This window comes from Pongo abelii, chromosome 13 (assembly GCF_028885655.2).
Source record: "Pongo abelii isolate AG06213 chromosome 13, NHGRI_mPonAbe1-v2.0_pri, whole genome shotgun sequence".
Classification (NCBI taxonomy): Eukaryota; Metazoa; Chordata; class Mammalia; order Primates; family Hominidae; genus Pongo; species Pongo abelii.
The window spans coordinates 82,747,479-82,819,567 of record NC_071998.2 but is presented as its reverse complement, the minus strand read 5'-3'; the positions used below and the strand labels follow the sequence as shown (position 1 = coordinate 82,819,567).

At 42.4% G+C, this 72,089-nt stretch overlaps 1 non-coding gene across 1 annotated transcript; it reads left to right on the top strand.

The window, feature by feature from the left end:
* The first annotated feature begins 54,694 nt into the window (after window positions 1-54,694).
* LOC112135049 (U6atac minor spliceosomal RNA) lies at window positions 54,695-54,820 on the top strand. Its single transcript, XR_002916363.1, has one exon. It is a non-coding gene; the product is annotated as a U6atac minor spliceosomal RNA (small nuclear RNA).
* The last annotated feature ends 17,269 nt before the right edge of the window (window positions 54,821-72,089 follow it).

Genomic DNA, 72,089 nt, shown 5'->3' with positions numbered 1-72,089 from the left:
AGGATGCAGACAGGGAGCCTTGAGGAGCCTGAGTGCTGTCTCTGCACAGCTCTGCACTGCTCTCAGAAAGTGCAGAAGAGACCCCAGTGGTTCCTGTCACCTCACATGAAGGGACACAGAAGTCAGCAGAGCACTGTAGGCCAAGGGACTGCCCAGTGGCCAGAGCAAGTCACAGCCCAACCAACGTGGAATAGGACTGAAGAGAGATGTGAGTGTCCCCGAAGGGGCCTGGTCCTCAGTGACTGCGGGTCAGGATGGCATGGATGGTTTGTATTATGCAAGGGCTCCATGCAGATCCTAGATCCTAGTAACAGACACAAATGTACCAGCTTGAATCGTAGATCTTCTTTTTCTTTTGCATATCATGAAGTCCATGGGTAGGTTGCTCAGGGTAAGAATGTGGCTCCAGGATGTTGGCAGACAGCCATAAGATGGCTGAACCTTCTCCATGGCCCATGCCCCCTCAAAGAAGGAGGAAACGGCAAAGGGCAAAGGCCAGTGCCAGCAGAAGACTCCTTTTTAGTAACAAGAGGGAAAATAGTCATAGAGTCCTCATACGTATTATTGGTCACATATAGTCACATGGCTGCTCCTATCTGCAAAGAAGGCTAGAATATATTATTTCAAGTTCATACACTGCCAACTCCTACAGGACTAAAGTTCTGTAATTAAGGAAGAAGGAGAACAAGACATACGCAGAACTGCAACTAGGTCTTTGCCAGTGGGGAGAAATGCTGCTGGGTGGTGCTCAGAGAAACAGGATGCTGACGGCAAGGAGAACATCCCTCCCCATCCACCAGCCCTGCAGGTAGACTGAGGTTGCAGGACCGAGGACAGAGGGATCCACAGTGGAACCTAGGTATGGTAATTGATCTCTATTTCAGATGGAATAAGAGAGGAAATGGTGGCCATCTTGGAACGTGGGATGACATCCCCTCCTCTGCTATGGTGCTGGGAATGACTTGTGGGGTGCAGCTGCCAACTGAATGGTGAACAGAGAGCTTCTACCAGTGGCTAACCCCGTCAATTTCCAGAGCACCAGGGAGCAAATGGCCTCACAAAGCCCCTGGAAACTCGTGCCTGGAAATACAGAAAGTGGTAGTTTTTATGCCAACATCAAATCAAGCAAATCGAGAGTTATGATTAGATAAGAGAAATGGTGGGGTCTAATTCACACACTATCACATGCCGCCACATCTTGCATGTGGATACAGCAAATGGGCTTTGCAGACTGAGCCCGGCTGGTGGTAGCACCCAATGTTTATGCTCTGAGTACTGCATATAGTGTTGTGCAATCATTTCTGCTAACGTTCCGAACAAAACTTTGTAATAAGACAGCTTCTGCATATGTTATACACTGCAGAAACGCTGGAAAGGTGGAGGTGAGGGGATATGAGGAACTTGGACATATTTCATTTAAATAATTACCTGGGAGAATAAAAATCTGTAAAAATTGTGATGTTGTATGATTAATCAGTCAACTCCCCACCCCCCACATCTGAATGGTTTTGCCTCTGGGATTCTGTTAGCACCAGGAGGCCCAAGGCGTCCTCTCCATCTAAAGTGAGCTAAAAACCTAATAGAGATGTGCTGCCCACTAGAAAAAGACTATGAAACAAACATCCTAGAAACTCAAAGTAAATGATACTAAAAGTGCAACTCGTGGTATGTTTTTTCTATTCATCCCCAGATCTTTCTTAAGAAATGAAAGAAAAAAAACACACCGACAATTGAGATCAAGTACAACCCTATGGTTTGGAAGTAACACAAAGGGGTCATTGCTGAACAGCTCTGAATGCTCTGAACAGGCACCCAGACTGGGTGAGCACAGTGTGAAGCAGCCCATCAGGCTCAACCTGCCCCAAAGGGTGGGGTTCCAAGGGCCCCGTGGCTATGTTGCTCGGGGACTGACCACTGTCCCTGATGCTGGTGAGTCTCAGGAGGTGAGGACAGACACTGAAGGTGGGAGTGGGCAGAGGGGAAATGGGTAGTCCTAGGAAAGCAAGCCGTATGATCGCCCCAGATGTTTCTGAATCCTGGTTTTCAGTTCCATCTCAGTAACTCAGCACGTCCACGACATCCACAGAACCTTCTGTTTTGTCAGAGGGCTGCCTGTCTCTGCTCTTGTGTCTTCACTGACATGGCAAAGCTGCCTTCCAGGACCAACTGAGCAGGTTCTTAGGGGGTCTCCCGTCTTACCATGGGTGATGCTTCCTTCCGTTTAAATTAATTTGCATATCTGAACTACATTTAAAATCATCGGGACCTAAACCCACTTGTGCATGTGGGCATGTGTGTTTTCTCTCCCCCTTTCTCTTTTTACCCCTTGGTCTGACCTCCCTCTAGTGGGGTCAAACATGTCTTTGGGAAGTCCAGTGAAGCCCTGCCCTGACTTGCTCCCTTTCATATCCGAGTGACATCAGCTAATGACATTTCAGATAAATGGATGGCTTCTCAGCAGAAGGGCGGCATTCTGTGTGAGCTTGAGCTGAAATGTGAGGATGAAATACTTTGTGAAGGACGGCATACTTGGCTAGTTTCTAGTTTTCTCCTCCAAACTGACAGGCTTGGCTAAGCTCCTGTGAGAGCCTGTCTTAAAGGCAAAGGAAAAAGGGTGGTGTACGGAAAGCATGGCTGCAGAGTGGCCCCCTCACACGTGACAGGTCAGCAATGGACATGGGGAAACGTGCCTACACTTAATAGCAACTTGTTTTCAAAATCGAAAAGGAGTTTATATGTAATTGGTCAATATGGAAACTTCAGGACTTGCTGCAGTCTTCCTAACCACCGTTTAAAATTCTGTATTTTTAACTCAGGCTGATAGTAATCAAGCATCTCTCTCTGTGTGCCGTTTGCATACACACTCCAGCCCTGTGCTGCAGCAGCAGCAGTCAGCCCCCTCTTCCAGGCTTTTTCTTTCTTTTATCTAAAGAGAAAGCTGTGGCTGTCAGTGAATGGGAAGGTGGCTCCCTACTCTGAGAGCCAGGTAGGAAGTGGAGCTCACCTTCCTGATAGCATGCTGGGGAAGGGCTAGGAAACATTTCCTACATTTTGTTGAATATTGTTTATATTTGTTGCCCCCATTTTTTTTTCTCTATATTTTACACCAACTCCATCTTGGCTTTGTCTGCATTTCGTCACCAGACTCTTCTTGTCAAGGTTATCCGAGATCTCCACTTCGCTGAATCCAGTGTCCAAGTCCTGGCTGCTGTGAGCTCGGCCTGTCACATCCTATGATGGAGCTGACTGCTCTGTGCTTGAGGCACCCCTCCCTTTTTCCTGTGCACAGCTCTCCTCTCTCAGGGGCCGCTCTCAAATGGTCCAGAGCTTGCCCTCAGAGGGTTATTTTTCTCCTCTATTCACCCTCACTCCCTAGGTCCTCACTTCTGGTCTCACAGCTTTTTACACCAACTATATGCTGATGATGTCCAAATCTTTATTTACAGCCCAACCTCTCCCCTAAACTTCCTCCTTGATGGCTCTGCCAGGAAGTCTGCAGGGGCCTCAAGCTTAGTCCATCCAGACTGGCCTCATTTATTCATCTGATTATCCTGCAGTGCCATCGTCTTAGGAAATTGCTACTCCCTCCTTCCAGTAACCAAGGCAAATACACAGCAAGGCTTGTCTTTCTCTCGTATCCCTCCGCCAAAGCATTAGCAAAGTCTTTGAGTCTACCTTGAAAATGTACACAGAATCTGACCACTTGTCACCACCTGCACGTCAATAGCCATGTCCAAGGCGCCACCACCTCTTGCTGGGATTATTTCTACAGCTCCTAATTGGCATCCCAATTCCTGCCATGGCCCTTCCATAGACCATTCTCAATACAGCCTCCAAAGACAATCTTTGAAAGCCTAAGTCAGACCACATAACCTCCTCCCTGAGGCTTTCCCATGATGCTCCATTTCACTCTGAGTAAAAGCCAAAACCTACAAAGTGGCCTCCAGGACAACCCGTGCTTGTCCCTGTTACTGCTTCCAACTCATGTCCAGCTACTTGCACCCTCACCAAATTCTCCCTGCCCATTGGCCCCTCTCTGTTCCTTGGGCACATGCAATCCAAGCCCACTTCCAGAACTTCATCCTTGCTGACCCGTGTCCCTGGAAGATACTTCCACCAGTTGATCTTAAGTCCTCCAATCTCTCCTTAAATGGCACTGCATCAGCAGAACCTTCCCTGGTGCTTTCTAATGGAAAGCACCCCACCACCTCCCATAAACACACACACTCAGCAGTCTTGTCCCCTTCATCCCATTTAGTTTTTCCATTTGCATATCACCACTTGTCATCTGCATGTGAACTTGCTCAGTTTTTTTAAACGGTCATTTTCTTTCCTGATTTCCACAAAGACAAGGACTTTCATTTGTTCGCCCATCTGTCTCTAGTACCCAGAACAAAGCTTGACGAAGATCAGACTCAGAAATATTTTTTGAATGAATTAGCTAATTCAAACCTTGATTAATTTTCTTTTGGGGCCAGGCATGGTGGCTCATGCCTGTAATCCCAGCACTCTGGGAGGCCGAGGTGAGTGGATCACTTGAGGTCGGGAGTTCAAGACCAGCCTGGCCAATATGGCAAAACCCCATTTCTACTAAAAATATAAAAAATTAGCTGGGCAAGGTGGCACGTGCCTGTAATCCCAGATACTTGGGAGGCTGAGGCAGGAGAATGGCTAGAACCCAGGAGGCGGAGGTTGCAGTGAGCTGAGATTGTGTGCCACTGCACTCCAGCCTGGGCAACAGAGTGAGACTCTGTCTCAAAAAAAAAATTCTTTTGGTAGCATGCATATTTTTGTGTGACCAATTTTGTTACTACAAACTTTAAAAAGAGCTAGAGAACAGCCTTCAAGAGGGGACTGCTGTCCATATACTGCCAGGTCCTATGCTTGGCATGGACACTGTGGATGGGAAGAGGTAGATCTTCCGAGTGTCTCCCGACAATGATACCCTGTACAGCACCCACATCAGGGCTGGTCCTTTGCTCTATTTGGGCCTGAAATGACCTGGAGGCCACACTGGGCAGGCTACTTATGGGTGGACAGCTGGTCTACCAGAGGAATCTGGTAGCCTCCTTAATGATCAGGTTTAGATCTCCATTCTTCCAAATCCTATATTAATGAGAAGTAACTTTTGGCAATTGAGATCCTGAAAGTGTAAGTTAGAAAAACCAATAGTTTATTGGCCCCAGTTCCCACTTCAACCTTTCCTGTTTACAAAAAGAAGGCTAGAGAATTGATCATCCATGATGTGAGTACTTTTCACTTTTTAGAGAACAAGAACAAAACTGCTGAGGGGGTTTTCGGAGCTTTTTAATGATGGAGTTGTGTTTAAAAGATACAGGATTAAAGTTGTGGAGGTCTCTACTGGTCTCATCTTGGGCAATTTGGGCATCAAGATAAATTATCATAGCAGTAGACTATAGCCCATTGAAGGAAATAGGCCCCCGCGAGTCCACCCTGATATAAATGAATGAGTAAATGGAAAAAAGAGAAGCCTTAAAGTAGAATGCTGACTAATGCATGCAAAAGCAATGATGGAATTACAAAATTATCACTTGGAAATCACCAAAAGGGTGGTGATTCAGGGAGGAGTCATTACTAGGTGTTGTGGCTAGTAAGTGGGAGTTGATGAGAAAAGGGTGGAGTTGTAGTCTCAATACATCATCCACAACATAATCGTCAATTGCAAAGGAGAAATGCTGACTTTGCTGAGGAGAGGACTGGCAGGCTCTGAGGTGATGAAGGCGACCCTCTGCAGGAGTGGGAAGGGCCCACATCATGTGCACTGAGCACTGCATGGTTTCCATCATGGAGACCTGGCCTGAGTCTGTTGTGAGGACATACCATGCCTCAGTTTCTCGAAAACTACCAAGGACATGAGAGACAGAGAAGGGGCAAGGAACTGCTCCAGACTGAAGGAGACTGAAAAGACAGGACAACTGCATATGGCATGCAAGCCTGGATTGAATTGTAGGCCAGAAAGGAAGTAGAGATGGTGCTGGGAAAGCTAGCACAATGGGGATAGTGTCTGTGGGTTGGATGCGAACGTATTGGTGTGGGTTTCTCAATTAGAGGAGTTGTGCAGTGTTTATGTAGGAAAGTGTCTTTGGGGAAAACACACTGCAGTATCTAGGGGTGTCTGCAGCATGCTCACAAATGGTTCCAAAAGAGATGAGTGATTTATGATTATAGATGGATACGAGAAAGTGTGATGGTGAAAATGATGGTAAAATTTAAGCCATCATAGGAGAAATGGGATTTTTAAAAAATATTATTCTGTTAACTTTTTTGTGAGTTTGATCTATTCCAAAATAGGTCATTAAAAGTACAGAAATGCTGGGATAAATAGTATCCTGATAGAATGAGATAATGAGCTTTCTATCATTATCAGGCAAAAATTTAATTAGCCACTAGCAGAATCTACTCTCTCAGGTTAATTTAGTGGAAATATCCCATAAATGGAAATGAGAGTTACTCAGTTTTCAATCAGGGTCACAGAGACACAAAACTCTGCGACCCAAAGCAGTGTTCATTCACCAGGAATTTCCCAGAGAGACCTGAACATCTCTTTATTTCAGTTTAAATTTTAAAATAAATGTCTTTTCACCTTGAAAGTCCTTAAAGAAAACTTAAAAAATACCGAAAAGTAGGGAAAAAGCACAGAGAAAACCTAAATACAGCTCTTGTTAATATTTTGGTCCATTTTCTTCCAATTTTTTGAAGCGGAATTTTGCTTTTCTCTCTTTAAGGACAGGTCTAATTGTATTTATGTGCATTTTTATCCTCTGTGTCTTTCCCTTAGCATCTCAAGCATTTTCCCATGTTGTTATGTAGTCTTTTTCCACAACTTTATTGGCCAATAATACTCCATCATGTACAGGTGCCTGCTGGGAGTCTCTTAGCCCTGCCCTGTGGATGGCAGAGGAGGAAGTGGTCAGGCCTTTGTCAAGCTTTTGAGTCAGCCCACCTGGGCCTTCTGGGTCCAAGACAATCCGTTTTGCAACTAAGTCAACTTTTCTAGAATTTCCCTGTTACTTACAACCCAAAGCATTCTATCTGCTTCAGTGGGCTCCTGAATTTTTGAATTTTGTGTGGAGTGATAAAAGAGCTCACAGTTCAGAAGCTGTAAGTAATTTGTCAGTGACAGAAGAACTCATGGCTTGGAGAAGACAGGAAAGCATTACCCTGCCAGGAAACGTTCTTATTCATACCACAGTGTGAGGCAATGGAAGCAAACATTCTCATTTGACTTGGGAAAGCTTTCAACTTTCATCCACCCACACCCAGGACCTTTCACTTATGAATAACAAGTGCCTTTGGGGTTGGTTTTGGTGTGTGGATTTTGAGGATGCTCTGTGCTCCTTTAGGCAGCAGGGAGTTTTTCCAGATGAGGAAGCCTGCAGACTTTCCCTCCTGAATGTTCTCCCTTCAAGATGCAGACAACTAATGACGCCTTCCTCATGCCTGTTGCTCATATGGCTTCCACAGTGCCTTGACTTATCTTATCTCATGGGGTTCTGGCAACCACTCTTGGAAGTAGATAACTCTCATTATTAACTTCACTTTGCAGATTTAGAAATTAGGGCCTAAAAAGGTTAAATGACCTGCCTGATGTTACACATGCAGAAAGCGTGGGGTTATTTGTACATCTGATTTTCTAAGAATGAAAACATTCATGTTTGATGATCAGTAGTGGTTAAGAATACAACACTGGGCTTTGTTGTCAATAGACAACAGAGTCAAGTAAAATAAAAAAACAAAGTAAGCTAAAGTACCGTCAGTAATTTACTTTAAAAATTCTTAAGTTTTTAGAATGGTGTGTGTGTGTGTGTGTGTGTGTGATGTGTGTGTGTGTGATGTGTGTGTGTATGTGATGTGTGTGTGATGTGTGTGTGTGATGTGTGTGTGTGTGTTTATGTGAACACTGATCTAAACTCCCAAGGCTTTTAGTTACCATGTGGAGGACACTAATGAGGAATCCTAACTACCTTAATTTAGACCTTAATTTTGAATCAGTTTTCCAGAAATAACTAAGGCAAGCCTTTAAATATTACCTTCAGAATCAGCAGCAAGAGGTCCATTGATCAGTGTAAGGACTGTTGGATAATTTATTTTGATGAAATAAGTGGCATAATTATATGTGATTGGTTGGAAGACTGGCAAATGTGCCTCCACCCGTGTATGAATGGAGTAAAAGCATCCAGCAAACCCAGTAGTCTCCCCACTTTGGAGTGGTGCTCAGGATGTGGAAATCTGTTTCATCCTTCACTTGACTGGACTGACAGACCAGCTGTTCCCGCCTTCCTATAATGGTTGCAATTGCCAGGGGTGAATTCTTCTATACTCAATGTGCTTCCCAGGAGGCCTAAAAGGATGCAGTAGCATAGAAGCTTAAGAGATCACGTTGTATGAAGGCTTCTGCATCAGCTGGTTCATACATAGAGCTAATAAATGTCTGCATGAGTTCAGTCTGAGACCTGCTTTCCACACAACCCCTGGTAAGGAGGATTGGGAGAAGAGACATGGTTTCTGACCGCCTCTAATGTTCAGAGGCTGTCAGTATGTCAGTATTTCCCCCAAATTATTTGGTATTTGGGAACAACCAAATGGTCTTAGGTTGGAACACAACAATCAGGGTTCTCAGATTTCTCTTGGATTTTTGTAGTTAAGGCCCTAATATCAGCCCTAAACCCTGTCTTCTCATATTTAAACTACATGCGCATCTCCGTCACACAGTCTCTGGCTCCAGCATGGCCTCAGGCAGGGAATGGTCTAATCATGCCCAGTATGTCTGGGTCTCCATAACCAGGAATCATTGTGGGATTCCAAGGAGCTCCCCATGTGTTGAGGAATAGAGAAGGGATTGGGATCTAAAGACATTGAATTATGTAGGGGCATTCCAATATATAGATCCAAATCACAGGCCCACAGGGAGCATGCAAAGTGTTCATGCTGGATAGAGGATGAATGATTTAATCAGTGCAATCAGCCCACAGCAGTTCCTCCAAACTCAATCGGAGGTCCATTATGGTTTACTTTTTAATGGATCTAGACTTCCTTTAGCATGGGAAATGTCCCTAAAAAATAAAAAGAAAATTAATCAGACTTCTGGGTTCAGCTTTGACATGTGAAGAGATCAGAAGTCATCAATAAGAAAAAGCTTCCCAACACTTTGGGAGGCAGAGACAGGCAGATCATCTGAGGTCAAGAGTTTGAGACCAGCCTGGCCAACATGGTGAAACCCCGTCTCTATTAAAAATACAAAAGAATTAGCTGGGTGTGGTGGTGCACGCCTGTAATTCCAGCTACTCGGGGGACTGAGGCAGGAGAATCACTTGAACCTGGTAGACGGAGGTTGTAGTGAGCCGAGATTGTGCCATTGCATGCCAGCCAGGGCGACAAGAGCGAAACTCCATCTCAAAAAAAAAAAAAAAAAAAAAAAGGAAAAAGAAAAAGCTGAAAAAAACTGAAAATCAATGACTTTTTCTAGACCCAGCGGAGAACTGAGATTACAAGCCACACCCTGAAGTCTGTTGAGACAGGTGAATCCAGAGACACAGCCAAGATCTACTGGCCTGGGGAAGAAGCTGCTGGAGCCATAACTGGCAGGAAGACTTCAACGTGAATTTTGATGACTTGCTGGAGGCTGAGTATAGACTAGTGTGAAAGTGGGTATCTCCTATGGGCTGCAGTCCTAGAGGGATCCACTGTTACGGTTTTTACCTTCAGAAATCCCAACAGCTTCTCACAATGAAGAGAAAAGCAAGATCTCCTCCTGTTTCTGGTGAGGGGTGGGGAAGAATAATTCTCATGAAACTCCTCTCGAGCCTTCTCTGTAACAGAGACCTGCTCGTCAGGGAAAAACACTTCATTACAGTCTTCCCCCAGCTGGAGAAAAGGCATTGCTCCCACTCCACCTCACTCTAGACTTCCTGTCTCACCAAAAAGGGAGGAAGCTATATGACTAGAGAAACACTTGTGAGGGTCACAGCCTTGAGACAGAGGCCCATGAAAAAAACTACAATTTAATCATAAGATTATAGAATAATGCCCGCCCCCGCCACCCCCAACACTAAACACACTCCTCTTAGCACCACACCAACAGAGCTGTGGTAGAATAAGAGTGAATTACAGCTGGAAGAGCTGCAAGTCACAGACCCTCTCTGAGGAAGAGTACTTAGGGAAGTCCAAAGTTAAAAATAGAGCAAAAGCCAGGAGAAATTTGGGGCCTGTGGCATATACGGCTACAGCAAATACTAATCAAAGTTCAACTCCTAGCCAAATTAATGTAAAATTTCAAACTAAAGACTAATTTGCCTTAGACCCTATATTCAATAAAACATGTCCACCTTTCTTTCTTTCTTTTTTTTTTTTTTTTTCTGAGATAGGGTCTTGCTATGTTGCTGAGGCTGGTCTCAAACACCTGGCCTCAAGCGATCCTCCTGCCTTGGCCTCCCAAAGTTCTGAGATTACAGTCATGAGCCACTATGTCCAGACAACATATTAACCTTTCAACAAGGCAATGCTAAAAGACAAACAAGCAAACCAACCAACCCCCCCCCACCAAAAACCCCACCAAACTTGAAACCCAAAGTCTGAAAACACAGAGCAAGCATTAGAAGCAGACTCTCCTATGATACACATGTTGGAATTATCACACAGGGAATTTAAAATAGCTATTATTAATATGTTGAGAGCTCTAATGCAAAAAGTAGATAACCTGCTACTTTTTGCATTAGATATGGATAATAAAAGCAGAGTGATGGAAACTCTAAAAAAGAATCAACAGAAAAAGCTAGAAAGTCAAAAGCACTGTGACAGAAATAAAGAATGCTTTTTATGGGCTCATGAGTAGACTGAATATGGTCATGGCCAAGAAAAGGATAGTGAGCATTTTTTATTTTTTATTTTTTATTTTTGGAAACAAAGGTTGGAGTGCAGTGCTATGATCATGGCTCATTGCAGCCTTGACCTCCTAGGCTCCAGTGATCCTCCCATCTTAGCCTTCCAAGTAGCTGGTACTACAGGTGTGCACTAACTAGCATGCCTAGCTAATTTTGTTTACTCTTTGTAGAGATGAGGTCTCACTGTGTGGCCCAGGCTGTCAGTGAGCTTTAAGGTAGGTCAATAGACACTTGCAATACACAAACACACACACATGCACACACACACAATTCAAGAAAGTACTGTGGGGCAATTACAAGAGATATAACTAAGTGCAGTTGCAATAACAGGAGAAGAGGGAATGAAGCAAAATAAATATTTGAAGTAATAATGAGCAAAAACTTTCCCAAATTGATAGAATACAAATCACAGATCCATGAAGTTGAAAGAACATAAAAAATCTAGGCTTGTAGGAAAAACATTTATATCATATCATGTTCAAACCGCAGAAAACTAAAGACAAAAATCAAATTTTGAAAGTTGCCAGAGAGGAAGAAAAAACTTTACTTATTAAAAAAATAAGGATAAGGACTACAGCAGAGTTCTCATAAGAAACCACGTCAGCAAGAAAAGAATGGAGTGAAATATTTAAAGTGTGAAAGAAAAAACCCCCACCAAACTAGAATTCTATATTTAGCCAAATTTGTTATTCAAAAGGGAGGAAAAACAAAGATTTTTAACAAAAACTGCACATCATCCTCAGCACATCTTCCCTGTAAGAAAAGTTAAAGAAGCTTTTCAGGGGGAAGAAATGTTACATAGGTCAAAAACCCAGATCCATGTAAAGAAAGGAAGAGCACCAGAGAAGAAAGAAGTGAAGGTAAAATAAAATATTGCATTTTCCTTAATCATATTTGTATTCATCTGTTCTCACACTGCTAATAAAGACATACCCAAGACTGGGTAATTTATAAAGAGAAGAGGTTTAATGGACTCACAGTTCCACATGGCTGGGGAGGCCTCACAATCATGGCAGAAGGCAAATGAGGAGCAAAGTCACATCTTACATGGTGGCAGGCAAGAGCACATGTGTAGAGGAACTCCTCTTTATAAAACCATCAGATCTTGTGAGACTTATTCACTATCAGGAGAACAGCACAAGAAAAACCCACCCCCATGATTCAGTTACCTCCAACCGGTTTCTGCCACAACACTTGGGAATTATGGGAGCTATAATTCAAGATGAGATTTAGGTGGGGACACTGCCAAACCATATCAGTATTAATGTAAAGTGTAACAATTTTCTGTTCATTTCTTGTTTTTAGTTCTTTTTTTGTTTCTGTGGTAAAAAAGAAACAATTGAATTTTTTTAGGTTTTCATTTTGTGTTTCTGAGAATATCTTGTGTTTTTTGAGTATATCATGTTGTGTTATTGTCTTGGTGGCTGGTCTAAATATTAAAATATACATGTGACATCATAGTCTACTGATGTCAGCATTTCATCACTTTCAGCAAAGTGTGGAAGCCTTAATTTTATTTAGGTCCTTTTATCTCCTTATTTTTAAATATTGTCTTGTGTATCAGATGGTGTGATGATATTTTTCAGCCATCATATATGATTTAGAGAGTTCATGACAAGAAGGATAACCTATTGCATTTACTCACCTTATTCCCTTTATACTGGTCTTTCTTCCTTCTTGATGGTCCAAGATTCCTTCCTTTACTTTGTCTTTGTGTTTAAAGAGTTACTTTTAATGACTCTTTAAGGGTAGGCCTGCTAACAACACGATATTTTGGTTTTCCTTCTTCTGGGAGTGTCTTTATTTCTCTCATCATTTCTGGGGAATATTATTTTCATACAGAATTCATGATTGACAGTTCTTTTTCTTTTCAGTGCTTGAAAAATGCAGTGCCGTTTCCTTCCGGCCTCTGTGGTTTCAGATGAAGAATCCTGTGTCCTTTGAATTGGTGTTCGTTCCTTTATATATGATGCGCCATTTCTCTCTGGCTGTTTTCTGTTATTATCTATTTCTAATTGGTAAAAACTAATTGTGTGTTTTTGTGAGGTTCAATGTGATGTTTTGATTTATGTATACATTATAGAAAGATTCAATCAAGCTAATTAACATCCATCTCCTCACCAACTTAGTATTTTTTATGGTGAGAATATTAAAAATGTATTATTTTAGCAATTTTGAAACAGTGATTTTTTTTGTCTTCTGTTTTCAGAAGTTTAATGAATGATATATTTTGGTATGAGTTTCTTTGGGTTTTTGCTATCTGTGGGTTGCCCAGCTTCTTAAGCCTGTATTTCACCAAGTTTGGATATTTACAGCCACTATTGCTTCAGCTACTCTTTTATGTCCACTCTCCTTTTCATCTCCTTCTGGGATTCCAATGATACAAATGTTGTCTCATTTGTTACAGTCACACAGGTTGCAAAGTCTCTGTTCATTTTTTAGGTCCATATTCTCTCTGTTAAGATTGGGTAAATTCTGTCGATCTGTCGTCAAGTTCACCAATTCTGTCCTTTGTCATCTCCACTCTACTGTTGAGCCTACTCAGAGTGTTTAATTTCTGCTATTGTATTTTTCAGTTCTACAGTTTCCATTTGTTTTTTGATTCATATTTTTTATGAGATTTTCTATCTTTTAAGTTTTTCAAGAGAATTTGTAATTGCTTGTAAAGTCACTATTAAGATCGTTGCTTTAAACTTTTAGTCTGATAATTCTAACACCTGATTTGTCTCAGTGCTGGCATCAGTGGATTATCTTTTCTCATTAAAGTTTGTTGTGTTCTTGGTTCTTGGTATGATGGATGACTTTTTAATTGTAAGCTGGACATTTTACCTATTATTTAGGAGACTATGGATTCTGTTAAATTATTTTATTTTATTTATCACTAAAGTATATATATATATTTGAGACAGAGTTTCACTCTTGTTGCCCAGGCTGGAGTGCAATGGCACAATCTCGGCTTATTACAACCTCCACCTCCCAGGTTCAAGCGATTCTCATGCCTCAGCTTCCCAAGTAGCTGGGACTACAGGTTTGTGCCACCACATCCGACTAATTTTTGTATTTTTAGTAGAGATGAGGTTTCATCATGTTGGCCAGGCTGGTCTCAAACTCCTGACCTCAGGTGATCCACCGCCTTGGCCTCCCAAAGTGCTGGGATTACAGGTGTGAGCCACCATGCCCAGTCACTGAAGTCAACATTTTAAGTATTTTATTTATTTTCACTTTTAACTTGTTAAGGCGTAGCACACAGGTCCTGGCCTACTTTTGTGGCACTCTAATTTGCAGAGCCCTAGTGGTGCTAATGTGAACTGGGGGGTATATCTCATGCTGCTGGGCTCCCATCAGGCACCTCAGGTGTTGTCTGAGAAGGCAGATGAAGCTTCCCCTGGCTGGGTCTCTATGGAAGAGGGGCATCGGCAGCCTGTGGGGACAATGGGGCCTCCCATTCAAGGCCCTTGCTGTGGCAGGATGGCTCCTGCTTGTGGGGGCCAGGCACATGTAGGGGCAGGATCCCCATTAGTGGTGCCCCAAGGTGGGTGGTGAGAAGGGGGGTCTCTGCCCCTGTATTAAAGGAAAAGAGCACCTCCCCTGGTGGCCTGTTGTCAGCAGGGCTCCAACTACACTTGGATGGTTGCTTGGCCTGCCTGGTGTTGATGCAGGACTCTGTTTGATTAGAGGGACAAATGAGCCTACCTGGGTTACCTTCTATAGCTAGGTTGGGTATTGGAAACACTGGGTCTGGTGGCCTGCTTCCGTCGAGTGAGGGCTGTAAAACACTCTGCCACTGCGTTGTCCAGTCCCAGGCTCACAAACCAGTTCACCTTTCTCTTTTCATCTTTTGTTGTTTCTTATGTTATTTACAGGGTTTATGGTTGTGCTTTCCAGTGGGGAGGTGAGACAAGTCCAGACTAGATATTTGCTGGCTTTATTTTAAATAGCAAATTCTGTAAACTTTTCTTTTCTTTTTTTGGAGACAGTCTTTCTCTGTTGCCCAGGCTGGAGTGTGGTGACACAATCAGCTCACTGCAGCCTCCGCCTCCCAGGTTCAAGCGATTCCTCTGCCTCAGCCTCCTGAGTAGCTGGGATTACAGGTGTATGCCACCATGCCCCGCTAATTTTTTGTATTTTTAGTAGAGACAGGGTTTCACCATGTTGCCCAGGTTGTTCTCGAACTCCTGAGCTCAGGCAATCTACCCGCCTCAGCCTCTCAATGTAATAATTCTTTTCATTGTAAAATTATTCAAATAAATGTCCTTTTAGCACTTTGTGCTGTGAATAAACAGCTTCATTTGCCAACTTTGTAAAGTTTCTTCTCAAACGTTTAACAGTCCCAGAAATTTAAGAGAATTCCACCAGCCATGGTTTAAATTTGTAACCTTCAAAGTAACAAAAAAGTAAACTAAGATCTGTTTGCCATCTGTGGTTTGTTTCCATCTGATGAAGTAAAATTAGGTGAGAAGACATTCTCTTCCAAAATAGATAATATTCAGCAATGCTGGAATCTTTTAATGAATATTTCTGAAGTTTCCAAGGCAAAAAAATCATTGGCAGCCTCAAAAGACTTAGTTTGAGACTAAAAACGAGGGGCGCTCTTCTTGAATTTCCAAAAGGTCCACAACTACCCTGGCATTCCAACACCTCCTTACTTGCATTCCATTCTTCCCTTGATTCCTTCTAAGATCATGTGGCTCTGGGCGATGAGAGGACCTGGCTTCTTCTCCCTTCCATATAGCTCTGCATCCAGGGTGACTTGAGCATCCCCAGCTTCCAGACAGGAGCTCCCCCAGCCTCAGAAACAGTGCATTAATTCAAAGTGCTAACAGCACCAGTCTCTTAGCCCTTTTTATACTGGTTTGTGGGAACATAATGCTGCAAGTGACAGGGCAAAACAGAATCCAAATCAGGTCCCGTGCCTGTCGGGAGTGCTATTCAATGTGCATGGCACCTCCTGCCTCTCACACCCATCATAGCTCTCAATATCCTCGCAACTGGCTACTTCAACAGGAGCAGCGGCCAGCCCAGGGATTTGTCTGTCAGAGGGACAAAACGTTCAGACAGAACATACCATTGTCTCATAAAGACTGCTTTTAGTAAAAACGTGAAAAAGGAACTTACATAGACAAATAGGCATAAATATAGACTCCTTGTAAAGTTGAAATTTTATAAATCAAGGAGTGAGTAAGGGATAAGTGTGCATGGGTCAGAGGAAAAGACAGAGAAATGAGTGGCGGGAGCCTTAAGGAAGGCAACTGAATGAGTCAGGGGCTCTGAGGGGCAGGGGAGCACTCCATACACTAACTGCTTTCTGAGTGGAAAGATAAGAGCAGCAGGAATTTTGTCACCTGATAAAGCTCTTGAATCCTTGAGATGGGGGAGGCCAGAGGAAATTAGACCAAGATTAAATAGTAACATAAAAAAGGGCAAGATAAACTTCCACCAAGGCTAGTGTTTAACCAAATTATGTTGCTTCCCCGAGTTATATGTAGTTATTAAAAGTCATTTTTGAAGAATATTTAATGATAAGAGGAAATAGCATATATCAATAATAATTATAATCTTCTTTCAAAAAAGTATATGAACTTCAGTTTGGACAATAAGGTAAACTAAATAACTTAAAAACTATTACCTAGAAATATAAAATAACAGATATTGTTTTCAATGCATAAGTGAGCAGAAAAAATGGCACAAAGTGAGAGTTCAGAAAGAGGGCTAGTACGTTTGGAAATATGTGACCCATGTGAGGTTCTTGTGCTAGGAAATACAGATTATTAATTAAACGGACTGGTCCCTTTGCTATTCATGGGCTGAAAATATAAAACCCAATCCCAGATCTCCACATAGAGAAATTTGATGATGTAAAGACCTACAAGAAAACAAGGAAGATCTTATGCCCTCAGGGTGGAAAAGCATTTCTAAGACAAGTGACAAAAGCATAAACCAAGAAAGGAAAAAAAAAAAACAAAAACCATACCTTCTTTTAAGTGAAAGCTTCTGAATGACAAAGCATATTTTAAGAGTTCCAAGAAATAGCCCTCAGTTTAGGAAGAATGTTGGCAATGCTATAACTGAAGTTGGATTAGTGAAAAAATATGAGTGTTTCCTACATATCAGTGAGAAGGAGATAAAGAAACCATATTGGAACAAAGAGCACCTGTGCATATCCAACTCTTCCTCTATTCAAAGCCTCCCTTCCTAGACTGGCCATGTGCCAAAATTTGGCCAATGACATTTGAACAAAGAGCTGTCCTTCATTTATAGGTCTGGTCTCTAAGATGTCCCTCCCATGTAATCTTCCATGGGCTCTGTCTTCCCCATCTTCATGGCTGGAAGTCAAGGCTTCAGAGAGTCCCCCAGTGGAATATTCCTGGGTCCCTGGGTCCCCTTGGAGAGGAGCCATGGTCTGGGCTAGATCCACATCAGGCTAGCATGTGAAGAGGAGATAAATATTTACTGTGTTACATCACCAAGATGAGTTGTTTGTTGGAGCAGCCAGTCTTAATTACCTTTATCTATTCAAAAACTAGTGCCAGGGGTGGAGTGCTTACACATAAAAAACCTGAGCTATATGGCATTTTCTTAGTTTTGGTGGTAGGCGGCAAAGAAACAAAAACCTAAGCCTGGAAACACGGAAATCCATGTTATGAACTGATACATATTTGGTAAAACATATTAGGAGGCATGTCATATGCCTAATTAAGCTGGCAGCTTGAGGAGAAGTGAATCAGAAAGATTCAAGGTGTGTCATCTGGGCTCCTTTTGGAAATGTGTTCCAACATTGAGGTGAGCCCAAGAAAAAACTGGGCTGTTTATAGGGAGAAATATAATGGGACTGGGAAAGTCCAAACATTCTAGTCACTGCAGGGTTGGAAGAGCCAACTGCTCTCAGATCACAAACAATATGATGAGACTTGAAAAGAATTTGTTCAACAACAGCTATAAGTCTTCTTCAGTGATTAAAGAGAAAGATCATAGTGAAGGTATGCCATTCCCACACAAGCCTGAGGGCCTCCAGAAAGTTGAGAAGAAGAGGAATAAGGGGGAGTAAACATTATAATACAGAAAGGTTTGAGTCTATATTCAGGAAAACACACACACACACACACACATGCTATGGGCATAGTGACTGAGGTTTGAACCTGAATGGAAGCTAATGGACCAGAAATCAATTAGGTTTTTGGGGAAATCATGTTCCAGAGACACCATTAACAGGAGCAACAGCAACAAAAATGTTGACTATTTGAGATCCAAAGACTTCTGTGGAAGATTACATTTTCCAAAATGATCACACTACTACCTCTCACGCCATCTGCTTTTTTGAGAAGTGACCAATACACTTCTCATTGAGGCGTGAGGTGGAGTTTGTCTATGTTCTCTCCCCTTAACTATGGGTATGCTTGTGACTGTGGTGGAACTGGCACTATGTGATTTCCATGGTAACTCACAAAGGACGATGAATCGTCTATCTGGTTCTCATGGGACGTGTGCTCTTAGGACCCAGTCACCATGCTGTGTGGAAGCCCAACAGCCCTGGGGGGAGCCCCACATGGAAAGAACCAAGTCTTCTGGTCCTTAGCTCCAAATGAATTCCCAGTCATGGCCAGCACCAACTTGTCTGCCTTGTGAGTGAGCTGTTTTGGAAGCGGATTCTCCAGCTCCCATTGACACCACTGAGCCCTGCCCTATTGCAGATTTGTGAACTAAATAATTTTTGCTTTTTAAGCCACTAACTTTTGGAAGTGTTTATTACACAAAAATAGATGACCAGAACAGCCTCAAGAGGAAGACTCAGGCTTCAAAGCCTGTACATTCTCAAGGAGGAATGTGCATGTTCCTGCCCTACCCATGTTTCCCATATGACCAATAAAATATACAGGGAAAGGCACCTAGATATTGAATCCATGGGTCCTGAAAACCAGTGGAGCCCACTGTATGCAGTGGAAACCCATTAAAACTTTGAACTAATCATTGCAATGTGTCTTCTGTTCTTCCCTTTCTTGAACAAGGATTTTACTGCAGGCATACAGCCCTGCTCTGCTGTTGTCTGTAGGATCTATGGGAAAGAGAGGTGGATGGCTTTCTTTTTAGCCCACAGAGAGATTTTCCATCTGGTCCTGGTGGAGAGAAACATGCATCACCTGGACCTTCCAGACTTTGAGCTGAGCTGAGTGCAGACACTCAAGGGCATTTTGTAAGGTTTCCTTGGGAGAACATGAGTATGCTGTTTGGATGGGCAGAGGGGAGTAACCTGATATTTCTTGAGCAGCAGGGCAGAATTCACAGAGGTCATTAGTGCTCACCTGGTTCCATATGCACCTTTACCTTCCCAGACTCCTGCAGTTAGGGTGATCAAGCGACTGACTTCTGGCCAATGAAATGTAGGCAGCCCTTTCCCCATCCAGGCTTGGCTCCTAAAATGTCCCACATCATCTTCCATGTTTTTTCTCACTCCTCTATCTTCACGACTAAAGGCAAAACTCCTAAGATGGTTGAGTCACTTGATCCCAGTCTAATCCCAGATTAGAGAGAGAGAGTTCCAAAAAGAACTGATTCACATCACACATGTGTTGAGCAAAATTAACCTTTTTTGATGTTAAGCTGCTAGGATTTGTGGTTACGCATTACACTATGTAGGGTTAATTAGCCTGTTGATTAAAACAAGCAAAGAATATGAATAGATATATAAAAGAGGAAATGAAAAGGCGCTTAGCATGATGCAAATCAAAACAGCATTTAAATAGCATTTCCCCACCATCAGATTGGCAAAAACCAGTCTGCTAATACCAAGGAAAATAGAAAGTCTTCAATACTGCTGGTGGGAGTGTGTGGAGGTTGGAGTTCAGGGTTGGAAACAGAAATCAATCTATTTTAAGCAGGAAGAGATTTCCTGCAGATAGTGGTGTGCTGGCTGGATCAGGGGAGGGGTGTGTTTCCAGGAATGTCCCAAGAATATGCAGAACTCCACTTGGGCAGCTGCCAACCCGGCCATATGTGGGCGGTGGGAAGTTGGGAGGCTCTGTTAAAATCATTAGGTTTGAGAGCAAACTCCTTTACCTGTGTGTCAGAGATAAGTGAGCTGGAATGGAGTGGCCATGGCTGCCACATGGTGGGGTAGGCAGCTGAAGGCAGCAAGTGACATCTTCCTCTGGTTCTACAATCACTTATACAAGCACTCTGCCAGTATGATCACAGGTGAAATGACACACAGCTTACGACTAGAAATCCTACTTCCTGGTGAGCACAGGATGATGTGGGTAAGAGGATTTCTCAGTATTGTTTGTAACAGTGAAAATGTTGGAAACAACAAACTATCTCTCAGCATAGGAATGGATAAATCAATGGTTTCTTGACTGGATGGAATATTACAGAGCAGTTAAAATAAATGAACTATATCTACATACATCAACAAAGGTCAATAGCAAAAACACGGTAATTCAAGGAAAAGACACGACAAAAAGATGCATGAATATGTCAGTGAGGCATATTCTAAAAAGCATCAAAGCAACTGCCTATCTTATTTTTAAGTACACACGTTGTAGTGATTGTTCATGACATATATAAACCTAATTCAACTGAGGGGTCACCTCTACAGAAAGAGGGATCGCTGGCAGATGATGAAGGGATTTTAACTGAAATATTTTATCTTAAATAGTTATTTTATTTATAAGAATTTATTAAATTCTTACTTATTTATCTCAAATATTTTATTTATTTATTTATTTTTTGGGGGGCCTGGAGCAATGATGACACAACACGCACAGGTATCAATTCTTGGTGGTAGATGTGCAAGTAGCCAGTATATAATTCTGTGGATTGGTTGGCTTTGAACTATTTCTTAATGAAAAAGAAAATTAGAAAGTGTATTCAGTAGAATTATATAAATATAAAGAAAACTGAAAGTAACTGAGATTGCTCATACCTGGGAAAATGATAAACTATGATTATAATCTTAATTTCATACAATTTTGTATTTTTCATATATGCATATATAACATTTATAACCCATGTTGGTATCTATCAGCTAAGGACCAGTAAGGACACATCTGTGGCTGACAAAGTTAGATTTCTTAATTGCTATAACAAGAGGGCTCACACACCATGGGGAACCACGTGTGACCTGGGGTGAAGAGTGGACCTTATTAGTGGTTTAGTGAGTATGAGGGCTGGAGTCAGCTGCAGGATGGTCTTGCAGGCATTGGTCAGACTCTGTAAATGAGGAGACGCTGGAAGAGTCAGTGGCCTTATTTTTGGAGTATTTGTTTCCAAATAAAGTTTTATCTTGGAACACAGTCAGAGAACATTTAAGAGAAAGGCCACTGGTTACCAATCAGTTAATGACAATGAATTCAGCTCCAGTTTCTCGAGGAAGACCTTTGAGAACATGAACACCTTAAATTTCTCTGGCTTTCCTAGTGTAAAATATGGAGTCATACTGGAAGTTCTTTATAAAACAGAACCATATTTAACATTTCTCCTTATACCTTGATGACTGTACTTCTTTACAACTTGACTACTTGGGTATTTTTAAAACAGTGATTAGATGTACTAGCCTTTGCTTCGAGTTCTATTTCTGGTTTTTCTTTTTAAAGAAAAGAATAGTAGAGTGCGAAAGGATGACTGCTTTCATCTCACTTCATTTTGCTTTGGAAAGACATGGCTGACCGTGTGGTGGTCACTTGTCTTCATGATAAAGAATGTATTCAGGACAAAATAAATAGCTTTGACATATCTGGCCTGAAAAACTTATAAAGTGATAGCAGTGGACACAAGCAAAGGTCTCATGTAGTACAGGAGCCAGATAATTTCTAGAGCCAACCAGCGGCCCCCAAAAATGTGTAATTATGGCCACAAACTTATGGCCCTTTCTCCTTTCAGCTTTTGGCTTTGTCACTCTCAAAAATTATCCACTGGGAATACCAACCTCTGAATTTGTTTTTTAAAAATATTATTTATTTCATTTTTTTTTTTTTTTACTTTTTGATTTTTTGTAGAGATGGGGTCTCACAATGCTGCCCAGGCTGATCTGGGACTCCTGGCCTCAAGTGGTCCTCCTGCCTCAGCCTCCCAAAGTGTTGGGATTACCCATGGGAGCTGCCATGCCTGGCCTTATTTCCTTATTTTATGCTGATAATATAGCCTTGAAAAACTTGCCTCTCATCAGATCTTTGGAGAGATCTTTTCCAGCAAGTTCACCTCTTCCCCTTGTTGTCTGTCTTACAGAATAACCATCCCAACACACTGCAAGGATTTGTATGCTCAGAGATGCACTGTCTTCAACAAGGGACATGGAAAAGTTTCAGTTTATGTTTGAAGGGAACATGGATTCATTTGAAGAGGGATCTTGGAGGAGGAGGGGGCTGATGCGGGGAAACACCGCTTCTGTGGTCCGCGTTCCAGAGGTTATAGGGCCATCTGCTCAGCCTCCACCCAGTGCCGCTGGGTTCTCCTGGATGGGGGCCTTCAGTGTCACAGATCTTTGGGGATTACCTCCTGACTCAGTGACGAGTAAGGCAAGATTAGAGCATCCCAAGTTTGAGAGTAAGAAGCACTACGGTGGTGGGTTCCTGCTTTCTCCCTGTCAGTGCCTCCTCTTTCCTGGACATGCAGTTTGGGAGCAGTTGGCTCCACCTCCCAAACCAATTTCTAAAAGCCTGTTGGGATCGCCTTAAACCAATGAAGACATGAACCCCACCATGATTGGTTCAGTCCAATCAGGTTCAGTAGCACTCAAGTGCAAGACATTTGGGTCCCAGAGAAGCAAAACACTTCCCTCCTGATTGGAAGCTGGCAGCGAGAGAGGAAGCTGCTGAGCACCATTTTGAGATGGTGGAGGAAAAGCCAGTGCTGAAGAAACACTTTTGAAAAACTGAGGGAAGAAATCAGTGCACAACATTTGAACACCTGGGTCAGCTGTTGCCTGAAGCCAGGCTTGCCTTTAGACCTTTGCGCCCAATAAGCCAACACATGTTCTTTCTTTTTTTAAATGCCACTTTAAGTTATGTTCTCCATTACAATCAAAGCTCTAGGATAGGAGTGTGGCTATCCTGGGGCCTGCTCTTTGGACAGAGTCCTTATGGCCATGACAGAATCACCATGAAAGGAGTTCTTGACTTGGTATTGGGACATCCAAGCTCTGACCTCATTTAGACTGAACTGGTTGGCTTTCTCTGAGACTCTGGTCCTCATGTGTGATAGAGATGATCCTTCCCAGCCTGTTTAACACAGAGCTGATGTGAAGTTCCCTGAGACAGAGGAGAGCACACTGAAGAGTCTGAAGCTAGTGAGGCCGCTGTGCTCCTGGGAGCAGGCCGGACACTCCCTGGGGAGGCATGGTCGAGGCCAGCCTTCTGGAACCAGGCAGGCATGAGGCCAGGAGGCGCTGTGCCCATGAAGGGAGAGGCAGGCTGGAAGGAGGGCATGCACGAGGGAATGTCCAGCCTGTGCCAACACCTGTGGGTAGGTGAAGGTCCTGTCCTCATTACACGTCCACCTTCAGTGTCTATATTTCTGCTTACCATGACACAGGAGAATGGGAGAGTTTGGGGCAGAAAGTCCTTTGACCTTGCTGCTGTGAGTCCATGCAGAAGGTAGCCACCTGGCAGGTCTTTAAAAAATATTCAGGGATGTGATTCTGTAGAACAGCTATGCATGCCCAGGAGATTCCTTTCTCCCCACTTTTGAGAAATTCTTTGAGAGCAAAATTAATTCATGTAGTATCTGTAGGAAGCAAATTATTTTCTTGACTTGGAAAGAATTTAAAAGACATGAGAGGGCAAGCAGTTGGTGGCAAGCACATGGCCAGTGAGAGACACAGATGCTCCTCCTGCTGTAGACCAGCGTGGTGTTGCCTCGTGCTAAGCTAGCTGCCTTGCTAGAGGCCCAGGTTGCCTCTGGACTGCCCACGGGCAAACCATCCTTGCAAAACTCCCTGAGGTCAGCTCCTCCCAGCCTTGGGGGTCTGTACTGTGGGAGAAGCCCCTTGTGGTTCATCCCTCAGCCATGCTTGTGGCACCACAGCCACCCTCTATAGCTGCTCCGATGAACACAGCTCCACAAGGCAGCTTTTCTCACCTCTCCAGCCCAGGGTGGTTTGTGTTAACAATGTCTTCTATTTTCTATATTTCCTAATGCTTTTGTAACCATGAGACCAGCTTAAACCCACTAACAATTGCTTAAGCTGTTATACATGGCACAGAGCCAAAATTGCAAGACATGTATCCTGGGCAAGACATGTATCCTTCAGCCTCCTAATTGGTAACAGCACCAGCCTGGCAGTCTAGCTTCACTGGCATCATCTGGGACTAGTTAGAAATGCCATAAAACTTGACCCACTCCCAGATAGGCCTAGATGGCTTGAGGTAGAGAATGCTACAATTTTAAAACGTCATTTTGTGTCAGAGCATGGGAGACAGATTGGAGAATTGTCACCTATCTCTTTGCCAGTAGACTCACAATGGCATTGGCTTTTGCCTTTCTCAAAAGCCGGTGCCATAATATTGGCTCCTGGGTTCACTGGATTACGAGATCATTGCTCAGTGACACTTTGACAACTAGGGCCTTGCTGGCCCTGTACGGACTGCCCCTCCCAGGGTTCATCAGTTTGTAAAAGTAGTAAACAACTCATACAAGAGATGCTTCTCAAATACAAACCAACCAATCCGGCGCCCACACCCCACCACCTTCCCTACTGGATTCTCACACTCTGGGCCACTATGCCCCAGGGGGCACCCCTTATGCCCCAGAGCCTGTTGAAGTTAGGATTGTTACAAGCCAATCCTAAGCTTGCTTATCCTACATCACTTATTCCTTCCCACAGAAACTGCAATAAAGGCTCTTGGCCATGTTTTCCTCCAGTTCCCTCTGCTCCTTGACCAGCCCTAGTGCTTCCCCACACACCCCGGCATGAGGCAGGGTGTCCCCTCCTCTTGGAGTCTGAGTAACTGAATTATCTTTTCAATGGCACCCCTCTCCTCCCCCCTCTCCTGCTCTGTTGGGCTTACTATACCTCCAGTTTTCTATCAATCCACTATATTTTGAAATCTGGGCCCAGTGACAACGGTCCTCACTCAGAAGGTTCCAGTCATATTTTCTAGGAGAAGCTCAAAGTTACACACCTTGCATTTCACAAGTGCCAGTTCATTGTTTTAAGCCTCAAATTTCTCAACAGAGCAGGAAGCCATTGTTGTTGTTGTTCTTTCCGTGCCTCCACAACCCGAGATAAACATCAGCCTAGAGTTTGGACAGGGAGTTGTTTATTATTCTTGGAAAAATACGGAGAAAGGAGGCAAGTCTTGCATCAGTGTGCTCGCCCCTAGAGAGCTGTTATCATGACACAAACCCCAGGAGGAGGCCATCTTGTGAACAGTGATAGCATCTAGCTCCTTCCACTGTGCACTGGATGGGTCTCTTCAGACATGGAAGTGAGACAGGCAGCTGTGCCCAGACTGCGGGGCTCGTCAGCTTGGAAGCTTCTGCCCTTAGGAACATAAACCTCCGGCCCTAAGTAGTTCAGAACTTACTGCCACTCAATCTCCCTGGCATGGGGCTTTTAATTTATTTGCAACAGTTTGGAAAAACATGATTTAAATGGATAAAGTTCAAATATGAGCCATCCAGTCTTGTCATCTTCATCACTGTACATTATTTACGTCAACAACAATCATGAACTTGTATGAACTGTCAGGAACAGAACCCAAATGAAGTTTCCCCTCATCTATCATGTTTATTTTTCTTTGTTAGCACAGCCAGCACATTTTGCATTTTTATTATCCAGTCTGCAACAATGCCAACATTCAGCACGGCAGACTTCCACAATACGTTAGGGGAGCTGATGACTTAGGAACAACATCAAAAGGCAATGAAGCAAATGAAGATGAATTGGTGCTCATTTGTTTGCTTGCTGCTGTGCTATGAAGTAGGAGAGGAAGGGCAGGTTTTATGTATGTTGAAAAATAATTTTGTGTCATTTCAATTAACTAGAGCACGCTGCTGAAATAATAAGCTTGAAATGGGAATTTTTCCACTCCTGGCTTCTCTGGAAGCTCTGCAAGGACAGACATGGGCCAGTTCTGTGGGGATGATAGTAAGCCCCTACAACCCCTCTACTCAACCCCTCGGTAAAAATTCAGAGTGCTAATGATGATGTCCTACAAAACTACAAATGAAAACCATATAACATCCCATGGTCCACCGTTTTTATGATCTATGAAAGGGAATCTCATGGCAAGAGGCATCTTTCCGTGTTTGTGGGTAATGTGTCCACATGGAGACAGGCTGTGGATACCTCCCCAGTGTGGGTCTCCCAACAAAGACAAGGAGAAGACAGTTTGCTCTTAAACGTCTCCCCACACTCCTTTTATGGATTCACTCCCCTTAGCCTCTCCCATATGCTTCCTGACTGCCTCATGTCGAGAAACGGCTGGTTGTCTACCCAGCTCCCATTATGCCTTTATTCTTTAACAGGAGTCTGATTTTATTCTTGGAGTTAGCATTCCCAGGTATGAAATGAAACTTTCCATCCTCCATTACAGCCAGGGGTGGGCAGCAGACCCAGTTCTAGCCCATAAGCCCAGTTGGAAGAGCTTCCAGGAATGATGTATAAAGAGAGCAGATGCCTGTTTCACCCCTTCCCCTTCCTCCTTGTGTTTTTCTTTCTTAACCTGACCTCCACTATCCTTAGACATGGCCTCCACCCTCAGGCTTTCTCTCCTTAGACATGGCCTCCACCCTCAGGCTTTCTCTCCTTAGACATGGCCTCCGCCCTCAGGCTTTCTCTCCTTAGACGTGGCCTCCGCCCTCAGGCTTTCTCTCCTTAGACGTGGCCTCCGCCCTCAGGCTTTCTCTCCTTAGACGTGGCCTCCGCCCTCAGGCTTTCTCTCCTTAGACGTGGCCTCCGCCCTCAGGCTTTCTCTCCTTAGACGTGGCCTCCGCCCTCAGGCTTTCTCTCCTTAGACGTGGCCTCCGCCCTCAGGCTTTCTCTCCTTAGACGTGGCCTCCGCCCTCAGGCTTTCTCTCCTTAGACGTGGCCTCCGCCCTCAGGCTTTCTCTCCTTAGACGTGGCCTCCGCCCTCAGGCTTTCTCTCCTTAGACATGGCCTCTGCCCTCAGGCTCCCTTCCTCCTTAGAAGTTCCTTCCACCCTCAGGCTCCATCCTCCTTATACGTGGCCTTTGCCCTCAGGCTTTCTCTCCTTAGATGTTGCCTCTGCCCTCAAGCTCCTTCCTCCTTAAATGTGGCTTCTGCCCTCAGGCTCCCTCCTCCTTAGATGTTGCCTCTACTTGGAAAGTTTAGGGACAGTGTTCATCCTTCCAGCCCCTGCCCAGTTCCTGGGTCTCTAACATGCTTGTTAAATGAAAAAATCAGTGGTTGTGGAATGCCCTTCAAATTTAGCTGGATGGATCTGTTGCAATGTTGTATGGTATTTGTTTAGATACCCTAAGAATGCCTGAATCTTGCTCTGGCCCAGTGACTCCTTGTTTCTCTGAGGAGATGGTAGAACATGGAATCAACATTTCCGGCTGAATGGTGAGGTCAGCTGAAAAACTGCCCCGTCAACCCATAGAACCAGGAGAAACAACAGCATTGCTGTGTACGGCCACTAAATTTTGGACTGGTTTGTTATGCAGACACAGACAACTGATACATGATCCTTTCTCCTTAATTCCTTATTCCCCCACTAATAAGGCAACTTGAGCATGTTTCTTACACCCTAATAGAGTGGATAAGAGATCAAAGACTTGAACAAGATCTATGCATTGTCTTGAAACAATATCTGCAGTAATGATTTCAGAGCAAAGATGCAGCCTTTGCGCCCCCCTGCAATGGATACAGTGACAGCGGCCTCAGGCCAAGAGCGAAGACGCTGGTGCTGCTTCCAGCCTGGCTCTCCTGGGCCAGTCTGCTTTGCCACACAAGCAGACTAAGTTGGCATGGTGTTTTCTTTCTTTCTTTCTTTCTTTCTTTCTTTCTTTCTTTCTTTCTTTCTTTCTTTCTTTCTTTCTTTCTTTCTTCTTTCTTTCTCTCTCTCTTTCTCTCTTTCTCTCTTTCTTTCTCTATTTTGAGATGGAGTTTCACTCTTGTTGCCCAGGCTGGAGTACAATGGCTCTATCTCAGATCACCACAACCTCCGCCCCCGCCTCCCCCCACCCCGGGTTCAAGTGATTCTTCTGCCTCAGTCTCCCAAGTAGCTGGGATTACAGGCATGTGCTACCACGCCTGGCTAATTTTGTAGTTTTAGTAGAGATGAGGTTTCTCCATGTAGGTCAGGCGGATCTTGAACTCCCGACCTCAGGTGATCCATCTGCCTTGGCCTCCCAAAGTGCTGGGATTACAGGCATGAGCCACTGCGCCCGGTGGCAGCACAGTGTTTTCAAAATATGCTCTGAGAAACAGTAGGGTTTCCACTAAGGTGCCATGGGGCAAGGCCAAGGGCATCCCCAGAACCTGGACTGTGGGACCTTCCCCTTTTGAGGGACAGGGATTTCTTGCTCTTGCCTGGGTTTTATATGTTGGGCTTCTATATACAATTTTATTTAAAGAAGGTATTTTGGTGTTTTTAACATGTGAACATCACTGCAAAAGATTATTTCTAGGGGCCTTTGGGGATCTAACACTGAGTAAGCCTGAAAAGTCTGTGGATCTGTGATTGGCACTCACAGCATCTGAAGAGCCACAGGGACTTGCAACGCCAGCATCATAAACCATGATCCTGGGAATTCAATATGGAAAACACACCCTTTTTCATAGAAAATTACTCCAAGACAATTGCCCATCCAAATGAAGCAGAGGCTGTTCTGAATGGAGGAATGAAGACAGATAATGAAAAACAGGTAAGGACAGTCCACCCTGAATCCTGCTCAGTGCGGGGCCCCAACCAGGTGCTGGCCTGTTCCCTCTCTGTTTCCTATTTTGAGTGTTTTTTTTTTTTCTCTTTCTGTTTCTGGTTTCCATTGTTGAGTTTTCTAAATTTGCATTGCTCATGGAAGTATCTCCAACTCCTCCTCTTTGTCTTTGGCGTATCATCAAACTGTTGCTAATAAGAAATAAAATCCGCATACCTGCACTTTAGCTGGTTTAGACTTGCGTGGCACAATCAGAAAATATTCTCTTTGTCTCTCGAAGAAAGTCTTCAGTGGAGGGAATCTTTCTCTTGCCCAGGGACAGCAATGCAGCAGGCCTTATACTTCTCTTACTGCTTTTAAAAAAAACTCCTGATTGAAGTATTCTGTCTACTCAAGCCATCAAAACACAGTCTTAGAATATAGTCTCAGTTTGGTCATTTGTGTTGAATCCTGTGTTGACCTGAATTGGGCGTCCCCTGCAGGCCCATGTGGGTGGGCCGGCCAGTTCAGGGCCAGTGAGTCTGTCTGAGCCTGGTCTCTCCTGCTGTCCAAGGCCTCTCCACTCATGGCTGAGGGCTCACTGCTCCACATGAAGGTTTGGAGGAGGGACCACAGGAAGAGGAGAGCCCTGAGGACCTGCCTTCTGGGCCCAGGAAGGGCCTCCTGCTGACCCTCTCACTGTGCATTCTGGCTTCCCAAGCTCCCCTCTCACTGGGTGGGCGGGGAGGGTCTGTCACCGTAGCCCCTTCACCTGCAGTCAGGTTCACTTCTGCGGATCGCTTACTCAGGGAGCCGGAGGTGGAGGGAGCTGAGCTGGCCTTTGATGCTGCTGCCTCCCGCACCAGGCCTGCATCCCATCAGGCCTCCTGCACCCTGAGCTGCAGCCGGCTCTGACAGGGCATCACTCCCAGCACAGTGGGTCTCCCATTCCCCATGATCCTCACAGCCACAAGAAGCAGTCCTCACACGGAAGCGGGCAGGATGAGCTCTTGACTTGAACCAAAAGGGAAAACACCTTCCACCCCTACAGAGGGCTGCGATACATCCTCCAAATATCCTCTTCACAGAGTCTCCCAGCCTCCCCCACATGAGGCCTAGATGTTCCAACAGGTCCTCAGAGAGCAAAACAAATTTTTAATGAATTCCGTTGTAAATGTTGCATAAGCTCTGGCACCTCATTTGAAATGCAGCCAGTCCTGTGCCCTGTTTTCCAAGCAGCGCCTTCATGTTAACATCTTTTCATCTCTGGGAAGAAACTGCTTTCCATCAAAAGATTTAGAAAGCATAGGATTTATAATTCTCTTTAATAAGCAAAACATGCGTGCAGAAACTCTAAGAAATGAGCGTGTGGGGTTTCCCCACTCAGACCCAGGTCAAGGTCAGAGCCTCCAGGGTCCCTATGTGCCTTAGTCATTTATGTAAACAGTCCTCTACTTTAGGGCACTTTCTGGTGATCTATTGGCCATATACTTTTTTTTTTTTGAGCTGGAGTTTCACTCTTGTTGCCCAGGATGGAGTGCAATGGCATGATCTTGGCTCAGTGCAAACTCCAACTCCTGGGTTCAGGCAATTCTCTTGCCTCAGCTTCCCGAGTAGCTAGGATTACAGGTGCCCACCACAACACCTGGCTAATTTTTGTAATTTTAGTAGAGACAGGGTTTCACCATGTTGGTCAGGCTGGTCTCCAATTCCTGACCTCAGGTGATCCACCCGCCTTGGTCTTTCAAAGTGCTGGGATTACAGGCATGAGCCAGCGCGGCTGGCCATACACTTTTAAAGGAGGGGTCTGCTTTAAGATTTGGATGAAAAATACAGAAAATTAACTGCATGAAAAAGGAATTTGCAAATGGGTGGTCCAAGCCCCTCTTAAAGTTTGATACATCTTTCAAGCTGAGAGGAAGTCTAGGTACCTCCACCATCTCCAGAGTTTGTTCCCTGCAAAAGTGATTTTAATCTAGAGCAATGAATTCTGCAAACTCACATCTCAGGCATGTTCCTAATAATAGACTGCCTCCCTGCCCCCATGCTAGCAGCCGAATGTTGCCAGTCCCAAGGAATGCTCCATCATGATGCCATTTGCCTGTCAGGACTCTATCCCAGCAGCAGCTGCAGCTGATTATGGCTCGGCTGTGGGCTGTGTTTTATTTATGATCCACCTCCTCCCTTTCAAAATCAATCAGGGCACACTCATGGAAGTAAAATTAGAGGCCCTGGCCAGGGCTTCAGCTTGAGAAATGCACTTTCCCTTCCTTTTCAGGGCAGTGGTGTCCAAGGAGGCCAACAGAGGGGTGGACACCCCGCAAAAAGCCCTGCGACAGCCTCCACCCCACGTGTCTCCATCTATAGGCAGATGCTAAGAGACTTAAAATGCTTTTATTCCTGAAGTTTCTTCTTCTTCCCCCTCCTAACCACCCTGGCGTGGCCCTCAACTCTCAGTAGATATTTCATGTTCTGCGCTCACCTTCCAACCATGTTCATTTCTGCTTTGGGATGCTTGTTGGAAGTAGCATGCCATTCAAAGTCACAGACTGTCACCTTGTCCTTAGTCACTGCCTGCATTTCAGTCCTTTTTTCTACCTATTGAGACTCATTGGCAACCACCATGTGGCCCCTCCCCAATTATCCCACTGCTCTCTGGGGGCGTCATCTGAGCTCGGTTGTCCCTCAGCAGCCTGGGCCAGAGCTGTCCTCTTTGGTTGATTCTTGAACAATTCGTCACCTTCACATCCCAACATGACATTTCCATAAGATCAAACTGCATTCTTTATTCATCCCTGAAGATACATTTTCATTTTCAAAAGCTTTGGCTCTCAATTAAAACAGAGAGAGTAATTTGGTCGAGGGCTCTATGGAAAAGACATTATTAGCTGGAGTATTCTTCTCTTCCCTGTGGTGAATGAGAGAGCATTTTCCAATTAAGGCTCTCATTCACTTTCAAGAGGCATGTGCAGGGTGCTCAGATGCGGTATAAAGGAGAGCCAGGCAGATCAGTAGCAAATGAGAGGAAGAACTGGTGGAAAATTAAGAAGAAATGAGAGTATTCAGATGCCAGAAGAGAAAATGAAAGACTCACACAGTGATGTACTCCTGCCCCAGAAGCGGAGTATCTGCTCAAAAGCGTGAATTTGCGCAAAAGGGCGTGCACCAAAGCAGAAGGGATTCTGTTTGCTCAAATGCATGTTTCTATGGATGTGCACGAGATCCGCTGTTCTAACAAGAATTTGCTGAGCATTTCCAGCAGGTCATTTAGGGGAGAAAGGACTCTGCCGCCCTCCTGGCCCATTCTCTTCCTAGGTATCCCGGGGGAGGGGCATTTCTGATCTGCCTGCTCCAAAGCTGGGACTAGTACTGGGCCATCTGCTATCGCCTCCCAGGTGATGTGCCATAAAGTCAGAACTCATGAAAAATCTCATGGGCAGCCTCCTTCACTTTCCACACCTGTAATAAGTGGAGAAATTTAGGCCTGGGTCTCTCTTTCTCTCACTCTGTCTGCCCCATCTTCCTCATACCAGATATTCCGAGCATGCTGGTCCCAAAATACAAGTAGTGTAGGGGAGGGCTGGAGAGAGTGAGGCAGGAGCTCAAGTTGTCCCAGAGCCTTGCGTGGAAGCTGGTTGTTGCTTTCCTGGCCACTGACAAAGCGCTACACCGACCTCCAGTCTATTCTCATTTCCTGCCTTTGACTTCTCGGTAGAGCGCCGCACATCATGACTGATGACTGACTCTCTTGCCGGCTCCCTGTGGTCAGTCCCTGGGTTGAGTTGAGGCAGACACTCCATCTTCATGGAGTGTGGTCTACTGTGGAATTTCCTGCTGTGTTGGTCTCTGCATCGGCAGAGACCATCGGTGATGGTCCCTGCTCTGGACCAGTGTAGACAACAACTGAGTCTGAAAGGAGAAGGATAGACAGGATCCAGATCCAGGGCTTTTCAAGTTGGGATTCCCCTGGGGCCAGGTAATCTATGTGCTCCAACAGCTCACTTTTTGAGTGGGCAATATCACAGGCCAACTCATTTGCTTCAGGTATATCAGGTGTACTAGGGTGTGCCAGAGTACCAGGTGTGCCGGAGGGATCAGATGTGCCAAGGGTGCCAATTGTGCCAGGAGACCAGGTGTGCCAGGAACAAGGTGTGCCAGGGACAAGGTATGCCAGAGAACCAAATGTGCCATGGGTACCAGGTGTGCCAGGGGACCAGGTATGCCAGAGAACCAAGTGTGCCATGGGTACCAGGTGCATCCAGGGACCAGGTGTGCCGGGGTAGCAGGTGTGCCACAGGACCAAGTGTGCTATGGGTACCAGGTGTGCCCAGGGACTATGAACATCAGGGGTGCCAGATGTACAAGGCACCAGGTGTGCCCGGGGACCAGGTGTAGCAGGGATACCAGGTGTACCAGAAGTACCAAAGGTAGCTCAGCTCTTCTCCAGCTGATGATGCAGTGTTGACTCTATTTTTCTTTGAAATAAGAATTTTGTTCTCTCCTTCTCACACACTAAAATTATAAGGAAATTTATTTATATTTATTTATTATAAGGAAATTTAAGGAAAAATTGTATTTATAGTAAATACAAATAGATAAAAAATTAAAACTATCTAAACTACCCCATTCAGGAATAACCACTTTAAATGCTTTAATGTCAGTCATTCCAATAATTTTTTGATTTCACATGTAACGTTTTCAATACACTACTTAAAAACAGAATCGTGATTTCAAATCCTGTTAGTTCAAGAAACCTGACATTTTCAACATCTTTCTGTATCATTAACACACTCCTACAACATCATTGTTAATGGCCTTCTGGGATTCCATTGCTTTGAATGTAACAAAACTTTTTCAACCAATCTCTTCGTTTTGGACTTTCAAATTATTCCTCCCTTATTTATCTAACCTACTACTGATAGACGTTTGCTTGGGTAGTACCAACATAAAATAGCCTTGCCAGGCGTCAAGTGTGGTGGCTCAAGCCTGTAATCTCAGCACTTGGGAAGGCCTAGGTGGGCAAATCATTTGAGGTCAGGGGTTCGAGACCAGCCTGGCCAACATGGTGAAACCCAGTCTCTACTAAAAATTCAAGAAAATTAGCCGGGCGTGGTGATGGGTGCCTGTAATCCCAGCTACTGGGAGGCTGAGGCAAGAGAATCGCTTGAACCTGGGAGGCAGAGGTAGCAGTGAGCCGAGATGGCGCCACTGCACTCTAGCCTGGGCGACTGAGTGAGACTCATCTCAAAAAAAAAAAAAAAAAAAAAAAAAAAAAGACTTCCAGGTTGCACGGTGGAAGACGGTGGAAGATAACAGCTCCTTAGTTTTAATCTGCATTTTTGCATGTGAATCATCCTTTTGTATTCTTTGCCCAATTCCTTTAGTGTCTCAGTATTAGGCTTTAAGATTTAAGGTACAAAATCTTCATCATACAGAGTGAAAAATATGGTTCTTTTTTGTCACCCATCTCTCTAGTTTGTTAGGGGTGTTTAATCTAACACTGTATTTTCTTATTTGTTATGTTTTGGGTGGAAGGAGAGAGGTCAGATCCCTTATTTTTTAACCTTGTGGTCTCTGCCTTGAGGCCCTATGTAGAGGGCCCTTTTCACATCGAGATGTATCTACAGGCTCACCTGTATTTTCTTTCACTACTTTTATGTTTTTTAAAAATAATTGTCTTACATCCATTTATTTGTATGGCATAAGGTCTTTAATATTTTTCTCAAATGATTAGCGCAGTTACCATTTTTTATAAAAACAAAAATTTACATGCTCCCTTTCTCCTACATTAAATTTTTATATATGCTTAGATCTGTTCCTGAAATGTGTGATCTGTCTTACTCATCTATCTATCCATTCCTGAGCCGTGGTCACAGTTTTAAATTATTGTAGTTTTCAAATATATTTTTATTTCTATTTTTCAAATATAATTTTCTTTCTTGTATACTAGGTGGCCCCTTCTTTAATTACTTAAATAAAATTTATTATCTCCTCTGAAACATTTTTTTTCCCAGGTAAAATTTAAAGTGGAAAAAAAGCATTGTGGATGCTTTTTTCCAGCAAACTCCTGCTGTGTTCTTGCCGCACACCCCCGCTAGCCCCGGGAGAGCCATAGGGAATGTCTCATATGTGCTGTAATCCTGCAACACTGTCACTGTGCCAATCCTGAGTGCAAATGACAGGTCCTACCTTCTCTTTTGAGTGTGTGCTTTCCCCCATCTACCTACAGAACTGCAGCACACAAAGAATGGAAGGGCAGAAGTTGCCTAACATTGCCTAGTGCAAGCCTGGCCTGCGAGTCTGCTCAGAGCACAATTGCAGTTTGTAGAAGGCAGCCCCAGGGAACTCCTGGGCAGAGAGAGCTAATACCAGCTAGGTGATCACAACTCCCCAAGAATGCTGACCACGGAGGGAGGCTGTCCAAGGATCTACGAGATAGCATCCCTCTGTAGATGGCTTCCCTCTGTGGATGGCATTCTATGGGTGAATTGATACAATTCATTCATCTTATTCAGATTTCCCTATTATTACATTACGAGTCCTCCATGGGGACTCATCAGGATTCCTTTGTGGTCTGAAATGCAGGAAATTGAGCTCTTTGGGTCAGAAGCCAAGTTAAACAAGACAGACTCCAGATGCTCTGCAAGATGGATGCAGATGCCAGCGGCACCAAGGTTAAGGTGGGAGGCGTCCACTCCACTTCCTCCCATGGGAGTCTGGTCCTTCCAGGGCCGGTGGGCACCATTCTTCCCCATGCTGCAATGGTGCTGAACAATTCCTGGGGCTAAAATAAAGTTAGTAAAGACAACAACTTTCTTATGTGATAAAAATTAGCACCAAGAACAGAGAACAAGTAAGAGCAGCTTCATGGGCAAGCAACCCAGGCAGGTACACAGGGCTCCACTGTCAGAAGGGCCCTGTGCTTGGCTTAATGCTCTGCTGTCACCATCTTCAAATTGTAAATAATTGTGAACGAAGGCTCTTTCATTTTGCATCATGAAACTGGTCCTAATTAGCAGTATAGGAGAAAGTAGAATCTTTAATTGCAGTCAACTGGCTTGGAGCCTTCTCAAACTCAGCCCCCGCTTGTGCATCATGCAGCAGTGAGGGTTGGGTCTGCATTTTGGCACCTAAAAAGTGTACGTTTCCATTCAGTGAATGAGTCTCCCATTCCTAACATGGATGAGGTTCCAAGATGCCTGAGGAGTTGACCTATTCCACTGTGCAATTTATCAAGCCTGAAACAAGGAACATCTGATTTGGGATTTAACAATATCGTTTTGTTTTAATTCAACAAAACAGGTTGTAGGAGGACAACATGCAAGATTCTTGTGGAATTCTAGTCCTTCCAGGGCAGAAAGGTAGCCACTTCTACCTTTCTCCCTATGCCCATCCCTAACTCCAGCAACCACTAATTAGTACCCTTATCTTATAGTTCTGTTATTTCAAAAATGTCATACAAGAGAAATCATAAAGTATGTAGCCTTTTACAATTGACTTTCAATCAGTATAATTCCCATGAGATTCATCAGAGTTGTGGTGTGTTTCGATGCTTAATTTCTTTTTTACTGCTGAGGAATGTTTCATTGTAAAGGTATGCCAAGGCATGCAGGCCACCTGGGGGCTTTTATTTCCATGTGGAGGAGTCAGTGGATAGGTTATGACCAGACCACAGCTGCCAGGTGACAAGGGCATTGTGTTCTGCGGCCTGTGGCTTGGGGCAGCCTCTATGAGATGTCCCCACACAGCTAATCCTACCCACAGCCAAGATTAAAAATGTCAAAACCCTTATCCTTCTGCAAAGTCCCTCCAGCGCTCTGTACTAAGAAAGCATAGCATGGGACACAGGAGAAAAGCTTAATGGAACTCTGGGATTTATCATACAGCACGTACGGAAGTGTTCTTTGGAGCTGAGAGGCAATAAATTGATAACTGACATGATATACACAAACAGGCTTATTTCTAAGTCTCTCTTCTGCTCAATTTATCTGTGTATCTATCTCCTCATTGATATGACACTCTCTTCATTACTTTAGCTTAATAGAGAAAGTCTTGATATTGGGTAGAGTGATGGCTTATACTTTGTTCTTCAAATTGTTTTAGGTACTCTAGTGCATGTATTTTTCCATATAATTTATTGTTTTTTTTTATTATTATACTTTAAGTTCTAGGATACATGTACAGAACGTGAAGGTTTGTTACATAGATATACACATGCCATGGTGGTTTGCTGCACGCATCAACCCGTCATCTACATTAGGTATTTCTCCTAATGCTATCCCTCCCCTATCCCCCCACCCCCCGACAGGTCCTGGTGTGTGATGGTCCCGTCCCTGTGGCCATGTGTTCTCACTGTTCAACTCCCACTTATGAGTGAGAACATGCAGTGTTTGGTTTTCTGTTCTTGTGTTAGTTTGCTGAGAATGATGGTTTCCAGCTTTATCCATGTCCTGCAAAGGACATGAACTCATCCTTCTTTATGGCTGCATAGTATTCCATTGTGTATATGTGTCATATTTTCTTTATCCATTCTATCCATCTAATTTTATAATAAGCTTGCCAATGTCTACAAAAAAAAAAACCTTGCTGGGACACTTAGAGAAATTGTATTAAACCTATATAGGAAAAAATTATCTTAATTATGTTTAATCTCCCAATTCATGAACATAGTATGTCTTTTCATTTATATAGTACTTTTTTGATTTGTTTAATCAGCATTTTGTAATTTTTTAGTATACAGATTCTATATATGTTTTGGTAAGTTTATATTGAAATGTGTCTGTTTTTCCTGTTTTTCAGATTTGATAAATTCTATTGATCTGTCTTCATATTTATTTGTTCTATATTTCTCATATCCACTCTACTATAGGCCCATTTAGCAAGTTTTAAAAAAATTACTGTTATTGCAGTTATCAGTTCTATAATTTCCATTTCATTCTTTTTAAAATTTCTGTTTCTTTCTGAGATTGTCTATTTTTAAATTTTATCAAGAGAATTTGTAGTTGCTTGTTGAATCATTTTTAAGGCAGCTGCTTTAAAATTCTTGTCAGACAATTCCAACATCTGCTTCATCTTAGTGCTGGCATCAGTTGATTATCTCTCATTCAAGTTGTGATTTTCTTGGTTCTTGGTATAATGGATGACTTCTTATTGTATTAGGTTGGTGCAAAAGTAATTGCAGTTTTTGCCATTACTTTTAATGGCAAAAATAATATTGAGAACATTTTGCCTATTGCATTTTTAGACTCTGGGTCCTATGAGACTCTTCGTTTTAGGAGGCAGTTGCCATGCTTAGGGTTAGCAGGTGGCCTGGCCTGCTTTTGTGTGCTGTGGTTTGGTTTCAATACTATGCTGGTGCTCATTGTTGTGGGGTCATCCCTATGGAACTGTGTGGTCTCTCTGTGACTCTGGTTGGGAGAAGACCTCGTTGGACTTCAGGAACAAAATGTGCTGCTTGGACGGGGCTACTGTTGTTGCAGACAGCCCCTGTGAGTTCTCTCAGCTGCCCAGTGTCTCTAAGGGCCAAAGAGCATTCTCCAGCCCATGCTTCCTGCTGGGCAGCGATTGCCCTGTCCATGCCACCCAATGTCCCAGTGTCTCTTGGTGGAGGAAGGGATTCTCCAGCACTAAGAAGTGAGAGTACCTCTCTGGCTGAGGCATGAGCTGGGAGGGACCTCCTAGTGCTGCCCAGCTGCCAAAGCCTCTAGCTGAGAGAGGTGAGCTCAGGGCCAGTGGTGAAGGAGCATGTTCCTTCAGAGAGAGCCAGACCCCCACGCCTGCTGCCAGGCTCTCTGGTGTTGTCAGCAGGACTCTTCTTTAATCTGGGGCAGGGAGGAGTCTGCCCAGGTTGGCCTTCATTGCTAGGCTGGGGTCTCAAGGAATGCAGGGTCTGGGTCACCTTCTGTTGTTGGGGTCAGGGGCTGTAGGACTCTCTGGCGCTATTTTGTTCCTCTAGTCCTGGGGTTGCTGATGAGTTTGCCCTCCTCTTTCTCCCTTTCAGAGTCCTGTTGTGGCTTCTTCTGCCATTTCAAGGGCTTAGAGTTGTTCATAGGGGGAAAAACAAGGAGAGAGACTGGCTGAGGGAGTGGAGAAGAAAATTTCATACAGGGAGTGACAGGAGCCATGTGTGTTGGGGGGCGTGTGGTGTGTGAGTGTCTGTGTGTGTATGCAGTGTGTGCATAAGTAGGTTTGAAATATATGAGTTTAGCCTGCCATATATTACACGATGAGTCAAGTGTCAATTATCAGTCTCTCTGGCTTTCCTCTATTACCATAGATCAACAAAATTGAATTTTGATAGTCTTCCAAGGAGCTGAGATTTCCACTTAGCTCTCGTTATATTAATCATAGCATAAAGCGAGCTACAAATATTTTGGAATTAAATGGCTGTGCTGCGAATTGATATTCATTCATTTCTTTGACATATGAAATGAATGGTAGTAATAGCAGATGTGGCAATGGCTTCAACTGAGCCCCTGGTGTGAGCCCCTTCTCCTCTAAGTCCCCTTTCCTGTGTGAGAAGACTCTGCTTCAGAGCAGTGGCCACCCCGTGTCCCTCCTTAAGCCCAGGTGACTGTGGACAGAAACCCCTATGTTCAGGGAGCCAACAGTCTAGAGAATATGAATCAAGTAGGGTTTTTGATATGCATTTTTCATTCTCACTCCTGAGTTCATGACCTTCCCCTGGTCATACTAGGCATCTACTTGCTTGGGATTGTGTGTATGGGTGTGCAGATTACAGCTTCCCATAGGAATTGACACCAAGTCTACTGACGCCAATTCTCAGGTTTATCAAAAGAAATAATGTTTTCTAAATTCCTTTACTGTATCAAGGACAAAGCCTGTTGAAACCAGATCATAGAGTTACTTTTAAGAGTTTGAGAAGATGCCCTCACCCTTTGGCAGCCTGGCCTTTGTGTCTGCTGGGAGAAGTGAGAGGAGGTAGAAGGGATAGGTGGGCAGAGGGAAGAGAGAAGGAGAGACGGGGAGGAGGAGATGCTCACGTCAAGCTCACTCTGGTTCAGATGTGCTTGAGTAAGGACAATGCTGGGGTCAGAGGGCTTTGGGGATGCCTATCACTGCTGGTCAGCTGCCCACATGCCAGCTGGGTTCAGCCACATCACAGCCCCCATAGTGCTTCAGCTTGGACCAAGCACCAAGGGACTCTGAAGCCATGCTGTGTCCCCTTGTCATAGTGGGACCAAAGTGGGCGAAGAGTCCCGCTGGAGGGGCCACTGTGGGGTGGTGGTAGAGTGGCCCTGAGAGTGGGGGTAGCAAGGTGGTCCCCTGAACTGATGCCATCAGAAGGGTGGTCTCCAGGGGCAGCAAAGCTTGCCAGAAGCTGGACCCCCAGATCTGGGCTGGGGAAGAGGGAAGAACAGACTCCAGTCTTTGTGGGCTGCCTGGATCCTATAGACACCAGGCGGGGAGATCAGAACAGCACAGGCTGGTGAGGGGCTGTTTGAAAAATGAGGCTAGGGAGGGGTAGAATCTGAGATTCAGGGCCCGTGACCCTTAGGTGCTGTGGGACTGGCTCTAGAGAGCCTTTTTCTTGTTATACTGTGAGTGGATATTCTCAAGGAAGGTTGCTGTGGACTGAATGTTTATGTCCCTCCAAATTCACCCAAATTCATCTGTTGAAATCCTAAACCCAAGGTGACAATATAAGGAGGTGGGGCCTTTGGGAGGTGATTAGGTCATGAAGGTGGCGCCCTCATGAAAGAGATTAGCGGCTCTATAAAAGAGACCCCAGAGAGACCCTGCACCTCTTCCATCATTTGAGGCCACGGTAAGAAGATGCCATCTATGAGGAAGGGATCCTCACCAGACATGGACTCTATCAGCCCCTTGATCTTGGACTTTCCTGCCTCCAGAATTGTGAGAAATACATTTCTGTTGTTCATAAACAAGCCAGCCTATGGCATTTTGTTATAGCAGCTTGGATGAACTAAGACAGAAAATTAGTACCAAGGAGTGGGGACTCCTGTACCAAATACCTGCAAGTGTGGAAGTGGCCTTGTAACTCAGTAATGCATAGAGACTGGAAGAATTTTAAAGTTCTAGCTAAGAAAAGCCAATGGATGGAGCACTAAGGGTGATTCTTGTGAGGGATCAGAGGGAGAAGAGAAGAGCTGTGGGGAATCTTCTGTCTTCCAGGAAAACACCTAAGTGTTTGACAACAGAATGCTGGTAGAAATATGAACAGTAAAGGCCATTCTGATGAGTTCAGATGGAAATGAGGGACACGTGATTGGACCATGGAGGAAAGGCCATCCTTGTTATAAAGTGGCAAAGAACTTTGCTGAATTGTGTTGTTGTTCTAGGTTTTTGTAAAAGGTAGAACTTGTGAGTGGTGAAATTGGATATTTGGTTTTAAAATTTGAATATTAGGAAATTTCTACATAAGATGTTGAAGGCATGGCTTGGCTTCTCTTGAGTACTTATAGTAAAGTGTGAGAAGAGACAAATGGCTTAAAGACAATGTTAATCAAAAAGGAAACAGAACTAAAAATTTTGGAAAATTCTCAGCCTATCCATATTGTAGAGAATGAAAAAGCATGTTCAGGAGAGAACAGTAAAGGTGTGGCCAAGCTACTGTTTGATAAAGAGATTTGTACGAGTTGGCATCTCAAGGGAAGCCAGGTACTATTTATCAAGACAATGGAAGATGACCCAAAGGCGGAGATCCTTGGGGCTGCCCTTCCCATCACAGTCTTAGAGTGCAAAGGCCTGGGTGCAGAAAGAAGGCCACTGTTGCCCAGTGCTACCTCATATTGCAGGCTCTTCTTCCTTCATTTCATTTCAGCGCAGCTGTTGAGCCTCAAAATAGTGTGCCTGGTGCCTGGCAAAGCTGAGGGAACATCACTGTCTCCACTTATATTTTAAAGGATGCCCCCGAAAGCCACAGGGCCAAGGCAGAGACCTACTGCAGAGGTCAGGCCACCCCAGAGACCCCAGCAGAGCCATGGAGGTGGGCCATTCCTGAGACCCTGTACTAGAAGAGCCACAGAAGCATGATTCCAGGCCAGGAGAGCTGGGGGCATTACCCAGGCACAGAGGTACTGTAGAGGTAGGGCCATGGCAAAGAATAGCCTCAGGGGCAAGCCCACTGCCCTAGTGGGCCTACATGGCAGAACTTCCAGCCAAAGATGATTCTGAGGCTTTACGGTTTTAGATTTACTTGGGACCAGTTATCCCTTTCTTCTTTCCTAGTTCTCCCTTTTGGAATGAGAATGTCCATCCTATGCCTGTTTCACCGTTGTAATTTCGAAGCACATAACATGTTTGATTCCAGAGGCTCACAGTTAGAGGGGAAATTACCTCAGGATGCATTGTACCTGGAGTCTCACCCATACCTGTTTTAGATGAGACTCTGGGCTTTATTTTGTTTTTGTTTTTGAGACAGGATTTTGCTGTTTTCCAGGCTGGAGTGCAGTGGTGCAATCACAGCTCACTGCTGCCTCCACCTCCTGGGCTCAAGGAAACTTCCCAGCCCAGCCTTCTGAGTAGCTGGAACTACAGGTGTGTGCCACCATGCCTGGCTAATTTTCATATTTTTTTGTAGTGATGCGGTCTTGCTATGTTGCGCAGGCTGGGATCAAACTCTTGGGCTCAAGTAATCCACCTCCCAAAGTGCTGGAAGTACAGGTGTGAACCACTGTGCCTGGCCTAGGACTCTGGACTTTATACTTTTGAGCAGATGCTGGAAAGAGTGAAGACTTTAGGGGTTATTTGGATGGAATGAATATATTTTGCATGTGAGAAGGGCATAATTTGAGAGGCTGGGAACAGAATGCTCTAGACCAAATGTTTGTGTTCCCACCAAATTCGTATGTTGAAATCCTAACCTCCAAGGGGATGGTATTAGGAAGTGGGATCTTTGGGAGGTGATTAGGCAATAAGGGTGGATCCCTCATGAATGGGATTAGTGCCTTTGTAAAGGAGACCTCAGACAGCTAGCTGGTACCTTCCACCATGTGAGGAGACACCAAGGTGCCATCTATGAACCAGAAACTGAGCCCTTACGAGTCACATAATCTGCTGGTGCCTTGATAATGGACTTCCAGCCTCTAGCTATGAGAAGTGAATTGCTGTTTATAAGCCACCCACCCAAGCCACCATGCTCTTTGGAAATAAAGAGTGAAAGATGAAAAACCATGAGACATATATGTAATTAAGAGCCTACAAGTACCAAAAACCAACAAAACAAAACAAACCAGTCCTTTTCAGGAATAAGGATGATCAGCTGGGCAGGAAACTGTGAGCTCTGGTCTCAGGCTCCTCATGCTCATTCCAGCCCCTGAGAATCAGATGTAGTCTAATTCCCAGCAGAGAAGCAGATCAGGGCTTGGACACACCTCTTATTCTCTTTCTATATTTCCTGCTAGTCAAACAATAAGAGCAAAGAACTGTGAAATATTGGTTAGGTTATATGCTGTGGTTACTTTGTTTTTCAGAAAAATATTTGTGGACAAAATAAGGATTTGGGAACTGCAATCTAAGAAGGAAATAACTGTTTCCCCCACTGTCAAAGATAAAAACCACACATATTGCATGGGTATGCTTATGAAAACATACTCCCTCCTTCATTCACTCAGCAAATGTGTCCTGCGCCCAGCCCTCCTGTGGTCCAGGCTCCTGTGTGCTGGAGCACAGGGAAGTACTGCTTGAGGCTGTGGTTTGAGCTCCCAGTCAGGGGAAGATGGACAGGTGAATTTAGGGGCTTCCAGAACAACTCTTGCTGTGACAGTGATGGCCAGGGAGCTAACAAAGGGGACCTGAAGGTCCTTAGAACAAGGGAGAGGGCCAGGAGGCCTGGGGTCTTTTCCAGAGTCAGAGAGACCATCTCAGTGGGCAGATAGAGGGGCTTGGGGCCACACACACATGGGCAGCACAGATTTCAGGCAGGTGACAGAGGCAGCATTTGTGCAAAGCATGTACATAGGGACAGAGGCCCAGAGGTGAGGGGACAGCGGCAGCGTACATGGACGGAGGCTCCTCAGAACTGTATCTCCTCTTTTCAGCAAGTGGGTGCATGAAGGTCCCCATAAAGGAATGGTACCCAGGCCAGGAGACTGTCTGGAGGCCATGCTGAGGCCCGAGTGCAAAGCCATGAGACTGTTGGTTTGGAAGAGAAGCGAGGTGGCTCAGTGCACTGATTCCAACCCCGCAGGCAGTAGGCAAGGGTGCCTGAAGGAAGGGACCCTGGTGGGGCACTGAGAGGGCGCTGCCCTCACTTGCCCTGGGTGCACCTCTGCGTGCTCCTGAATAGCTGTGGCCCCCTCCTTGAGCACCTGGAAGAGCACCCAGTCTCTCATCCTGCAGAAGAGGTGGCGTGGAAGAGCAGGGCCAGAATATCCATGAGGACAGTGGTGAGCAGTGCAGGCTTCCAAGGGCAAGAGTAGAGACAGGATCATTGTCACAAATGGAGTTGAGATATGCATGCGGATGCATGTGCTGAGGATGGGGGCTGGGGGGCCCTGGAGGTGGATGTGGATGGGTTTACAGAAACAGGAGGAAAGAGGTAGGAAAGGGCAGGTTTCAAAATCCTACAGGAGGATAGACCTAGTTCAGGAGCGAGGGACTAGCCTCCCAGGAGGGAAGGTGGTGAAGGAGCATCACTCTCAAATTCCTGATGCCACGGGAGGCCTGCCAGTGGCTGGCACAGTCTGAGGTTGTCAGGCGCACAGGGATGCCTCATCATGAAAGGCACCATTTTTGCTGCAGGCGACGTGGGTTTACATCATTTCAGGACATAGTGGAACTGCGTCCTGATCTGCCCTTGGGCACATTATGGAGCCTGAAATCCAGGGCATCTGCTGAGTGGGAAGGGGACTGCGAGGGGGGAACTTCAGGGGCTCTGTACAACTCGGAACTAAAGCAAAAAAAGATGGAGAAAGGAAAAGGCCGCCACAAGCAGTAAACGTCTCCTCTTTCTTTCTATTTTTCCCAAGCGATTTCAGAAACTGCTTGTGACTGTTATCATTCTGGAATATTATCCAAGAGACCATTGTTCCCCAGGGAAAGAAAGTAACAGACAAGAAACTTTGGATCTGGACCTATGCCATCACAAATGTGCTGTTTTTATAAAACCTGACAGTCCAGGGCAGCCTAATTTTTTTAAAAAAATAAAAATGAGGGATTTAGTTCTCTTGGTATTGCAAAATACTCAGCAAAATAATCTCTTTCTGTACCCCATGTCAGATTTTTTTTAAAGTGCTGATGAAATGCAGACCTTGGCAATTTTTGTTTAATCCAAACCCAGAAGGACTGGCTATCAGCTCATGGCCATCAGTTAATGCAGGGCTTGTAAGGCCATTTATCAATCGATTTCATCAGCTTGAATCTGTGCCAGCCATTTTCTCTCATAAAATGATATAGCCCAGCCCTTGATCTTGCTGAAACCGGGGGTGACAGCATCTGTTTGTGCGCATTCTGGGCTGACGCAGGCCATGGAAACAGCTGGTGCAGGTGTTGCTGGCTTTGGCTGAAATCCACGGCCCACCATGGCATCGTAGATGCATGTGCATTGGTTTGGGCCTAGACTCCTTAGGAGTTGTGTGGCATTCAGTAACTGACTTAACTTCTCTGTTTCTCACAAATTAATGAGAGGTCTTAATACATTTCTCGTGGAGCTAATGCCTATTGAAAGAAAATAAAGCTTTTTCACCTATAGCACAGCCAGGCACACAAGCTATAAGTATGAGTGATCATTATTACTTATTCTTCATTAGCATTTCCCAATGTATTATATAATTCTTATTCAAAGGAAAAATATCTTACAAAACTCCAGTTACTGCTGGGGCATGACAGCCCTAGCCATAGTTCTAGGCACCCTGAGATCCATGTACCTGTGATGAGGTTTAGTGGCATCGGCTCTATATTTCTCATGAAGCTGTAGGACAATGAACTGAGACAGTAAATAAGAAAGCACCTTATGCATCATCAAACCACACACAGGCACGGGATGGGGTATGCACTCCATGGCAACAGCAACCGGGGTTAATAGATTACATTCGCCCAGCTCCAATGAATGTGTCAGGGGATGAGACACCCTCAGCAGTTACTACGAGAGCTGTGAGAACAGAAGAAGTCAGCACTGCAGCCTAGGGCCCTCAAGGGGCACTTGGAAGGTCGTCCAAGCCGAATTCCCTCCCCTCAAGGCTGGGGCAGAGACTCTCTATCTTCTATGTCTAATGACTAACCACAGTGGGTGTTCAAAATCAACTCCAGACATGGCTCCTCCCTACCATCAGAGTGGAGATGACCCAGGAGGAAGGCTCATGGGCTCTGGGCCATCTCTATGCCGAGATCTGTTTCCTGGGGACAGCACAGGGCACATCAAGGATTTATTCTCCCTGTGGAAAAGAAAGGTGTCAAAGTGGGAACACTTATGTTGAAATGCATGCTGGGCACTTCCTGTGCCTGCACTGGCCACTTCTAGAGGGCATCTGGGGAGCTTGGACCCTGTCTGGCCAGGGCTGGCAGGCATTGTTTCCTTAGGTTCTTTCTCATCCTCAAGCCCTGACTGAGCCTCAGCCCTGACTTCTGTTCCCTCCAGCCAGTCCTCCTCCTGGCCCAGGCTCTTTGTCATACAAATGCCTCTGGGCTCTTTCTTCACTTTGCTGTTCTACATCTCCTGTCTCTCCACCTAGGAAGCCCCTAAGTCTCTGTGGCCTGCGTCTTTCCCTAAAATCTCTCTGTGAAGCCACTGACATTGTCACTTTGCTCACGCAGTGTTTGTGCAGCCAGGTGGGGCTGGAGAAAGGACTCTGGGCTTGGGGGTTGGGTTTTGTATTCCACCCCCATCACTTGGCAGTTCTGTGACATTGATCATGGTCTTTGGAACCCTTGGGTTTTTTTTGTTTGTTTGTTTGTTTGTTTTTTTGAGACAGGGTCTCTGTCTGTCACCCAGGCTGGAGTACAGTGATGTAATCATGGCTCACTGCAGCCTCGACCTCCAGGGCTCAAGTGATCCTCCCACCTCAGCCTCCCAAGTAGATGAGTAGCTGGGACTACAGGTATGTGCCACTACACCTGGATAATTTTTGTATTTTTTTGTAGAGACAGGGTCTCACTATGTTTCCCAGGCTGGTCTTGAAATCCTGGGCTCAAGCAATCCTCTAGCCTTGGCCTCCCAAAGTGCTGGGATTACGGGCATGAGCCACCACACCCAGCCTGAAACTCTTGTTTATTGAGATTTTCCCATGCTGGTCTCCTTATAATTCTGACTAGGTGTTCTTATCTCTCTTTCATAGATGAGAAAACCATGTCTCAGACAGTGGGTTTGCAGGCTTGCAGACCCTGTGAGCACCATGGCTAGAGTGCCACATCAGACATCTGGGCACCCAAGCCAGCACCTCGGGATGTGCCAATGATGCTTCTCGTCTTGGCTCTTCCAGTATGGAATGGGGTGGTGACCGCTGCTTCTCAGAGTTGTTACGAGGATCAAACCAACCTCCAGTCTTACTGGACTGTGGGGTTCACAGGAGATGCATGCTTTATCCACAGCAGTTGTCCTAGCATCCAGAACTGGGCCTCATGCATAGAATAAGTGCGAAATAAGTATTCATTTAAGTGGACCACATAAGCAAGCCCTCTGCTCAGCACCCAGCAAAAGGCAGGCATTCCATAAACTATAGTTGTAAGAGGAGGATTTTTACATATATACTCAGCCAAGTTACTCATCATCTATTTTCATCCACCTTTTGTGGTCAAGCACCCTTAGTGCTCAGTATGGAGCCTGGCACACACTGGCCACTTAACAACCATGTGTTTGTACTGCTGAGGAGGGTGGTGGCCACATGCAATATAGAAGGGGCATGCCCACCCTTCAAATGTAGCAGTCCTGAACAAGTGGATCCACGTAGAGAAAATGAACACACTTATTTATGCTCGCTGCTTGTTAGGCAATGTAAACCTATTTTGCTGTGATTCATTTAATTCCCTCACACACAAAAAAACAAAGGGCTCTGCCCGTTTTACAGATGAAGAGACTGAAGCCTCAAGCAGTTGATTTGTCCACAGGGCATGAAAATTAAGTGAATTATAGAAAAAATAAGTTTACAATGCCTAACATACAGTAAGCGCTAAATAAGTGTTTTGATTTTCTTTATTTGGAAAGGGTTGTTTGCTCTAATCCACTGCTCCATGTAGCCACTGGGACATCTCTACTGACCGTGGGTAGAGGGAAGGCCGTGTCCTGAGAAGACCTTCTCCAGGGAGAAGAAATGCCCTGAAAACCACCCAAAGGAGCTGTTCTTGCTGCATTGAAACAGAAAAAGAGAACAAAGAACATCTGGGGATTCTTCCTCCTTTTCCAAGCACAATGCAGGCTGCCATTTTCCGTTTAAAAGCTTAAAAAAATTTTTAGTTAATAAGAGAAAAAAAATCCCTCACAATTCTTAGGGGAAATCCAAAGACAGTTATTCTCATCGTATTTTAAGGAAGTCTTGAATCCTTCACTGGCTGATATCAGATTCTCAGAAAGCAACTGACCTGCAAAAGCCATTAAACAGCCTCATCTGGATGGGGGTTTTGAGAATGAAATACGGCAGAAAAATAAACCCAGACAATGGAGCCTTCGAAGGGGGCCCCCCTAGAGCACACACAGACAGGCAGGCACACATGTTGAGGAAGGTCTGCAGCTTCCCTGCTCTCCCCTCCAGGCTCCCAGGTTCTGGAATGTTGTGCATTTCCACTCAAGCAGGCGAAGGTGAAGCTCAGAGGAATGTTACATTTCCCCGACGGGCCACTTCCTTTCTAGCAGGAGAGGAGCCCATGCTGGAATGTGTTCCCAGGGCTGCTTTTAGGGCTTTTCACTAAAGTAAGACTTTTTCCATAATAATGAAAAGAATATGAACTCACATTTGCAGATTATCCTGGATGATTTACTCTGTTCAATGACCTCAGCTCTATAGTTGTGGGAAATGAGAACTAGAGAGAGAAGTAACTTGCCAAGTTTGCCTAACCGATAGATGGAGCCAGAAGCAGAACCCCCCTCACAGCCCACACCCTCCATCCCTGTCAATGTTGTACTGCCTCCAGTCACCTATCTACAAAACATCACCTGGGTAGTTTGAAAATTCACAGCGGATCTTGTCTCTTCCTTGCTTAGACCCTTCTGCATTAGCCTGTTCTTGCATTGCTGTAAAGAAATACCTGAGACTGGGAAATTTATAAATAAAAGAGGTTTAACTGGCTCACCGTTCTGCAGGCTGTACAGGAACCATGATGCTGGCATCTGCCCAGCTTCTAGGGAGGCCTCAGGAAGCTTACAGTTATGGAGGAAGGCAAAGTGGGAGCAGGCACTTCGCATGGCTGGAACAGGAGCAAGAGGAGTAGTGGGGGAGGTGCTGCCGATGTTTAAACAAGAACTCTTGAGAACTCACTCATTATCAAAAGAACAGAACCAAGGCGATGGTCCTAATCCATTCATGAGAAACCGCCCCCATGATCCAGTCACCTCCCACTGGGCCCCACCTCCAACACTGGGGATCAAAATTGAACATAAGATTTGGGTGGGGACACAGATTAAAACCATATCACCTTCCATTTCTGCTAGCTTGGGTGAAGCTCAAGCATTCTTTTGTGGCTCATGGCTTCCTGGGCCAGGTCCACACAAACCACTCAGGGCAAGTGATGAAGGATGGTCCATATATCATATCTCTGCATATTTTAAAGCTCTGGTCTCAGCCCAGCCCCCAGCCCAAAGGAGAACCCTTTGTGCTCAGGTACTCAAGTTTTCATGTCCTTGCAAGTGAATATTCTGGCCTGAACATCCAACCTCTGAGCACACGTGTGTGGACACCTGCCTGGGTTCCCACTTGCGTTGTTCACCCACTGAACTCCCAACTTCCAAAATCTGAGTATGGCTCTTACCACACTTACCACACTGTTGTCCACATGTCTGTGCTCAGCTACCCCTTGAGCCCATGGTACATACTGGACAGTTGGTCAGTCCTCAGGAAGAGACCTACAGGAGGTGGGTTTGGGATGTTTGGGCAGTGAATTCTGGGTTTTGGGGTGTCACAAGCATGATCTAGAAGGAGGGGTACAGGCCCAAGATGGGCACACCCCCTCTGCAGAAATGGACCCAGCAGAGCAGTACCAGCATGGACTCTCTAAAGGCCAGCCTACCCCCCTCCTTTCAGGCTGAGGGCCTCCCTGGCCAGGCCCAGACCCACTGTCTGGCCTTATTTCCTGCTGCATGATGCCAGCCTTTGTAAGTCACTTGCAGTCCCCAAGAGCAACCTCTGTCTCATATCCCCATGGACCCATTTTTATTATATGCCTGCCTGGGATCCCCCACTTGCTTTGTTCATCCACTGAACCCCCAACCAACACCAAAACTCCAGTCTGGCTCTTACCCTGTTGCACAATGATGATTTTATAGTCTACCTTCCAGACCAGATGGATGTTCTCAGTCCAAGCAAAATGCCCCACATAGGGTTGATATTTAATCAACATATTGCCTGAATGAATGATTTTACTTGCCCTGCATTCTAGAAAAAATGAGAGACCAGCTTTTGTTCAGAGAGTCACAGATGCCTGAAAAAAAAATAAGGAATGCTGGAATAATATGTGCTTATGTAATCTCCCTCCAGGCAGGTCTTGGCTGAAGGGCAGCAACTCCATACCGGAGTTTTTCTCATCTGGTAGAAACGTGTGAATTTCATTTAGCATCATCCAACAATACATATTAAGCACTGACTACCTGTTTTGGGCCCTGGAAATACAAAGTACAGACAATCAGCAAAGATACATCTAGTGCTGCTTATCCTAAGTAGGAGCAGGGTAAATAAATACGCACCCATCAGTGCATGTGTACCTGTGTGAACATGGCATCATACACTGACAAGTGGATAGAGCAGGTCTGGGCATCTGCTTCGTTCTGGGAGACCAAGGTGAAGAGATGACACTTACATTGAGCTCCAAATGCCAAGCAGGGACAAGCTACATGCATAGCAGCAGTGGTTTTGAGGCAGAAGGAGGAGCAAGTGCTAACCACTGATTGGGAAAGCTCAGTGGTGCTGAAAACAAATCAAGATGTGAGGGTGCAGCTTGATGGTCACCAGGGGAGCAAGGAAGAGATGAACTTAACAAGTGGGCAGGGGCCAGCTTCCGCAAGTAGGATGCAGTTAAGGGCATTATGCCTTATTTTATGTATGACCAGCACTGGTGCAGGCACCAGAAGTGGGGAGTAACAGCCACTGAGTGTTGTTTTTCAATAACCATTCTGGCTGAATGCACTGTTGGACACTGGAAGGTCATTCCAAGGTCACTCAAGAGTTTGGTGACTTGATCTTGATGGTTGAAATGAAGATGCCAAGACGTAGAAAGAGCTGGGTTAGGTTTGGGTCTTCTTGTTGACTTTGAGAGGAGTGAGGGCAAAAAGGACGAAAGGTGATCTGTAGGTGTTTGACCTCAACACCTGGTTGAATAGTGCAGTGGTGCCCTGGACTGAGGTGGGCCAGTGCAGGGCGGGGTGTAAGTCCTGGGAGGCTGGACTAGGAGAAGTGCCAGGTAAGCAGGAGTTCTGTGTGGCCAATGTCGAGGCAAAATTGTGCTTTCCAAAATTTCAATTTGCTTTCCAAAATTTCATTTGTCACTTTGTCATTTGGGATTGAAACTCATTTTCCTATCAGGATGACAAAAACTGGTAAAGCCCAGGCTACTCCACAAATTCCAGTTTAATACACAATGTACTGATCACAGGACAGATGAGCACACTGCTGCGAGACCTGTGTGTCCAGGGAAATGCATCTGGAGTTCCAGAGTGAGGCTTCGGAATCGTAATTCCCTCCTGCCCAGGGCCCTCTGAGGCATGGGTATAGCAGTCAGGGAAAGGCTGGGACTCCAGGAGGCTGAGAGGAGACCGCTGCAAAGACTTGACAAAAGAGAGCAGTGTAGCGGTCAGGAGAAGGCAGGGGCATGAAAGCTGAGAGCTGGGCCTGAAGGAACGGAAGTGCACAAACATCTTTTCTCTTTACCTGCTGTTCCCCTTTGTAAAAATCAAATGCTAACAGATAAAAACTGCACATAGATTTTTTTTATTGGCCTCAGTGTAAAGTGATTAATCCTTTTAAGAAAAAAAAGTAATATGCTATCATTTTCACAAAATGTTTTGCACTTTGTCCTAGTAAACTCACAGATAATCTATACTAAGGAAATAGTATGAGGAAAATAAAGATGATAGTCATTTCTTCATACAACAAATTTTTATTAAGCCAGATGTTCCATGCTTCAAAGAGATGGCAGTGAACAACAACAAAAATTCTTTGCTTTAGTGAGATTCTATTCCAGGGTAGGATTAATATAAGCAAATAATAAGGAAATAATCTCTATGCTATGTTAGGTACTAACAAGATTTCAGAGAAAAATAAAAAGGGAGGACATCTGGTTCCTTAAGATGAAAGTATTGCCATTTGTCCCAAGTCTTTCCTCTTACAGGAACCTTGGATGTAACATGACAATAATCATTGGAAGACTCTGAAAAGGTGGAAGAAAGAAGATGAACTGCCTTAAGACCTCACAACTTGTGGAGTGGCATGACAGTGAGTTGCTAGAATGTCTTTATTGCCTTCCTTGTATCCTAGATAAAGTACTGTAGAAGCCTCCAACCTGGGACTGCCAACAGGCATAGACAAAATATCTCCAAGAAAAGCCTGTTCTCTGAAAATACACACCTACCATTCAACTCAACAATTGTACTTTTGATTATTTCTCCCAGATAAATGAAAACAAAAGTACACATGAAAACCTGCACACAAATGATTATAGCAGCTTTAAGAGCTATTAGTGACCCAGATATCCATCAATGGGTTAAATAAGCTGGTACACCTATATCATGGAATACTACTCAGAAATAGGAAGGAACAAACTACTGATATTTGTAATAATTTGGATTAATCTCCAAGGGATTGTGTTGAATGAAAAGCCAAGTTCTAAGATAACCTACTACATAACATTTATATAACATTCTTAAAATGACAAAATTATAGAAATGGAGGACAGATTAGAGGGTATCAGGAGTCAGAGATGGAATGAAATGAGGTGGGGAGGTAGAAGTGGATATAAAAGTATAATATGAAGCATCCCCGTGGTGATGGAAATGTTCTATGTCTTGACTACATCAATGACAATATTATGGTTGTGATATTGTAGTATAGTTTTGCAAAATGTTACCATTGGAGGAAACTGGGTGATTTCTCTGCATATTTCTTATAACTGATCATGAATTTATTTTGTCTCAAAATAAAATTTTTAAAAAGTAAAGGGGATAGTGAATGCTCAGAAAAAGTGGAGAGGAAAGGTATCATGGAGAAGGTGATACCCAAGCAAAACCATGAAGGAACGAAAGATCTGGCCAGGAAAACATCTGGGGAAGAGCATGCCAAAAGAGGAAACAAAAGAGAAAATGTCTGTTTATCAAAACACAAAGAAGTGATGACATTATCAGCAAAATGGTTGTTCTCCAAAGAAACTTACAAAAGCAAACAAACAAAAAACCCAGAGCTGTCTTAACCAACTTCATAGAAGCTCTAGAAAACAGTCAAAGGTTTACAGCAACAAAGAAAACACCAAATCAAGAGAAGTCATTATGAAAATGGTAGGAAGTTTGTATAGTAAGATGCCCTTGCCCCATCCCTTCTCCAGCATGGCAGTGCCCTTTGTTTTGGGTTGGTGACAGCTCTGTTCCCAGTCTCTCCCCACCCTAGAACCAGAGGAAGCAGAGCAGATATTATTTGCAAATTGTTGTGCACATCTGTTCTAACTTGTCTGGGGAATAGCTGAAGGACTGATGCAAGGCACTCATCTGTTTCATATAACTTGGGGCCCAGGAAGGAAATGTGGCAGAAACTACTTGTAAAAGCTGTAAGGCAGACTACAAGCTCACAGGTGCCTGGGACAGGTTGAGGCATACAATAGACCATGAAAGGCATAAAGAGAAACTAGGGCGAGACTCTTTGAGAAATGAAGACATTCAAAAGCAGTCATATACATGGGAGAATTTAGAAAGTCATGAACATGCATAGGCAAGACTCATGCTCAGAAAAGTCTCAAGAAGACATTAAGCTTTCACCTGGGTTGATCCCTAGTCTCAAAGCAAGGCTAGCTAAATGTTAAAGGAGTGCCCTAGAGCAGAGATAATCTGCAGATACTGGCAGAAGTAGCTATCCTGTCTCTCTCTTTCTCTCTCTTTCTCTCTCTCTCTCTCTCTCTCTGTGTGTTTCTTTGCTTCAACTTCTGGTGTTAAAGGATATCTCTATGAAAACAACTGAACACAACCTAAAGGGACAGAAACTTTGGTGATCACACATGACAAGAAATGGTCTTTGAAAAATAGTTCGCAAAATTTTCAAAATGACTGAACTATTACAACTTCCAACAACTAAGAAGAGAGAGAGAGAGATAATCTGAATTCCAGATTCAGATTATTCACATTATAGTTCACATTGTAATAGTCAAATACTTAATGTTTAACAAAATATTACAAGGCATACAAAGAAACAGGAAAACATGCCTCATTCAAATGAACAAAACAAAAGGATAAAAACCATCACTGAGGAAACCCAAAGTTGGATTTACTACAAAATTTATTTTATTTTATTTTGAGACAGAGTTTTGCTCTTGTTGCTCAGGCTGGAGTTCAATGGCACGATCTTGGCTCACTGCAACCTCCAGCTCCCAGATTCAAGTGATTCTTCTGCCTCAGCCTCCCAAGTAGCTGGGATTACAGGTGCCCACCACCACACCTGGCTATTTTTTTTGTATTTTTAGTAGAGATGAGGTTTCACAGTGTTGGCCAGGCTGGTCTCGAATTCCTCACCTCAGGTGATCCACCCACCTTGGCCTCCCAAAGTGCTGGAATTACAGGTGTGAGCTACTGTGCCTGGCCTACTACACAATTTTTTGACTGTCTTAAATATGCTCAAGAATCTAAGGAAAAACATGGACAAAGAACTAAAGAGCCTCAGGTACTGCATGAAAGGAGAAAAGGTTAGAGTTTCTCTCAACAAGGATAGGAGAGGCCCTTGGGCCTGACAATAAACATACAGGTAAGGTATTGCCTCCTACTTTGTGGCATCTAACAATGGTTAAAAATAATAATTTAAAAAAATGAAAGGATATCAAGAAAACAATAAATGAACAAAATTAGAATATCAATGAAGAGATAGAAATTATAAGAAGGAACTGGACAGAAATCTGGAGCTAAAAAGTACAATAACTGAAATTAAAAATTCATTGCAATGATTTATCAGCATATTTGAGCAGGCTGAAAAAAGATTCAGTGAACTTAAAGGATAGGATAATTGAAATTATTGAGTCTGAGGAGCAGAAAGAATAAAGACTGAAGAAAAGTGATGTGACTTTAAAGAATTTATGGGACACCATCAAGTGGACCAACACACATATTATAAAAGTTCCAGAAAGACAAGAGAAAGAGAAGGGGGTGGAAAGATTATTTAAAGAAATACTGGCAGAAAACATCCCAAATTTGATGAAAAATATGGAGCTACAAACCTAAGAAGTTAAGAGACATGTATTAAGACATATTATAATCAAAGTTTTAAAAGACAAAGACAAACAAACTTGAGAGCAGCAAGACAGAAATGACTCATCATATATAAGAGATCATCAATAAGATTATCAACCAATTTCTCATCAGAAACCTTGAATGCCGGAAGGCAATGAGATGATATGTTCAAAGTGTTGAAGGAAAAGAAAAAACAACCCTGTCAACTGGGAATTCTACACCCAGAGGAAAAACAAAAGCTGAAGTAGTTTGCTATTCTTAGACCTGTTTTACTAGAAATGCTAAAGGAAATCCTACAGGTTGAAATAAAAGGATGCTAGATATTAACTCAAAGCTGTATGAAAGTATACATGATCTCCTGTTAAGGTGAACACATGGGTAAGTATAAAAACCAGTATTGCTGTAATTTTGGTTTGTAGCTTCACTTTTTATGTTATTGTGCCCACAGTGTATAAATATATAATTTGTAACATCAATAACATAAAGAGGGCATAAGTCTGTATAGGAGTAGAGTTTTGGTATGTGATTGAAGTTAAGTGGGTACTAACTCAGATTATTATGAGTTCAGAATGTTATATATATTCTCACATAAACTACAAAGAAAAAATATATTATTTTATGTATATATAATATACATAAAAGGTAATAAAATAAAAATCAAAAGGTAATAAAATGAAAGTCAAAGTATATCATTAGAAAAAAATCAACTAGGCTGGGCATGGTGGCTCATGCCTGTAATCCTAGCACTTTGGGAGGCTGTGATCTGAGGCAGGTGGATCACGAGGTTAGGAGTTCAAGATCAGCCTGGCCAACATGGTGAAATCCCATCTCTACTAAAAATACAAAAATTAGCCAGGCGTGGTGGTGCACACCTGTAGTCCCAGCTACTCAGGAGTCTGAGGCAGAAGAATCACTAGAACCTGAGAGGCAGAGGTTGCAGTGAGCTAAGATTGTGCCATTGCACTCCAGCCTGGGCAAGAGAGCAAGATTCCATCTCAAAAAAAAAGGAAAAAAAATAGAAAAGAAAAAGAAAGAGAGAGAGAGAAAGAAAGAAATAAAGAGAAAGAAAGAGAGAAAGAGAAAGAAAGAAAGAAAAAGAAAAATCAACTAAACACAAAAGAGGGCAGTAATGGAGAAAATCATGTATAAAAGCTATAAGATACACAGAAAATCAATAGTAAAAGGCAGAAGTAAGTTTTTATCAGTAATTACTTTAAATATAAATGAAGTCTTCAATCAGAAGGAATACAATGGAAGAAGGATATAAAACCATGATCCTGTTCTTAAACAAACAATGGGTAAAAGAAGAAATCATAGTACAAATTATAAAACACCTTGGGACAGATAAAAACAAAAATGCAACATACCAAAACTTATGGAATGCAGCAAAAGCAGTGTTCAGAGGGAAATTCATAGCTGTGAACACATACATTAAAAAAGAAGACTCAAAACAATAACTTAACTTTACACCTTAAGGATCTATAAAAAGACTGCCAAAAAAACTCAAAACTAGTATAAGGAAGGAAATTATAAAGCTAAGAACAGAGATAAAGAAAATAAAGAATAGAAAAATAATTGTGAAAAATCAGTGAAATCAATAGTTTGTTTTTAGAAAAGATTAATCTTTGGCTTGATTAAAAAAAAAGGGAGAAGACTTGAATTACTAAAATCAGAAATGGACATTGCTATCTACCTTAGATAAATTTTTTTAAAAAGAGAGAGAATAAGAGATTGCTTTGAATAATTATATGCCATCAAATTGGATAACCTAGATGAAATGGACAACTTTCTAGAAACACACAACCTACTATGACTACACTGTGAGGAAACAGAAAATCTGAATAGACCTGTAATTAGTAAGGAGATTGGATCAGTAATCAAAACCTCCCAAGACAGGGATTTGACTAGAAGGCTTTACTGGTGACTTCTACTAAACAGTTAAAGAATTATCATTCTTTTCGAAACTCTTCTAAAAAGTTGAAGAGAAGAGAATACCTCCTAACTCATTCCATGAGGCTAGCATTACCATGGTATTAAAACCAGACAAAGACACTAAAACACAAGAAAACTAAAAACCAATATCACTTATGAATATTGACCCAATAATCCTAAAGAAAATACTAGCAAACTAAATTCAGCAAACAATTAAAATAATTTTATACTAGGACTAAGTGAATTTATTCCTGAAATGCAAGGATGGTTCAGTATGTGAAAGTCAACCAATATAATACACAACATTAACAGAATGAAGAAACACACACACACACACACACACACACAATGACACAATGATCTCAATTGATACAGAAAAATCATTTGAAAATATTCAATATCCTTTCATGATAAAAAAGTTAGAAAACTAGGAAGAGAAGCAAATACCCTCAACATGATAAAGGCCAGATATGAAAAATCCACAGGTAACATGATAATCAATGGTGAAAAACCGAGAACTTCCTTTTAAGATCAGGAACTAGACAAGGATGCCTGCTTTTACCACTTGTATTTAGTATAATATTGTTAAGTTCTAGTTTCATCTTAAACTATATACAAAAATTAACTCTAAATCAAAGACCTAAGTGTAAGCATAAAAATGATAAAACTGTTAGAAAAAATCATAGGGGAAAGCTTCATGACATTGTACTTAGCAATGATTTCTTGGTTATTATACCAAAAGTACAAGAAGAAAAGGAAAAAAATTAGATAGATTGGAATTCCTCAAAATAAAAATTTTATGCATCAGAGCACACTATCAACAGAGTGAAAAGGCAACCCACAGAATTGGAAAAATATTTTCAAATCACATATCTGATAAGGTATTAATATCTAGAACATATAAACAACAAAACTCAACACACTAAAAACCTTAATTCAAAAGTGGGCAAAGGAGTTGAATAGATATTTTCCCAAGGAAGGTACATAAATAACCAGTAAGCCTGTGAAAAGATGTTCACTATCACTAACCATTAGAAAAATGTAAATCAAAATCACAATAAGATAGTACTTTATACCCATTAGGATGGATATTATTTTATAAAATAATGAAACAGAAAGTGTTGATAAGGAGTTGGGGAGATTGGAACACTTGTGCTTCTGTTGGAAACAGTATGGTAATTCCTCAAAAAATTTAAACATAGCATTACCATATGATTTAACAATTCCAATTCTGAGTATATACACAAAAGAATTGAAAGAAGAGACTCAAATACCAATGTTCACAGCAGCATTATTCACAATAGCCAAAAGGTGGAAACAGCTCAAATGTTTATTGATCGATGAATGCATAAACAAAATGTGGTATATGCATATAGTGGGTTATTATGCAGCCTTAAAAAGAAAGGAAGGTAAGATTCACGTTACAACATGGATGAACCTTGCAGACATGCTAAGTGAAATAAGCCAGACACATAAGGACAAATATATAATTTCACTTATATGAGGTACTAGAATGGGCAAATTCATAGAGACAGAAAGTAAAACAATAGTTACAAGACATTGGGGGTGGTTGGGAGTTATTATTTAATGTGCATAGAATTTTAGTGTGAGGCAATGAAAAAGTTCTGGAGATGGATGATTGTGCAACACTGTGAATATACTTAATGCCACTGAGCTATATACTTAAACATAGCAAAAGTGGGTACCTGTTATATTATGTATATTTTACTCTCTGTATACAATTGTTTTTGTTTTTATGTAAATAGAGAAACAACACTGAAAGGGTTGGCAGAAGCTAATAAGATTGGCCACCTGTAGGAGTTGGAATGGAACTGGGAGGACAGAAATAAATAGAAGCACTAATTCTCATAACATATCTTGTTACTTTGTTTTGACTTTTTGAACCTATTCAAACCTATTCAAAACAAGAATAAATAAAAGTTTCACCGGCTAAAAATTGAGCTGGAAATTCTTCTTTTCTATTTAGATTTTGAAAGACATTGTGTAGAATTGGTGTTAATTTTTCTTTAAATATTTGATGGAATTCTCCAGGGACACAGTCTGGACCTGGATATTTGTTTTGTGAGGTTTTTTTCAAGTTAAGTGTGTTTAATTCAAACTTCTTTTTATTATTTTCAATTTCAATAGTTTTTTGGGGAACAGGTGGTGTTTGGTTACATGGATACGTTCTTTAATGGTGGCTTCTGAAATTTTGGTTCACTCATCATATGAGCAGTGTACACTGTACCCAATGTGTAGTCTTTTATCCTTCAACCCCCTCCCACACTTCCCTCTGAGTCTCCAAAGTCCATTGTATCATTCTTATGCTTTTGAGTCATCATAGCTTAGCTCGTACTTATCAGTGAGCACATACAATGTTTGGTTTTCCATTCCTGAGTCACTTCAATTAGATTACTGGTCTCCAACTCTATCCAGGTTGCTGCAAATGCCATTATTTCATTTTTTTTTATGAATGAGTAGTATTCCATTTTCTTTATCCACTCATGATTGATGGGCATTTGGGCTGGTTCCATATTTTTGCAATTGCAAATTGTGCTGCTATAAACATGCATGTGCAAGTAATTTTTTGTATTACTTCTTTTCCTCTGAGTAGATAGCAAGGAAAGGGATTGCTGGATCAAATGGTAGATCTACTTTTAGTTCTTTAATGAATCTCCACACTGTTTTCCATAGTGATTGTACTAATTTACATTTCCACAGCAGTGTAAAAGTGCTCCCTTTTCACTACATCCATGCCAACATCTACTTCCTACATCTACTTTTAAAAAAATTTTTTTTGATTATGGCCATTCTTACAGGAGGAAATTGGTATTGTATCATAGCTTTAATTTGCATCTCCCTGATAATTAGTTATGTTGAGCATTTTTTCATGTTTCTTGGCTATTTGTATATCTTCTTTTGAGAATTGTCCGTTCATATCCTTAGCCCACTTTTTGATGGGATTGCTTGTTTTTTACTTGCTGATTTATTTGAATTCCTTACAGATTCTGGATATTAGTTCTTTGTTGGCTGCATAGTTTGCAAAGATTTTCTCTCAATCTGTGGGTTGTCTGTTTGCTGTTTTTTTATTTTGCGATGTCAAAGCTTTTTAGTTTCATTAAATTCCATCTATTTATCTTTGTTTTTGTTGTATTTGCATTTGGGTCATGGAATCTTTGCCTAAGCCAATGTTTAGAAGGGTTTTTCTGATATCTTCTAGAATTTTTATGGTTTCAGGTCTTAGATTTAAGTCTTTGATCCACCTGGAGTTGGTTTTTATATAAGGTGAGAGATGAGAATCCATTCTTCTACATGTGGCTTGCCAATTATCCCAGCACCATTTGTTGAATAGGGTGTCCTTTCCACACTTCATGTTTTTGTTTGCTTTGTCAAAGATCAGTTGGCTGTAAGTATTTGGGTTTATTTTTGGGTTCTCTATTCTGTTCCATTGGTCTAGTGCCTTTTGTTTTACATTAGTACCATGCTGTTTTGGTAACTATAGCCATGTAGTTTACTTTGAAGTTGGGTAATGTGATGCCTCCAGATTTTTTCTTTTTGTTTAGTCTTGCTTTGGCTATGTAAGCTCTTTTTTTTGTTCCATATGAATTTTAGGATTTTTTTTCTAGTTCTGTGAATGATGGTGGTATTCTGAGGGGAATTGCATTGAATTTGTAGATTGCTTTTGGCAGTATCATTATTCTCACAATTTTCATTCTACCCATCCATGAGCGTGGGATGTGTTTCCATTTGTTTGTGTCATCTATGATTTCTTTCAGTGGTGTTTTGTAGTTTTCCTTGTAGAGGTCTTTCACCTCCTTGGTTAGGTATATTCCTAAGTATTTTATTTTATTTTTTTGCAGCTACTGCAAAAGGGGTTGAGTTCTTAATTTGATTCTCAGCTTGGTTGCTGTTGGTGTATAGCAGTGCTACTGATTTGTGTACATTAATTTTGTATCCTGAAACTTTATTGAATTCATTTCTCAGTTCTGTTAGCTTTTTGGATGAGTCTTTATGGTTTTCTAGGTATACGGTCACATAATCAGTGAATAGCAACAGTTTGATTTCCTCTTTACTGATTTGGATGCCCTTTATTTCTTTCTCTTGTCTGATTGCTCTGAGGACTTCCAGTACTATGTTGAATAGAAGTGGTGAAAGTGGGCATCCTTCTCTTGTTCCAGTTCTCAAGGGGAATGCTTTTATCTTTTCCCCAATCAGTATAATGTTGGCTGTGGGTTTGTCATAGATGCCTTTTATTACTTTAAGTTATGTCCCTTCTATGCCAATTTTGCTGAGGGTTTTAAACATAAAATGATTGTATTAGTCTGTTCTCCCACTGCTAATAAAGACATACCCAAGACTGGGTAATTTATAAAGAAGAAGAGGTTTAATGGACTCACAGATCCACATTGCTGGGGAGACTTCACAATCATGGCAGAAGACAGAAGAGCAAAGGCACGTCTTACATGACAGCAGGCAAGAAAGAACGTCCACAGGGGAGCGCTCTTTTATAAAACCATCAGATCTCATGAGACTTATTCCCTATCATGAGCACAGCAAGGGAAAGAACTACCCCCATGATTTGATTATGTCCCATTGGGTTCCTCCCATGACACATGGGAATTATGGGAGTTACAATTCAAGATGAGATTTGGGTGAGGACACAGCCAAACCATATCATTCTGTCCCTGCCCCCTCCCAAAACTCATGTCCTCACATTTGAAAACCAATCATGGCTTCCAAACAGTCCCCCAAAATCTTAACTCATTTCAGCATTAACTCAAAAGTCCACAGTCCAAAGTCTCATCTGAGACAAGCAAGTCCCTTCTGCCTATGATCCTGTAAAATCAAAAGCAAGTTAGTTACTTCCTAGATACAATGGGGATACACGCAATGGGTAAATACACACATTCTAAACGGAGAAATTGGCTAAAATGAAGGGGCTACAGGCCCCAGGCAAGTTTGAAATCCAGCAGGGCAGTCAAATCTTAAACCTCTAATATGTTCTCCTTTGACTCCACGTCTCACATTCAGGTCACACTGATGCCAGAGGTGAGTTCTCATGGTCTTGGGCAGCTCTTCCCCTGTGGCTTTGCAGAATACAGCCCCCCTCCTGGCTGCTTTCACAGGTTGGTGTTGAGTGTCCGCAGCTTTTCCAGGTGCACAGTGCAATCTGTTGGTGGATCTACCATTCTGGGGTTTGGAGGACGGTGGTCCTGTTCTCACAGCTCCATTAGGCAGTGCCCCAGTGGGGACTCTGTGTGGGGGCTTCAACCCACATTTTCCTTCCAGACTCCCCTAGTGGAAGTTCTTCATGAAGGCCCCACTCCTATAGCAAACTTCTGCCTGGACATTGAGGCATTTCCATACATCCTCTGAAATCTAGGTGGAGGTTCCAAACATCAATTCTTGACTTCTATTCACCCACAGTCTCAACACCATGTGGAAGCTGCCAAGGCTTGGGGCTTCACGTTGGCTCCTTTTAGCCATGGCTGGAGCAGCTAGGTCACAAGACACCATGTCCCTAGGCTGCACACAGCAGGGGCACCCTGGGCCTGGCCCATGAAACCATTTTTTCCTCCTAGGCCTTCAGTCCTGTGATGGAAAGGGCTGGCAGGAAGGTATCTGACATGGCCTGGAGACATTTTCCCTATTGTCTTGGCAATTTACTTTTGATTCCTTGTTACTTATGCAAATTTCTGCAGCTGGCTTGAATTTCTCCTCAGAAAACAGAGTTTTCTTTTCTATCATATTGTCAGGCCACAAATTTTCCAAACTCTTATGCTCTGCTTCCCCTTTAAACATAAGTTCCAATCCCAAACCTTATCTTTGTGAATACATAAAACTAAATGCTTTTAACAGTAACCAAGTTACCACTTGAATGCTTTGCTGCTTAGAAATTTCTTCCACCAGATGCCCTAAATCATTTCTCTCAAGTTCAAAGTTTCATCTATTTCTAGGGCAGGGGCAAAATCTGCCCAGTCTCTTTGCTAAAACATAGCAAGAGTCACCTTTGCTCCAGTTACCACCAAGTTCCTCATCTCCATCTGAGACCACCTCAACCTGGATTTCATTGTCCATATTACTATCAACATTTTGGTCAAAGTCATTCAAGTCTCTAGAAAGTTCCAAACTTTCCTACATTTTCCTATATTCTTCTGAACCCTCTAAACTGTTCCAATCTCTGCCTGTTACATAGTTCCAAAGTCGCTTTCACATTTTCTGGTATCTTTACAGCAGCACCCCTCCCAGTACTAATTTACTGTATTAATTTGTTCTCATGCTGCTAATAAAGACATACCCAAGACTGGGTAATTTATAAAGAAAAAGACGTTTAATGGACTCAGTTCCACATGGCTGAGGAGGCCTCACAATTGTGGTGGAAGGTGGAGGAACAAAGGCACATTTTACATGGTGGCAGATGAGAGAGTGTGTGCAAGGGAACTCCCCTTTGTAAAACCATCAGATCTCCTGAGAATTATTCACTATCATGAGAACAGCATGGGAAAGACCCGCCCCCATGATTCAATTACCTCCCACTGGGTCCCTCCCATGACGCATAGGAATTATGGGAGCTACAATTCAAGATGAAATTTGGGTGGGGACACAGGCAAATCTTATCAGCGATGCTGAATTTTATCAAAAGCTTTTTCTGCATGTATTCAGATGATCATGTAATTTTTGTTTTTAATTCTGTTTATGTAGTGTATTACATTTATTGATTTGTGGATATTAAATCATTCCTGCAATCCTGGTATGAAACCTACTTGATTATGGTGGATTATCTTTTTGATACACTATTAGATTCAGTAATCTAGTATTTTGTTGAGAATTTTTGCATGTTCATCAGTGGTATTGGCCTGTAGTTTTCTTTTTTAAATGTCTTTTCCTGATTTTGGTATTAGGGTGATACTGGCTTCACAGAATGATTTAGCAAGGATTCCCTCTTTCTCTGTCTTTTGGAATAGTATCAACAGGACTGGTACCAATTCTTTAAATGTCTGGTAGAATTCAGTTGTGAATCCATCTGGTCCTGGACTTTTTTTATTGTTGGCAGTTTTAAAAATTACCATTTCAAACTTGCTTCCTGTTTTCGGTTTGTTCAGAATTTCTATTTCTTCCTGGTTTAATCTAGGAGGGTTGTATATTTCCAGGAATTTATCCATCTCCTCTAGGTTTTCTAGTTTGTGTCTATAAAGGTGTTCATAGTACCTTGAATGATCTTTTGTATTTCTGTGGTATTGGTTGCAATATCTCCCATTCTATTTCTAACTGAACTTATTTGGATTTTCTCTCTTTTTTCTTCATTAATTTCACTAATGGTCTATTAATTTTATTTATCATTTTGAAGAACCAGTTTTTGTTTCATTTATCTTTTGTACTGTTTTTTGTTTCCATTTCATTTAGTTCTGTTCTGATCTTTGTTATTGTTTTTCTTCTACTGGATTTGGGTTTGGTTTATTCTTGTTTCTCTAGTTCCTTGAGGTGTGACCTTAGATTGTCTATTTGTGCTCTTTCAGATATTTTGATGTAGGCATTTAATGCTATGAACTTTCCTCTTCGCACCTCTTTTCCTGTATCCCAGAGGTTTTGACAGGTTGTATCATTATTATCACTCAGTTCAAAGAATTGCTTTAATTTCCGTCTTGATTTCAATTTGACCCATTGGTCATTCAGGAGGAGGTTATTTAATTTCCATGTATCTGCAGCATTTTGAGGGTTCCTTCTGAAGTTGATTTCCAATTTTATTCCACTGTGGTCTGAAAGAGCACTTGATATAATTTTGATTTTCTTAAATTTATTGAGAGTTGCTTTGTGGCCTATCATATGGTCTATATGGAGAATGTGCCATGTGCTGATGAATAGAACGAATACTTTACAGTTGTTGGGTAGAATGTTCTGCAAATATCTATTAAGTCCATTTATTCTAGGTACACTTTATTATTTGTTGACTTTCTATCTTGATGTCCTATCTAGTGCTGTCAGTGGAGTATTGAAATCCCCCACTATTATTGTGTTGCTGTCTAACTCATTTCTTAGGTCTAGTATAATGGTAATTGTTTTATAAATTTGGGAACTTCAGTTTGAGGTGCATGTATACTTAGGATTATGGTATTTTCCTGCTGGACTAGTCCTTTTATCATCATATAGCATCTCTCTTTGTCTCTTTTAACTGTTGTTGATTCAAAGTCTCTATGGTCTGATATAAGAATAGCCACTCCTGCTTGCTTTTGTTGCCCATTGGCATAGAATATCATTTCTCACCTCTTTACCTTAACTTTATGTGAGTTCTTATGCATTAGATGAGTCTCTGGAATACTGCAGGTACTTGGTTGCTGAATTTTTTTCTTTTCTTTTCTTTTTTTTTTTTTTTGAGATGGAGTCTCACTCTTTTGCCCAGGCTGAAGTGCAGTGGTGCAATCTCAGCTCACTGCAACCTCTGCCTCCCAGGTTCAAGCAATTCTCTTGCCTCAGCCTCCCAAGTAGCTGTGACTACAGGCATGTGCCACCATGCCTGTCTAATTTTTTGTATTTTTAGTAGAGACGGGGTTTCACTATGTTGGCCAGGCTTGTCTCAAACTCCTGACCTTGTCATCTGCCTTCCTTGGCCTCCCAAAGTGCTAGGATTACAGGCATGAACCATGGTGCCCAGCATTGATTGCTGAATTCTTACCCATTCTGCCACTTTGTATCTTTTAAGTGGAGCATTTAGGCCATTTACATTCAATGTTAGTATTGAGATGTGAGGTACTATTCTATTAATCGTGCTATTTGTTACCTGAATACCTTGGGTTTTCTTTTACCTTTATGTTGTTGTTTTATAGGTCCTATGAGATGTGTGCTTTAAGGAGATTCTATTTTGGTGTATTTTGAGGATTTGTTTCAAGATTTAGAGGTCCTTTTACCAGTTCTTATAGTGCTGGCTTGGTAGTGGCGAATTCTCTTCACATTTGTTTCTCTGAAAAAGACTGTATCTTTCCTTCATTTATGAAGCTTGGTTTGCTGAATATGAATTCTTGGCTGATAATTGTTTTGCTTAAGGAGGCTAAAGGCAGGAACCCCAATCTCTTCTAGCTTGTAGAGTTTCTGCTGAAAAAATCTCTTAATCTGATAGGTTTTCCTCTATAGTTTACCTGATGCTTTTGCCTCACAGCTCTTAAGATTGTTTTCTTTGTCTTGACTTTGGATAAGCTGATGACTGTGTGACTAGGCAATGATCTTTTTGTAATGAGTTTCCCAGGTGTTCTTTGAGCTTCTTGTATTTGGATGTCTACCTCTCTAGCAAGGACAGGAATATTTTCCTTGACTATTCCCTCAAACATATTTTCCAAACTTTTAGATTTCTCTTCTTCCTCAGGAACACCAATTATTCTTAGGTTTCATCATTTAACATAATCCCAAACTTCTTGGAGGCTTTGTTCATTTTTTAAATTATTTTTTTCTTCATTTTTGTCTGATAGGATTAATTCAAAAGCCTTCCTTGTCTTCGAACTCTGAAGTTCTTTCTTCTACTTTTTGATTCTATTGCTGAGAGTTTCCAGTGTATTTTGCAATTCTTTAAGTGTGTTCTTCATTTCCAAAAGTTGTGACTGTTTTTTATTTATGCTGTCTATTTCACTGGAGATTTTTCCATTCATATCCTGTATCATTTTTTTTAAATTTCTTTAAGTTAACTTAACCTTTCTCTGGTGCTTCCTTGATTGGCTTAATAGTCAACCTTCTAAATTCTTTTTCTGACAATTGAGAGATTTCATTTTGATCTTTTGGGCATGTTAAAGAACCTTGTTTTTTCATATTACCAGAATTATTTATCTGGTTCCTTCTCATTTTGGTAGACTATGTCAGAGGGAAAATCTGGGAATTGAGGGTGGCTATTCAGATTCTTTGGTCCCATGGGGTGCTCCCTTGATGTGGTGCTCTCCACCTTCTCCTAGGAATGGGGTTTCCTGAGAGTCTAACTGCAGTGATTGATATTTGTCTTCTGGATCCAGCCACAAAGTGGAGCTACTGTGCTCTGGGCTGGTACGGGGAGTGTCTGGGAAAAGAGTTCTCTGATGTGATCCGTCTTTAGGTTTTTCAGCCATGGATAACAGCACCTGCTCCAGTGGAGGTAGCAGGAGAGTGAAGTGAACTCTGTGAGGGTACTTGGTTGTATTTTTGCTTAGTGAACTGGCTTTGTGTTTGTTGGCCTCCAGCCAGGAGGTGGCATTTTCAAGAGAGCATCAGTTACAGTAATATAGAGAGGATATAAGCCTGCCCTAGGGTCACCTGGATAAGTATTCAGGGTTTCTCAGGTGGTGGGCAGGGCCATAAAGCTCCCAGGTTTTGTTTTTAACTTTAATTCCATTTTTGTGATACTTATAGGGCTATTCAACTTACCTCTTTTATATTGAGTGAGTTGTGGCAGTTTGAGTTTATTAAGAAATTGGTCCATTTTATTTCAGTTGTCACATTTATGTGTGTAGAGTTATTCACAGTATTCCCTTTAGTTTTTAAACATCTCCAGCATCTGTAGAAATATCCTGTTTCATTCCTAATATTGGTGATTTATTTCTTTTCTTTGTCAGTCTTGATAGAAGTTTGTCAATTTTGCTAATTTTTTCAAATATCCTTTTTGTTCCTTTAATTTTCTCTACTTTTAAAAAGAATGTATTAATTTCTGCTCTTACCTTTTTTATTTACTTTCTTCTGGCTTCCTTGCTTTATTTGTCTCTGCTTTTCTAGAATTTTGAGGTGGGAGCTTAGATTATTTCTTTGAAAATTTTCCTTTTTTCTGATCTATTTAGTGCTATAGTGCTATAAATTTCCCGCTCAGCACTGGGGTCTGTGTCTTCTGATACATTGTAATTTTGTTTTCATTCAGTTCAGTGAACCCTTTTTGTTTCCCTTGAGATTGTTTCTTTGACTCATGGATTATGTAGAAGTACATTTTTCATTTCCAAGTGTCTAGAAATTTTTCTGCTATTATTCCATTATTGATTTCTGCATTGATTCTATTGTTAGTAGAGAACACATTTTATGTGATTTTAATTCTTTGAAATTTCTTGCCATTTATTTTATGACCCAGGACATACTCTACCTTTATATGTTTTCTGGGAACTTGAAAAGAAATTTGTATTATATTGTTGTGACTTGGAGTGTCATATAAATGTTGATTAGACACTGCTGTTTGATAGTGTTATTGAGTTTTTCTATACACTTGCTAATTTTCTTCTAAGTTGCGTAACAGTTTCTGAGAGAGGACTGTTAAGGTATTCAACTGCAGTGTGGATTTGTTTATTTCTCTTTTCATGTCTATCAATTTTGCCCCAGGTATTTTGAAATTCTCTTGTTTGCTGCACACATATTTAAGGTTGATTGCTATGTCTTCTTGGTGGATCAACCCTTTTCTCATTATGTAATATTCCTTTATATCTCTGGTAATTTTCTTTGTGTTGAAGTTTACTTTATCTGATATTGATATAGCTAATTTCTCCTTTCTTTTGATTAATGTGAACATGACATATGGCATAAACTTTTCTATTCTATTAATAACAATGAATTTGAAGTGATTTTCTTGTAGACAATGTAGATTTGATTCATGAACTTTATCCACTGTGTCAATCTTAATTTTTAATTTGTATATTTAGAGCATTTACATTTAATGTAATTATTAATGTTTGGCTGAAGTCAATCCTGTATTTACTTATTTTTGTATTTTGTTTGTTGTCAATTGTTTTTATTTCTTTCCTTTTTTCTGACTTTTTGTGATTATTTAGTTGTTTAAGATTTTCATTTGACATATTTATGGTGCTTTTAAAAGTGAATCTGTCTGTATAACTTTTTCAGTGATATATATTTTATATATATTTTCCTATAATCTAAGGACTTCAACATTTTACCAGTTTAAATGAAGTATAGAAACCTTCCCTTTTTAAATATCTTTTTAAAATTTTTTCCCTTTATAATTGTATGAAATATTTTCTCAACATACATTGAGAACAATATCACAGTGTTGTAACTTTTGTTTCAATATCAAATACAATTTGGAAACCCAAGAAGAGAAGGAAAGTCTATTGTATTTGCCCATATTTTTGCTCTCTCCATTTATTTTTCTTTCTTTTTTAATGTTCCCAGAGTTTTTACTTTTATCATATCCTTTCTATTGAAAGAACTTCCTTCAGTCATTCTTTTAGGGTAGGTCTATTGATTTAAAAAAATTACTTAATTTTTACTTTCTCTGAGAATGCCTTGATTTTCCTTTCATCACTAAAAAGTATTTTCACTGGATATTGAATGCTTATTGGTAGGGTTTCTTTTCCCAGCACTTAAGAAAATTGTTAAGCTACTTCCCTCTGGTCTCTGTGGTTTTTTATGAAAAATTATCTTTCATTCAAATAACTCTTCCCCTATAGGTAAGGTATTCTCTCTCACTGATTTCAAGGATTCTTTTTTGTTTTAGTTTTCAGAAATTTGAGTATGATGTGTCTTGGTATGAATTTTGAAGTAGGGGTTATTCTGTTTGGGATTTGCTAAGCTTCTTGAATCTGTAAATTTTTGTCTTGCCAAATGTGAAAAATTTTCAGCCAGTATTTCTTTGAATAGCTCTTAACCCCACACTCTTTCTTCTCTCCTTCCTGCAAAACAATGATGTGAATGTTAGTTATTTTGTAATTCCAAATGTTCCTAAAAGTCTGTACCTTTTTAAAGTCCTTTGTCCTCTCTTTTTCAGATTGAGTAGTTTCTATTAACCTATTTTTAAATTCACTGATTCTTTCCTCTGCCTCTCTATTCCATTGGTTAGCCCATCCATTATTGCATTTTTCAGTTCTACAACTTTTACTTGGTTTCCATTATATCTTCTTTTTCTTTGCTGACATTTTCTGTATGTTCATGTTTCAAGTCAGTTAGTAATTGTTGAAGCCTTTTTATGATGGCTGTTGTAAAATCCTTGTCAGATAATTCTTGCATCTGTGTCATCTTGGTGGTGGTGTATGTTGCTCATCTTTTCTCATTCAAGTTGAGATTTTCCTGGTTCTTGTTGTGCTAGGTGATTTTCTATTAGAACCTTCAAAATTTGAAGATACTATGTTAGGAGACCCTGGATCTTAGTTAAATCTTAAATTTTAGCAGGTTTTCCTGTCATGATTGTCAGCATGGGAAGGGAGGTATAGATTTGTTACTTACAGCTGGAAGTCTTGTATTTTGGGCCATACCTACCTGAAGTTTAGCTTCCATCATGCTAACCTGAACTGACTTGGGGATGGTGGTGAGGGATGAGGTGGGGGAGGTGTAGGAAGTGTGGGAATACTTCAGGGTATTGCAGGTTGTGGCCCAAGTGCCACAGAATCTTGTTGTCCTTAACAAAATCTAGTAGATTTTTTTGAATAAATATTTCTTCATTTTCTGTATGTCTTTTGTACAATTTCCAGAGACTTTAGTTAAAATAGTTTATACCCATTAAGATTGTTTCACTGGAAAGCATGTTTGAGGAGCTTCTCACAATGCCATTCTGCAACTGAATCTGCTGTTTTTTCAAAGTTGGCTTAAGAATGCTGAAAAAAATAGTGACTCAGACAGTTTAAACTGCTATAACAAAATACCACTGGCTGGGTGATTTAAACAACAGGCATTTATTCTCACCATTCTGGAGGCTGGAAGTCCAGTATCAGTTGCTACAGATTCAGTAAGGGCCCTCTACCTGGCTTGCGAATGACCACCTTCCTGCTGTATCTTCACATGGTGGAGAGAGGGAGAGCAAGCTCTAATCTCTTCCTCCTCTTATAAGGACACTAATCTTTTCATGGGGTCTCCCATTATCATGACCTAATTTAAACCTAACTGCCTCCTATACGCCTCTCCCTCCAAATAACATCAAAAGGGGGATTAAAATGTTTTCTTAGCCTGTTTTTGCTGCTATAACAGAATACTACAGGGTGGGTAATTTCTAAAGAACAAAAATTTATTGGCTCATGATTCTGGAGTTTGGGAAGTTCAAGATCAAGCAGCCAGCATCTGGTGAAGACCTTCTTGCCATGTTATCCCATGATGGAAGGGCAAAAGGGACAAGAGAGAAAAAGAAGGGGGCCAAACACATTCTTTTATAGGGAACTCACTCCTGTGGTAACAAATCTACTCTTGTTATAACAGGGTTAATCTATTTATGAGGCCAGAGCACCCATGGTCTGATCACCTCTTAAAGATCCTACCACTTAATATTGTTGTATTGGGGATTAAGTTTCCAATGCATACCTTTTGAGGGATACATTCAAGCCATAACAGGCTTCAACATATTTCAGAATTTGAGGACAGTCACAAACATTCAGTTTATAGCTACAGGTGAAGGAAAAAATACAGAAAATAAAGAAGACAAAAGACCTAGAAGATAAATCTGGTGGTCAAACCATTAAAAAACAGAAATTCTAGATGAAGTGAAAAGAAAAAGATTAAGGGGAAGAAATTACCATAAACATTTCTCAAAATGGAAGTACATGCATCTCAAGATTGAACATATCCTTGAAAAGTCTACCACAATAAATTTAAAAAAACAAAAACAGTCCAAGGTACATAATTATGGAATTTCAGGACACAATTGCAAAATAAAATTTGAGGCCAGGCACAGTGGCTCACGCCTATAATCCCAGCACTTTGAGAGGCCGAGGCGGGCGGATCACGAGGTCAGGAGATCCAGACCATTCTGGCTAACACGGTGAAACCCCATCTCTACTAAAAATACAAAAAATTAGCCAGGCGTGGTGGTGGGCACCTGTAGTCCCAGCTACTCGGGAGGCTGAGGCAGGAGAATGCCATGAACCTGGGAGGCAGAGCTTGCAGTGAGCCGAGATCGTGCCACTGCACTCCAGCCTGGGCGACACAGCAAGACTCTGTCTCACCAAAAAAAAAAAAAAAAAAAACATTGAAAACTC